This window comes from Dermacentor andersoni, chromosome 4 (assembly GCF_023375885.2).
Source record: "Dermacentor andersoni chromosome 4, qqDerAnde1_hic_scaffold, whole genome shotgun sequence".
Taxonomy (NCBI): Eukaryota; Metazoa; Arthropoda; class Arachnida; order Ixodida; family Ixodidae; genus Dermacentor; species Dermacentor andersoni.
Window position 1 is genome coordinate 166342497 of NC_092817.1, and position 72089 is coordinate 166414585.

General features: G+C 46.7%; 1 long non-coding RNA gene across 2 annotated transcripts; it reads left to right on the top strand.

Moving 5' to 3' along the window:
• Positions 1-23767: 23767 nt before the first annotated feature.
• Positions 23768-35267, top strand: LOC129382104 (uncharacterized). Of its 2 annotated transcripts, none has more exons than XR_011893960.1 (5): positions 23768-24366; positions 25142-25232; positions 29314-29528; positions 31345-31506; positions 35162-35267. It is a non-coding gene; the product is annotated as an uncharacterized lncRNA (long non-coding RNA). The 2 variants fall into 2 exon arrangements; XR_008610177.2 differs by having other exon boundaries at positions 29343-29528.
• Positions 35268-72089: the final 36822 nt, after the last annotated feature.

Here is a 72089-nt window from a genome sequence, read left to right on the forward strand (position 1 = left end):
ATGTGGGCAACGTTCATACTTAGTACGTGTCTTACGTCGTACGCGTTGATGCACGAGGAAAAGCACGATGCATTATCTGCTGGCTCGCAACTGTTGATAGTCCACAGCGTAACCTATTCAAAAAGAAGGAGCGGGTCCATTGTGGCGTCCGTGGTAGTCCTGACGTGCCCTCGGAAGCTGGCGATGTTGTGGCTGCTTATGTCACTGGAGATTGGCGGCGATGATGCTGCCTCTTGGACAACAATCTCAGTTGTGCTCCTCGAGTTTCCGTATCATCAAAATTATTTAATGCACGCGAATTGCGAGCTCAAACGACACCGGAGGTATAAGAGAAACCATAGATGAAAACTGTGTGTTAATTCTGATCGCTTGGTACGCACAGAAATAGGGAGTTTGGGAAATACGCATCGCAACCAAGCATGTTTCTGTGTTTTTGGTGGCACGAGCACCGAGGGACATTTTGTTTCTTGTGCAGCGCTTCCGGTTCACCTCCTGAGGCAACCGGTAGAAAATTCAAAATAAATCAGAAAAATTGAAAAAATACAGTACAGTATAAAATTCATCGGTTTCTTTATAGATATCCAGGCCTCACTCAACGAGCATCATCGGAGTAACAGCCCCCGCGGGGTACTGCAAACGTGTGGGCGTGGGAGGATCGTATGACCAGGTTCCAAGACATTACGACAAACTTCCACTTACAAAGACGCGTATACCCATTCCCTCACGCTTGCTTAGACAGGACGCAAGCAGTATACTTCGTACAATTACAAATGGATTCTTACATAAACCCCAGACTCATGCACGCCATGTATCCAGACATGTACACTAGATGCACATCGTATGGCGAGGTTGCCACACTTAATCACATGATATGGGAATGTCAGCACTAAACAAGGAAGTCGGGCAGTGCCGACCCCTCCGTCTCTTCCACTGCCAGACTCCACTCGCGCTGGAAGACCGCACTGCTCAGCTCGAACCTGACAGCACAACTCTGGGCCGTCCAGCAAGCCGAGGACGTGGTTCCGAGAGAAGGTCTCAGAACCGTGTCCGCGGCGGGTCCCCAGACCTACTAAAAAGACGCCGGACTCAAATCTTATTGATTTGAAAATAATGTTTACGCTCTTTCTCCTTATAGAAATATCAGAGCCTAAGGATAGCTACAAGTTGAGTTACTGAAGTATCTGCAATAATGAGAGTTCATTAGAAATCACGCAATACCGCACACCAAAGCACAGAATTGTAAACTTTAGACACCCGCCACGTGAGCCAAATTCTCTGGCCAAATTCCTGGAAATACCGAAGTAGAAAGCGAAAGATTAGGTCACTTGTCACTAATGACACACAAGAAGGTGGAATGATATTTACCCGGCTAATTAATAAATTTTAAACGGTTGGCTCCGAGGTAGGTTCGCGTGTTGCGTTCGCCTAAAACTGACCTAAAGAACACCTGCCCCGATGTGCGAGTGCCACTAATTGACACCTAAGTCACATATTAGGGTCGCCTACCATATTTTTTTGGGGCATACCGTGGCTTGCATCCTCCAACTTTGGGCTCGAAGAGCCTCAAACTCCATAATATCCACTCTCCATAATCATAAAGTGCATAATATATAACTCCACAATATAATAGCCATAAATGTTTATTTCACATGTCGTGTCTGTCACACTTATATTATCGCGTTTACTTGCCGAAAGAAGTCGCCGGAAAGGAAATGTTCATTTGTCGGCATGAACGATTTGTTCTCACCCGTTCAGTGGATGCTATCCACTCAACCACTCAAGCAGATTTTACGCACTCATAAGGATGTAAAATATACATACTGTGAACTAAACTTGCAGTTGAAATTTTTCTTGAACGGCATTTGGCGACTTATGGTTTATAACCGATATTTACGGCGAGTTGGGTTAAAAACTCGCTTAAATATTAATGTGTACGAAGTCTATTTATGCTGAAACCATGACAGCTTTGGGTGACCAGGGAATCGTGTTCGAGCAAAACGGACGACTTAAACTAGAAAAAATCTCGGCCACGGCGGCCGCATTTCGATGGGGGCGAAATGCGAAAACACCCGTGTACTTAGATTTAGGTGCGCGTTAAAGAACACGAGGTGGTCGAAATTTCCGGAGTCCTTCATACGGCGTGCCTCATAATCAGAAAGTCTTTTTGGCACGTAAAATCCCATAATAAGAAAAATAAAAAAATAATACAAACTAAAATAACAAATCCCCCTTAGGTCCAGCCCCTCCCAGCGAACTCCGGTTGCCTTAGTCCTGCGTCAGCCAAGTCCTCGTTGTCTTGTTAAACAGTCTTGTTAAACAGTCTTGTTAAACAGCGCAAAAGACAGCACAAGAAATGAGCACGCTATAGCGTTCCTTCTTGTCCTCAATTTTGTGCTGTTTAATACTGTTATGATGCATAGGATAGACCGAGCAACAACCCTGCAGTGCTTCTTAATCTGGTATACTAACCAAGGTACAGAACCAGATCTGAATCCTTCTAAAAAAAAAAGGAGAAAGAAAGAAATCGAAAGTCACTTTGTCATGCGCTAATGCGGATCAAGGCTAAAGCCTGCACGCACACCGGACATTGAATAAATTACTTTGTCATTCTTATTCGAATGCGCTGTTACTTCCTATTATTTGTTTTCTCTTTACATGTTTTTCTCTTTACTAATTACTTTTCTCTTGTTCTCTTTTTATGTCGCGTAGACATCGCCACTGATTATGTGTGGGTAATGGCAAGTTAAAACGGCCGCCGCAAGTCTGTGAACACCATTAAGGAACATGCCCAGGTGCAGTGAATAAATTTCTTTTTATTTTAAAACTGTGCACATCCCTTGCATTCATATTTGATCATTATATGAATTAACACCAAAGGTTGTGAGTTGGACTCTCTACCTTCAGGATGTGAATTGCAATCCAACTTGAGAAATGCCGGTTCACCCACATCTCCAAGTTGGTTCGCCTGAATTTTTGTGCCCTAACGTTAGACACTGAATTTTTTACCTATGAGCCATCTGATGCTTTCGCCTTTAAAGAAAAGAAAAAAAGAAGAAAAGCATCATTTTTCGCGAATCGAAACTGAACCTGAATGATATCTTTCACACCGGAACAAACCTATAATAAGAAGGTATCGCAATAAATAGAAATTGACAGTGGGACTTCAACCCCAATCCGTCGCGTCACCGTAGCGGACACTCAACTGTCGGTCGATCAGCTGGGCTGGGTTGAAGCTGAGCCGCACTCGACATTCTGCCAAGAACGTCCGGCCAGCGACAGCGCACCTGGATCCCGGTCACTTACGAGGCCGAGGACACACACCGTCATCCCACCGGCTAGCGGGTTCAAATTCCGGCAACGGCTTTGTGGGTGCGCTACCATCACACACCCTCTGCACCTGATCTAGCTCTGGAATTCAGACCCACCAGCTGGCCAGAGCCATGCAGAGTGCTTCGAATCGCATGGTCGCGGCTCTGGTTATTCTACAACGAGTCATTAAGCTATAAGTTTATGTCATACACGGGCAACGTGCATGGGAATGAATGGATGGAAACAACTTTATTTTAAATCCAGGCAAGTTTAACTCGTCGCTCAGCGAAAACCTGTCGCTCTCGAACACGGGAATACCACGCCTGACGACGAAGGAAGGCGTGACGAAGACAGACCGACGACGGAACGATGGCGACGGCATGGCAGCGAAAAGAGAGAAACGAAAAAGGAAAGGAAAACAAGGCGGTGCCCGATTGATTATCCTACGCTCAGAGAATGGGGAAAAGAAAGACAATTGGATTGGATTGGAAAAACTTTAATAGAAGTCCTGCAGGACGCACGTCAGCGCGCAGTGGGCGCAGGGTCTGCTCGAGCCTTGTTAATTTCTTTACCGGTAGGCACGAACTACACGGCATTCCAAAAGAGCCCAAGACTAGGAAGCTTTAGCTCGTGCACTTCTATATAGATACATGGAAAAACAGAAATAGATTTTGCCGGCAATCATAACACCGAAATTTATCAGGCTTGTTGGATTTAAAAGCAAGTGCTATAACGTAGTTACTTCTGGAAGCGGAATTGTGATTTCGCCTATCATCTTGTTTTATAAATATTGTTGAAAATCACATTATTTAATAAATAAAACTATAACCTTTATAACACTAACTCAGCACCGAAAAATATAGAAAGATTTGTATTAATCGTGGAAATCCTAGGATAAGTCACCAAATTATTCAATGAAACACAAGCTGAAGCAATGTAGGAAAAAGAAAATACTTTACCTTCAACAGTTCCACGTGCTAAATGATGAACTTGCCCCAAAGTTAAAGTTAGCAAAGCGTCATGATTTTGGTACGAGGCTCCCCGAATTTGTCGGAAATGATGTCCAAATATTTTGGAATTTTCTAGGCCAGAGATTATCATGTGACCGAAATCCGAATTAACAGTGACGCTATAAACGACTCCATGATCATGGCGCAAGGTTTTTACTCATATTTTCAAAGCGTGTTCCTTAAGGAGTGGACAATCGCTGCTGGAATTCACAATGAAGATCCTGGTGAAGTACCAACCATTTCCGTGGAAGGTGTTTTGTCTATGCTGCGTAAACTCGAAGAAAATCTCGACAGCCCGCGTTGTGCCAATTCATAAAAAAAGGAGACAAGCTAACAATTTCTAATTATCGGCCAGTTTCAATGACTTCCTCTTGTTGCAAGTTGCTTGAACTCTGGCTATCTTAACTCCTACCTTACATTTTATCCCCTGTGCAACATGGCTTCCGGAAATCAATGTGCACTGTGTTGCAGTTAGGACAGTTAATGATTTTGCCGTTGTGCTTGATTAATCAGGGCAGATTGATGTACTTATTTGGATTTCCGCAAGGCAGTTGACACATTTCCCTACGGTAAATTTATTTAGAAATTATAAGGTATTATAAAGTAATTATCACTTACCTTGCTTTAATGCTTACTTAAAACACAGGACACAGTACGCAGAGGTTAATGCTTGCAAATCTGAAACGCTTCCACTTTCGTCAGGTGCACCTCAAGGAAGCGTCTAAGTTCCGCTGCTATTTCTAATTTGTGTCGATTAATTTCCCGCTACAATTTCCGAAGATGTTTTTGTCAGGCTGTGCCCTCTGAGACGGAAGCTTAGAGGTACTCCAAGAAAGCTTAAGCTTCTTGCATACATATTTTATTAGATAGAAATTAGAGTAGGCGTCGATATTATGGGGGCCGTTCATAAAGAAGGATATTTACCAGCTTGAGATGGTGCAAAGGCAAGCGATTAGGTTCATTTATAAGAAACACAAGAGGTTAGATTCACGCACCACATCAATGAAAACCAATCACCTCCTGTTACCTAATGTACTTACAAAAATGTCCCGTTTGTTAGTCATGCATAACCTTTTGACACAAAAACTAAACATAAAGCCTCCCACGGTAGTTAAACAGCTATCGTCTAGACGAACTCGAACTCAGGCTCATTAACTCAAACGAATCCTGTCTCTAGAGCTTTAACAAAACTAGGTGGCTGGATAATGGCCCCTGGAAGACAAGTGCAGTTGGAAACGGTCCGTGGGAACAAATCTTTGTTTGTATGTTTCTTTATTTTACCTGTAGTTGCTATGGGGACCAGTGAATATATATATATATATATATATATATATATATATATATATACTGACTGGTCCCCATAGTAACTACAGGTAAAATAATGCAACTGCCTTTACTCGTGAACGCACACAAATCCTGTTTCTAAAGCTTTAACAAAACTCTCTCTATATATATATATATATATATGTATATATATATATATATATATATATATATATATATATATATATATATATATATATATATATACATATATATATATATATTTATATATATATATATATATATATATATATATATATATATATATATATATATATATATATATATATATATATATATACTTCAACGCATATAACAGCTGTTTCTGAAGACAGTAAATCAAACGCTAATGATTTCGTCGGGCACTTTGCAAATTAATATGTTGAAACTGCTGCAGTCTGGAGAATTCGTTCATACTGAACACGCATTGCCAACTCAGCGGCCATGATTCGTAGATTAAAATTATGGTGCGTTAAATTAAGTAAATAAATTCTTAATTGGTGTAATTCTGCTAATTATCCAAATTAATATTTCGATGCTTTGCAGAAGTAATGGCCGCCTCATTGGGTAATTTAGATAAAGGGTTAGAATTTTTCTATTGGCCATAGGCAAACATATATATATATATATATATATATATATATATATATATATATACACAGTTGATTTATGTGATGTCGAAATAAATGTACGGATAAGCATGAGCTACACGTTTTATGCTAACTGGTCTCAGTTGTCACCATATTTTGAAAAAACACTACCGTACTTACTGCATCGCTGTTTGCTCTGTAGCTTTAGAATGCCTATTTATCTATTTCCTAGATGTAATAAAATAATGCTGAATTTTTACTTTTGGGGTAATTTGCTATTGAAGATAGCCAATTATGGCAACTTCTGCTGCAAACATCCCGGCAACTGTACGCTACAAGAAGGTAAATTTTTGGTAAATATAGTTTAAGGAATTCTCATCTCGGTCGGGAAATTTTGTTGATGGGCCCTTATTAGTTATCTTATTGATGCTAACGAAATTAATCAATATTCAGAATAGTGCTCCTACTTGTGCCAGTTTTTGCAGGAATTCACAAACAAAGCTACGAAGCTGTCGAAGAAAAAGAGTGCAGAACAAGCAATGCTTCTAAATTCGTTTTCCTCATCTCCGTCACTGTATCCGCATCTTGGCCAATGCTCCATAGTGGGCACGAGCCAATATTCATCATCATCAGCAGCGTGGTTACGCCCACTGCAGGGCAAAGGCCTCTCCCATAGTTCTCCAACTACCCCGGTCATGTACTAATGACCGGGGTAGTAAAAAAATTGGCACGAGCCAACAACCGAGGGCAAACAGACGAACACCATCCAGCCAGCTCTGACAAGAGCACCACGACTTCGCAGTGTTTGAATATATCCGGTACAGCTTGTCCACATATACTGGTATGGGCTGGTCAGGCGGCCCATGCTCTCCCAACGGCTTCCTTGCTTTGCCTTGCTCTCCCATTCTATAGTTCACAATCCACAACCGGCGCACAAGGACGGTGCAGCTTTTTGTTCACGTGTGCTCTTTATCCGACGTTCGCTACTTAATTAATCAAAATTGTGCTGTTCAGCGTGCTGAAGTCGCACAGCGGCCTATGAAGCATGCCGTGGAGGAGGTCTCCGCGGACCACTACAAACGATATAAAGATAGCAGATGCGTCATCTAAACACTGTTGCTAATCTAGCGCCGAGAACGAATATGCCAGTAGGTGCTCACCTTGACGCCTTCTTGTATGACAGACGTGACGTTTCGTCTCACGCCATCCAGGAATTCATTGATCCGGTCTGCAATAAGCGAGTGGTGGCGGATTTAGGAAAGCGTGAGCATACCAGGTGTTTCAGGGACATTCTGACGGAATAAACTGCGTCATTCCTTCGGCAAAACATTATTCGCGCTGAGGGCATAATTATTTAGGGAATGATCGCGGATGAATTCGTTAAGCACTTATAACACTGACGAATTAGCTTTCTAATTTATGGCTTTCAAACATGTGGGAAGGTTTTCTTTTTTTTGAGATCATAAAGAATTTTTTTAGATCACCTGTGGCAGAAATGTTGTCCCTGAGACGGATTACTCGAAGCGGTGGACTTTGCACGCAGTCGAAGTGAAACTGCCTAATTCACAAATTGACAAAACTATGCTAATTAAATTTCAAAGTAATTTCTTTACGACCGGCATTGAAATTAATTACGAGTTGCTAGCCAAGGAGTTTGCATGGAATATCCACTTGGAACGAACTTTAAGGATCGTACAGGCTTCGAGATAAGCGCCGTAATACTTGCTGTAAAAATGCACTGTTGTTCCACTCACTTCTCAACCAAGCCGTCGTTTTATATATTGAAGAAAAAAAAGTAACGAACGCCCACATGTATTTCGTCGCACACTTTCGGAATCAATATTTTGAAACTACTGTTATCCTCAAAATTCGTTTCAAGTGCTTCGCGAACCCACAAGCTACACTTCGTAAATGGCAATGTGTTCCTTAAACTAAATGATGTTAAGTAATGTCCGCCTCTTTGAGTTATCCAGCTCAATGAATAGAATTATATCAGACAAGCAATCTTTTTAAAACTCATTTTGATCTTGAAAAAGGAAGGAGAAAACCAACCGGTATATGTAGTTTACGTCAGTGGGGAAAACTGTTGTGCTTCGAAACATATCCGGTAGTCGGTTCGGGGGAGCTTCCAGCACTCTTCGATTCGGATTCCGTTTGGCTTTAAAACTTAATTTTTGTGCACACGCAATACTTAGACAAATGAAGTACTCTTTCAAAATACTAGTATTGTAAATTTCTCTCCAGTAGCTTTATTACTAAAATAGAAAATTAAAGTCAAAGTTTCATTTTTGAATTTCACGCCGAAACATCATCGCCCAGACGTCAGTGTTACGTCATAGAGTCCAAAGCGCTTCTGAGAATTGGACACATGGTGACTCAGTAAATGCTTCTGAACCTTTTAATGGAAAGCTTTAGCTCGGGCCCAACTTTGATGCCGCCTATTGGAATACATGTAAAACGCAGGAACGTTCTTATGAAACAGCCCCTGGACCATTTTCAATGAAATTTGTTTTATTTGAAAAAGCAAGCTAAATTCTAGTGAATTTTGGAAGCAGAATATTTTACTAGGGGCCCGAATATTATGCAGAAAAGCTGTGTACCTCTACCCCCGAATGCATCTGTTGTGTCCGTGGGATGGGCAAAAATGTGGGCTGATTCCGGAGGTAATGCCATACCGTGAAGATCAAGTCACGGCGTCGGTGAAGCAGGCTTCAAGCACTCCGCCCCTAATAATAATAATAATTACAAATAATAATAAATGAAATAAATCAAAAACAATTTCGACATGTTTTTCGTCTTTATGCGTCAACACTAAAAAAAGTGAGCGCGGGCGGATCCGGAGATAATGCAACACCGGGCCGACCCGCGGCGAAGGTGAAACAAGCATTCCGTCTCTAATAATAATAAAAAGAAATAATAAATTAAATAGATAAATAAACTTGTCCTTGTTTAAAGTTGATGGGTATACTGGTATCGTTTGTGAAAAGCGCATGGAATCACGAGTAGGAGGCATTGCCATGTACGCAAAGGACGAGGTGTATGTATCCATACACCCATGACTCGCAAACTGACAATGTCACCTACAGTACATGTATACCCTCGTCTAACCCTGTGCGACGTGCTAGAACTTCGCTGGCCATCCGCCTTCACAGAGTGTTAAGGCTCCTCAATTCTGATAGAAAGATTGCCGCAAACAATTCTATTTGAAAAAAATAAGTGGAAACAGGACGTTTAGAAATTGCGAGACTCTGCTTCAAAATCAGACACCGCTGTTCTGTAAACTGCATCTGTTAGAGCGTCTAAAGCGGGTACATTTGATATGCGAAATTACAGTTACGTGAATTTGTTACAATATATACCCGCAATTTGCAAATATGCTGCTCAAATAATATTGGAACATTCTATAGCTGTGTATAATAAATCAATTTGGTCCGCTTTACTTTTATTATTAGCTGCATTTTATAGAATTGTGAAACCTTCTTTCGTTGCTGAGATACAATGTTATGAAGGTTATAGTTTCATTTTTTTTAATATGTTGATGTTCAATAATATCTAGAGACCGAGTTGATAGCCTAAATCAAAATTCTGCTTCCAGAAGTCACTAGATTTCAACATTAGCTTTCTAATGCGACAAACCTCATAACTTTCGGTGTAATCATTGCCGGAAAAAACGATTTCCGTTTTCCCATGTATTTATATAGGAGTGCACGAGCTAAAGCTTCCCAGTCTTTGACTCTTTAGGAATGCACAATAGTTCACGCTTACCGATAAAGAAATTAAGTAGGCTCGAGAATACTCTGTCATAATCCGTGACGTCAAAGTGCGCCGATGAGGGAATGTCAAGGCAGTGTCGCCACCCGGTAATTGTTTCTCGGTAAAGAAGCGCTACGGCGCATTACGAAAAATACCCAGACTTCACTTAGCGAGCTTCGAGGCGCCAAAACTACCCTAGTACGAGAAGACAGTTCGGAATCTGGGACGGGACAATGAGGTGACATTTTCTACACTAATAATCAGCATTTTCCCGCTAAGTGAATAAATGCGACAGCTATAGAAGTCTATATTTTACAGCTATAAAACTGACGAAGTATTTTTATTCTCCCTGAAACGAGCGCTTTTTACTGTGAGCGAACATTAATTTACAAATGTGTTCACACTGGCCGGTCCTTTATTATTTCTTTTATGTTTTTCACGGTGCTGCTCTTAAGGGGATAGGGCAGGTCCTATTCTTGCCATGCATTTTAGGCTATGTTCGTGACCCATTTTCTCATGGTCTGCTGGGGTTAGAACATCAACCTTGGTGGTATTGTAATCAGCAATGTTACGTAGTGTTACCGAAGTCGGATAATTTTTTTGAAGGATTAGTTTTTTGTTTTCTTTTTTTTACTGGACCCACAAAGTTTTAGAGCGAAAATCTGATGTAAATAGCCTGTAAATACAAATCCCCTACAATAATATTTATAATCCTAGCTCAGCAGACTGTCTGCAGTGTTTGCTAAATATCTCGAATATGTTATCTCCCTAGCGCTTGTAGTTTCAGAAAAAAAGAGTCAAATGCAGCAAAATTTGGTGTTTTGAGATAATTGGCTTTGAAGAGGAAGAAAGAGCTTTACTGCAATATAGGACTATAGAAACAACATCTGACGCATTTCTTCAATAGCCACCAGCCTGGTAGTCCCCTCCATTATCACCACTTCTTTACTGTGCTAGCTGCCTTGTTTTCCGGGCCTCCTTAGTCACCAGTTGTGTAGCCCTCTCTGCAAAGTACAGTCGCCGCCGGTCAGCTTCGCGCAGCCACTGGACTGTGAACCGTCCTGAAGAAACTCCGAATGACCTCAAAATGACGGATCTAGCAATGCTGCCGTCATTAAAAGTTAGCACAGCATCCATTGTCGCTATTTTCAGCGTATTGAGGCCAAGAAAGACATTCTTCGGAGCGCGCTCCTATACAACGTTGTTGAACGCCTCATTCGCGTTCTGAGCTTTTCCATAGAGACATTTCTGGAGAAGCTCAGGCTTTGAGAGCAGCCTTCAGGTTCTTCAAGCGTTCCGCCGAGTGCGAAAGCTTCGATGCAGACGCGCACGTGGTGGCCGCGGCGCCCACTCCTGGATTGTGTTGCGGAGAATTGGCGTCATTCGAGATCGACTTATGCCGGTTTCCGTGGAAGACGAGCAAAACGCCGCGCGTTGCGAGTAATCCCGCTGCGTCTTAGGATTCGTTTGGCTAAGTGAAATATGCTAGCTCGGTTTTAACTGTGCCAGATGAGTGATAGCCATTCCGCTAAAACGTGACAAAAAATAGGCGTTGAAACCAATATTTTTTTAAGTTTAGGAGAGGCACAGATCCCCACCATGTATCAACGGGGGCGTGGCTGGATGCTGCCTAGGTTTCGAAAAATATTGATTTTCAGGTAAATATTTCGCGTGCGCGCATAAGAAACACTGGGCCGTGTTAAGGAAACAATAGAGAGCTTATATTACACAAAAACAAAAAATAGATTTTTTTAGAAATTTTGCCAACCCTGTTCCCTTAACAGCCTGTACCTGCGGTGAGCGTCGGCGGCGTCGACGTAATCAAGCGAAAGAGCGCCGCGAAGAATGAAAGCGAACGCGGAAGAAAGGCTATCGGGAACAGAGGAGGAGGAAACCACAGGAGGAGGGTTTAGAGGAAGTATGAGACTGCAAGCAGAGGAGGAGCGGAGGGAAGCCGGCCCGCGCATGCGCTGAGTTGCCAGCGGCCAAGGCATCCGCAGCCGCGTGGGCGATCTCATCTGCGCTTCCGAGGGGGAGTCAGTTTGGGGTGAGGTGGGGAGCGATACGGCGCTACGCTCGTCCGCGGCGTCTGCTGCTGAGGCCAGTCCGCGGTACCAGCATATGGTACCAGCGTGTGTGGTGGGTATCACAGCGCCTGCAAAGGGCGATGGCGAGCGACTGCGAGTCGGGCTTAATGGGAAGCTCCCTTTGGTGTTGATGCAGCTAACATAGGTGGTAAGACTAACCCGCGACGAAGAGCTGCTCTCGTCGTTGGCGGAACGAATGCGCGAGAAGCGTAGGGCTGCGCAAGGCGGGCTGTGCGGCACGATGGCTACGATATGGCGCCAGAGTAGCACGCTGCATCTGTACGGAAAGAAAAAAGGGCTGCATGAGCGGAAGTCTATATACGGCGGCACCTGTGAATCGCACCCACGCGTCACCCACGCGCTGCCTCTCGCGATCTCCCGATCAGCGAGGCATACGCTCCACACGGCCGAGGATCCACGCCGAGGATTCAGGTCCAGTCCAGGATCCAGTCATACGCTTTGTGGATAGCGCACCCACAAAGCCGTTCCCGGAATTTAAACCCGCTAGCCGGTGGGATGACGGCGTGTGTCCTCGGCCTCGTGAGTGACCGGGAGTGGTGTTGATGTCCCACTGTCATTTTTTTTTTAAAGCGATACCTATAGGTTTGGCTCCGGAGTGAAAGGACTGGTATCATTAAGGTTCAGTTTCGATTCGCGCAAAAATTACGCTTTTCTTCTGTTTTTCTTTCTTTAGAGGCGAAAGCCTTAGATGGCTCACGGGTTAAAAAATACGATGTGCAGCGTTATGGCACCAAAATTCAGGCGAACCAACTTGGAGATATGGGTGGACCGGCTGTTTCTCCGAGTTGGGTTCCAATTCACGTAGTGAAGGTCTAGAGTCGAACTCGCGACCTTAGGTGTTATTTAAGATGAAGTTAAGGCTCTCGAACACAGGACCAACCACGGAGATGTGAGGTAACCGGCCATGTCTGGAAGCTGGATTCCAATTGACATCGTGAAGGTTTAGAGTCGAACCCACGACCTTTGTTGTTAATTCATCTAATGATTAAATATGAAGTCTACGGGAAATGCAGTTTTAAAATACAAATGAATTTATTCTATGAACCTGGACATGTGCCTTAATGGTGTTCATAGACTTGCGGCGGCCGTTTTAATGAGCCATTAACCACGCATAATCCATGGCGATGTTTAGGCGCAGTAGAAAGAAAACCAGAGAAAAGCAGTTAAGTAGTAAATAGAGAAATACGTGAAGAGAAAACAAATAATAGGTAGTAACACCGCGTTCGAATGAGAATAACAAAGCAATTTGATCAATGTCCCTTGAGCGTGCAGACAGCCATCACCATCATTAGCGCATGGTAAAGGAACTGCCAATTTCTGCCAGTTCTGTTTCTTTACCTTGGTTAGTATACCACATTAGATACACGATAGGGTTGTTGCTCGGGCTAGCTGGTGCATTGTAACAGTAATAAACAGCACAAAATTGTCACGAGAAGCAACGCTGTAGAGTGTTCATTTCTTGTCCTGTACCTTTGCGCTGTTTAACTAGACTCTTTCAAGAAGCAATATTCAAGTGCGTGTCGAGGTACCCCAGAGGCTAAGAGACCACAGAGCTCGGCGGATCACTGCCGCTGTAAGTAAAGTGCTCTTTCTTGCTTCGCAACAAAGCGAGCCACAGTGCAGTGCAGTGGCTATGACGTTGCGCTCCTGAACACGAAGCCGCGCAGGTTCGACGCCTGCAGCGGCGGCCCCATTACAATGGGGGCTGAAAGCAAAAAAACGTTCGTCTTCCGCGCAATGGGTTCAAGCTACGATAAAAGGTGGTCAAAACGAATCCCCGAGATTTTCTCTACAACCTTTCTGATGACCAACTGTGCAGATTGGGAACGTTAAACTGCACAATTTTCTTTTGTGTTGAAAACGCTCCATGAAACTTGTTTTGCAGAACAAAGCTGGCTCCCCGGCGGAGGAGACCCGAAAGTGACAAGCTGTTCTGCACCCGGGCGTGACGCCAGAGGCTACGTACTTCCGGTCGTCCGACTTCTGGCACGAGGCCGAACGTGAACTAATACAGGCCGAGGACACGGCGCCACAGTGGTCAGCTTCCGTGTCACTGAGCTTCTGCGTCGACGCAAAACAATTCCTGCCGTTTGTTGCACGTTCTCGAAATAAAGCACATGGTGTGCCAGATATCTTGACCCCCTAGCAGTGCATTCAGCACGCGGAGAACGGGTATACACTTGGTTATTTAGTATAACAGAATGGGTTTCCAGAAGCCGTCGACGGTGGATAAGGAGAAGGGCTTGGCTGACGCAGGTCTAAGCCCACCGGAGTTAGCTGGGATGCACCAGGCCTAAGGGGTTTTTGTTTTTAGTTTAAGTCGCCTGTTTTGCTCGAACACGATTCCCTGCTCACCCAAAACTGTCATGGTTTCAGCATAAACAAACTTCGACCACATTAACCTTGAAGCGAGCTTTGAACCGGACTCGCCATAAATTTTGGTTATAAACCACAATTCGCCAAATGCCGTTCAAGAAAGATTTCAACTGTAAGTTTAGTCCATAGTATTCATTTTTAGCATCCTTACGAGTGCGTGAAGTGTGCTTGAGTTGTTCAGTGGATACCATCCGCATTCCAAAGAGGAAAGAATGAATCGTTGATGCCGACAAATGAACATTTCCTATCTGGCGATTTTTGTGGCAAGTAAACACGGTAATTTAAGTGCGACAGACACGACACGTGAAATAAATATTTATGGCTATCGCTGTCCAATTCTCGCGTCGGATATTAAGGAGTTTCAGGTTCTGCGAGCCCAAAGTTGGGGGACGCAAACCACGGTATGCACACAAAAAAAAAAAAGGGTAGGCGATCCTAATCTTTGTCTTAGGTGTCTCTTAGAGGCACTCGCACCTCGGCGCTGGTGTTGTTTAGGTCAACTTTAGGCGAACTCAATACTCGAACTTAACTCGGAGGCAACTGTTTACCATTAATTAATTAGCCAATTAGTTATCATGCGACGTTCTTGTGTGTCATTAGTGACTCGTGACGTAATAGTTTTCGCTTTCTACGTCCGGATTTCAAGGAATTTTGCCAGAGAATATAGCTTACGTACCGGGTCTCTAAAGTTTACGATTCTGTGCTTTGGTGTGCGGTAATTGGGATTTGAAATTACCTCAAATTATTGCAGATACTTCAGTAACGCAACTTGTAGCTAACGTTTAGCTCTCATAACATACCTATAAGGAAACACATGAATCTTGTACTGTATACTGTTTTTTTTATTTTTCCTATTTATTTTGAATTTCCTCCCGGTCGCCACAGGAGGTGAACCAGACGTGCTTCGCAAGAAACAAAAGTGTCCCTCGCTGCTCGTGCCACTAAGTACGCAGAAAGGTACACAGAAGAATGCAAGCAAGACGTGTGGCTTTGTGTACGCTAACATGTTTGGTTGCAGTGCGCATTTCCCAAATTACCTATTTCTGTGCGCACGAAGCGATCAGAACTAACACACAGATTTCATATACGGCTTCTCTTATATCGCCGGTGTCGTTTGAGCTCACAATTAGTGTGCAGTAAACAATTTTCATGATATGGACACTGGAGGAGCACAACTGAAATTTTTGTCCAAGAGGCAGCCTCATCGCTGCGAATCTCCAGTGAAATAAGCAGCCACAATATCGCCAGCTTCAGAGGGCACGGCAGGACCACCATGGACACCACTATGGACCCGCTCCTTTTCGTTTAATAGCTCACGCTGTGAACTATCAACGGTAGCGAGCCAGCAGATAACGCCTCGTGCTATTCCTCGTGCTGTTAAGAACGGCCAGCTGCAGTGCAAGTTTGCCAGCCATTTACGCCAGCGGTGGCAACCTCATCTTGGAACGCCGCCGCCAACCTCTAGCCACGGCGTGACTAAGTCGACTTTGTGTCGGGAACAATACGTGCCTCCTCCACTCTCCGTCGCTTCAGCTAGGATGCGTTTGACGAAGCAGGCCTTTCGCTGAAACCGCCACCGTTACGCTCTAGCCTCGTCGCCGTTCTGACGGAATAAGTTCGGCGGGGCAACTGTTGTTACCGAACTCCCCAACGCGGACCTGATCTGCTACGGGTGGGGGAGTTGCCGCGGGAACGTCGTCGTAGGCGCCTTCCCACGCGCCGACCAAGACGCAAGACAATGTGCTACCAGGGCACGCTACCCGAGTCGCCTCCGAGTTCTACGAAACCCCTCTGACGTCGGCTCCGGGCCATGTATTGGGGGTGTGCGTGTGTGTATGCAAGCCGTCCCGGGGAGAGGCGGCGTGTTTACAATGACTAAACGAACGTTTCTGTCCCCTTGGAATCAAGGGGGGGGGGGGGGGGGGGGGAGCGAGTGCTTATAAGCCGCTATCGTGCGGATGCTCGACACGCTTTTCTTAAGCAGTCATGTTGGACTGATGTACTTTCTCTCTCAGTCATGCTAGACTGATGAACTGCATATATATACTGTAAATAAACCCATATTCCTCGTTGTCGATGAGAAGCAGTCCTTCCCTTCATCAACGTCCTCAGCGTGGATAAGTTGGACAACGGCATGGGCCAGCTACCTTCTAATTCATGCCCGACTCCAATCTTGACAACGTATCACGAGCGATGGGATTGAGCCCCCAATCCTGACAACTGGCTGACAGCGGTGGGATGGATTTTGCGACGTGGTGCTGTGCCTGCGGTGAGTGCTTGGTTCTTGCTTTGACTCTCTAGGCTTCATTTTGTGGTTGTTCTGTTTAGAACAGTAGGGAATCTAGATTATTGAGGGTTAGCTATGTTGTGTTTTCCTAGCTAGATTTAGGGAGCAGGATCAACGTCCTTAACTCATGTCACGATCGTATATTCAGTGAAGCGTGTTGCGGACTCTTTAGCCACGCAGGTGAAATGAGCACGTAAACTCGTCGCACACGTCCCTGCCGACACACACGTCAGCTCGCCACGAGATAGGACCGGCTTCAACGTCTTGCAAATGGGTCAACTGTGAACTGGCGAACTATTAAGCGATCAAGAATCGCGACAACAAAGCAGTATAGGTCTTGCAAAAGTGCATAGAAGGAGGCTGTAACTTACATCTTGTTAAACAGCGCGAAAGGAGACAAAGGACGGCAAAAGGGGGAAACTAAGACGAGCTCTGACTTTCAATTAGCTTATATTTTTTAAAAAGAACACATATATGCATGTATGTTAGCACATGCGTGATTTGAGAATGACCTAGATCTGTTGAAATGACAACACAATCGCAAGAATTCAAAACGTTGTCAAGTTTCTAAGTCCATGGGCGCATCACTTCCCGCAGATCCCCACGCAAAAGATAGGTCCTTACCTTACAAAGCTATGCAAGACTTACTTATATACGGCTATGCGATTTGACATGGTTGCCTATATATCTATAATGAAGTTGCTCGTTTTAAGGTGCACGCCATATTCTTTTGCTAACTTTTTCGGCTACAGGAGAGCGCGCTAGTGTTCAGCTTCCGGCACGTGACCAAGATGGGCGACATTCCTGACCGCGGTGTGTGCATCTACGGAGCCACTTCGTCACGGATCTTGCTGCTACTGTTGGCGGTGGTAATTCTGTCCAACGAGGTGCGCGCCGCCAGTCTGCTCTAGGGCCACCAGGTGGACGCGCACTTCTGGCAGGGCGTGCTCAACAAGACCGCGGAGGGTAGCGTAGAGCTGGCCTTCGCCATGGTCCTCGGCAAGGTCTCGGACGACCTCGCAGGCGCCACGGGTGAGCACACTGCGAGAGGCCTTTGTTGCCTCTTGGGGCGCAAATATGCGGGAATGCTAGTCGACGGTCGCTGCATGCCTCTTTGTGACCACGGATTGACCATATCCGGCCGGCATCCACGATATTGAGCCCGAGTTCTCGCTGAAAGTCTCGGCTCTCGCAGAGGCTTCCACGAACAGCGGTCTGTCGCGTGGGAAAGCAGTGCAATAAGTGCACTATTTACCAGGGGAGAACTTCGGGCGAGTTGGTCCGACATGTTTAAAGAAGAACCGCGACTTCAGGGGAGACGTAAAAAGATAAAAGGGACAGGACGAGCAGTACCGCTCGTCCTGTCCACTTACTCGTCTTACGTCTCCTCTGAAGTCATGGTCCCAATCCACTATTTATGGTCAATCTTAAGATCGTACAGGGAATGTGTCCTAACGAAATCGGCGGTCTATTTTGTACCAGCCACGGGCCAGAAGGTTATTGCTGGATAACAAATAACGGGATCGTGCATGTATGAATTCCTTTTGCTCGAATCTATTCCTTTCTTTTCAACTACTGTACACGGCCAGCCGATCCCGGCCGCCACTTGGCCCATTGAAAAAAGTGCGTGAAATAGCATCTGAATAGAAGCGTTACACATTATCCCGTTACTTAAATGATATTGCGCGACAGAAAACGACACGGACGTGAGAGAAGACGACACACCAACCGCCAACCGCGCTTGGCGTGTCTTCTCTCACGTCCCTGTCCTTTCTTGTCGCGCAATATCATTTAAGTATTGGATTACCTACCTGCCCGAAATGCTGCTCTCATATTATCCCGCCCTAGTTTTGCTTTGTGAAAATGCTGCAGGTGTCACTGACATAGATGTATAGGAACTCCACCACGATCATATACCCGCTTAACATGCTATATATTCGCGAGATTCACCGAACGCACGCTTGAGAGCACCACAATACCACTGCGCAAACGCTCCGTCACGTGGCTTCAGTGAGTGAGTGAGTGAACAAACTTTATTGCAGGCCCGGCGTGGACGCGAACTCGTCGCGCACCCCGCTTGTCCCACGTCGGGACAGGCAGGTCTAGCCCACCGGCCCGGTCGCGGGCACGCCGTACAGCCAGGATTTGCTTTTCAAGAGCGGGGCTACGCAGAAGCGAGTCCCACTCCTGCTTGATGAACTTGGGGTATGTCGACCCTCACTCCCAAAGCATGTGAGCTAGATTGGAGGTCTGCCCGCAGGAGAGGCAGTCGTCGTCACGATACACGTCCGGGTAAGCCTCGTGGAGAACGGTCAGACACGGATACGCGCTGGTCTGCAGAAGTCTAAGCGAAACGGCTTGCGCCCTATTCAACTTGGGGCCAGGTGGTGGAAAGACCCTTCTAAACATGTAGAAGAATATAATAATATCGTTGTGTGTAGCGGGAGCGTCTCTGTGACCGTAGGGAGGAGGAGAGTCGGCGCTTCTTGCAGAGGAAGCGCGGTGGCTGAGGTCAGGCGCAGCCTCGTGAGCAGACTCATTGGGGTTCGGGGGAGCACCCTCAACCGACCCTACGTGAGCGGGAAACCAGCGGATTGAATGATGCGTCAGAGCGTATCGACTCGAGCTGCTAAGAAGACGAGCAGCTTGCTTAGCGATGCAACCCTTCTGAAAAGCCCTAACTGCCGTTTTGGAATCGCTATATATCTCGGACCCACGACCGTTTAGCAGGGTGAGGGCGATGGCGGCTTGCGCGGCGTCTCCGGGGTCTGAAGAGCGAATGGAGGTGCTATTGGAAATCTTGCCGCTGCAGTCGACCACAACAATGGCAAAATTCTTGTCGTTCTTGCGCTTCGGCGTTTTTGGGCTTAGGCGTTCTTGGGCCTCGGCAATCTCGTCAGCAGTGTTATGCACCCCCAGCTTGTGGAGATCCTGGGTACGGGTCCTGATGAGTAGCCCGAGTGCCCGCTTGACCACTTTGCGGATTAGAGCGTTGAGCTTTTCTCGCTCCGCTCTGAACCAGTTGTGCATAGAAATTGTGTACGTAAAGTGACATAGTACAAAGGCATTGATAAGCCTGAGCCATTGATAAGCGTTGTACGGCTCTGCGATAACCTTGCAGAGAGCGGTTCCGTTCCCACCGTTGAATTCGACAAACATGCCCAGGACCCGAATAACGTCCACCCTGGGTATCACCCCCCTCCCCCGCGTCACAAGTGCGAAGACAGATGCTGCTATCGGAGACTGGCTTTCAATCTTTGGGTCTGCCCCCCTTCTCTTTTCTATAAAGCAGAAGCTCCGACTTGGCGAGGGAGCATCGAAGTCCCGTGGGGCGGAGATACTTCTCGATCACGTCGAGCGCGTCCTGCAAGGTTTCTTCGATTCAGCCCTCGCAGCCGCCGGAGCGCCATAAGGTGATATCGTCGGCGTATATGGTGTGCTTGACGCTGTTACGACTTTGAGGTGGTCCCGTAGCGCTCGTCACCCGTTTCGTGACAGAGCGTTGGTAGCGAAGTCTCCGAGTCAGGCGTCGGTGAGAATAACGAAAGGGATTTTATCCACTGTATACAGGTCATTATACAGGACAAGATCGGATCGGCACGGGGCCCGAGAGCTCACAGCAAACGCGACTGTTCCCGCACGGCGACGTCCGGCGAGACTGCAACGCGTGACACATCTCACACGACTAGATTGCGGCACTCGGCTCCCGGTGGTTCGGTGGACCCGGTTTTTCCGGCGGCGGCGTCGGGGCTTATAAAGCCCCGAGTAACCATTGTCACTCAAACGGCCCAATACAAAGCCAGCACTTGACGGTCGTCCGAGAGGCCCAACCAGCGACCGCGCTGGCCACCCGGTTCAATGTTGCCGCGCGCGGTGACCTCCAGGCAAAAGGAAATACGGCGCCGGGCTGCTAGCACTTTGTTGCACGTGTGGACATGTCGCTCGCTGATGCTTCTCCTCAGTACACTGCTGCTTGACGGCTCAGCATCTTGACTTGTCAAGGGAGAATTATGGCGCTGTGCCTTTCGGCGCAGCCCAGGGTTTGTCCAAAGGGCGTTCGCAGGATAAATTCTGCATCTAGTAGATTCGGAATGCGGGCTGGTGGTAATGGCACAACAGCATCCCCGCCATCAGATAAGGCGCCGGGAAGACGAGCTGCCTCCACGTGGCTCGGATGCCAGGCGCTCACGTTCGTCAGGCTCGTCCAAGTTCACGTCCAGTGTCCCGACGCCAGGTAACTTCACGTGCCCAGGTCCCACTCGCCAGTACAGGAGCTCTGCTCGCCACGTTGTCGCCAAGGCACCTCGACCAGCTCCGCTCGAGTCGTTCCTAAGCCCTTGCTTCTCGCCACTGGTCCCGGTTGGTCGTTCTGCAGCTTGCAAAACCGACCGGCAAAAGGCAACACCCAACATGAACAAGTGCCCTCTGTCTCCCGTCAAACACCAGACAAGGCCATAATCCAAACCAACCTAACTAAATTGCTATCCCCCTTTTTGCTCCCGCTGCAACAAGAGCGGGGCACAAGGTCTGGTACACAAGGCTCAAACAACCATTTTTCAAATTAACAACACACCAAAATATCAGGAACAACTAATAATCAGCAATAATAATGACAAATAGAATGGTCCCCCTGAAATCACTTGGACCGAAAACGTACTACTGAGGAAGCAAATGAGGTCATTGATTTTTCCCGGTGATATTTTCGAGGAATCAGAAGCTGCTTATATTTGCGACCCTGCTTATCCTTGTAGCGCCGGTACAATAAGCCAGATTCCTCGTAAAATGAAACCCTCTTTTTTTTTCACTCACCGTTTGAAGCTCGTCCTCAGATCCGCTATTGAACAGTCTTCTTTTTTTTCTCGCTAATCAGAGTTTCCCTTTCAACTGCAGCCAGTTCCTGCCAGCTGGCGGAAACCGGAGCGAGTGTGGAGCCCGCGTCGCCTAACTGCGGCGTCGCGTCCATATCGCGGCTAGCACTGCACGTGTCACTCCTACTCATTTCCAGGACACGCTCGCCTAGGCCAGCCTCCGAGTTCTGCCTCTCCCGTGCCTGCTCGCCACTCAAGTTACCTTGATTGTCCCGTGTGCCGCACCGCTGTTCGCTCACCGACGCAAAGTCAAGTTCCCTCGACAGCGGGCGCGCTTTGGATCGCGTGAGGGCCATGTACGCCACGTCGGCAAAGAATGATTTGCACTGATCCTTCAGCAGCTGCTCCGATCTATTTGAGAAGAGGTAGGGAAAGTGCTCCGGGAGGGCGTCCGACACAGCGGCTTCTCTTTAAGTTTCCCAAACTCTCCTTCAATGATAACCGTAGCGATCGGTAAACAGACACTCTCCTCCTCGGCCACTTGCCGTATCCTACACTGTAAAAAATTTCCGTAATTATACGGAGGATTTCCGTCATTATACGGAGAACTGCAGGGTAAAAATACGGAAACTATGTCATATTTCAAAAATACGGCAAAATCTGCCGTTAATATACGGAAAGTGCTCTCCGTTTTCAGCTTTACGGGCATTTTCACTGTAATCATATGTACCGCTATACACTGTTTTGGATGAAACAGACAGAATTCCGTATTTTTGTTATGCGAACATCCCTATTATTGTGAGAAAACTTAAGCTGTCTGAATGAGCGCTCGTACTCGTAAAGTTTCAGCCAACAATATTTTATTGAACACGCAAACTGTACGCATTATGAAGATGCGTACATAATGTGAGAGCTAGCCTTCTACCAAAAGCTGCAATAACAGATCGTAAAAATATATATACGCATCTTCTATTGCGGTCGCAGTTTGCCGCGCATATGGGCCTCGCTGATCATATGCGCAAATATATGCGTGTTCTCGCAATGCTCTCAAATTAAGCGCTTTGTAGTTAATAGTTGTAGTTTCAGTGAACGAAGAGCCGTGGACATACGTGCATACGTAAACAAGCTTGCAGCATTCAGGTGCTGGTGCACTGGGAATGACATTGGTGCTCTGTATACGCCAAAAATTGTGTGCACTCTAAATCAGTACCGAAACGCAGGGAGTGGTATAATGACCGTAACGGCATTTACATTTTGCAACAAATGGTCTCGAAGGGTGCTGGCGCCCTATAGATCCAAGTACAACGGTCGGATGAAATTTTCGAATGCGGCAAGCAATTAACCCAAGTGTCAAAGGGCATTGCTGAACTGCAATGTAGTTGGTTTAACTCATTCCCATAATATTTACAAAATATCTCGTCTCTGACAATAACTGCCCATTCATTGAGACAAATCGATTACGCATAATCTTCCCTGTTCATGTGTTAATTCTTGCGATAAGATGTAATCGCAAACATTTGGCGCTTCATCTTGAACCAAGACCGGTAAGCGCGCTCGTTCTTGTACGGTAGAATAAAGAACGCGAACATGCACCGACATGTGTGTAAACTACTGGAAGGTGACTGAATATGAAGGACCTATTACCGTGCTAGTACTGTGTGTACTGTCAAAAAGAAGAAAAAAATAATACGGAAAGAAAGAATGCCCAGTGTCGAGATGTAACGATTCAAGCTTTATTTCTTTTTGACCTAGAATGCAACACCATTAGTTCCATGTGCTTTATATATGGGTAATGTTATGACACAACTCATTATTTACCCGTTCATTACATGCACCAACCAGCCCAAATTATCGCTATACTAGAGATTATGGACGCATCGCAGTGCATTGCTTTGCACTTCATTGCAGCACAGGGGTTAGCTATCCCCAGTAGCGAACGCTTTGGTTGACCTCCCTGCCTTTCTGCTTCTTGCATTCTCTCTCCCTTTGTATAAAACGCACTAACTTGTGGGAGAGAAAGTGTTCTCCTCTTTTAGAATTCAATTAATTGTCAAGCAATTATATTGCAGTTCCAGTAACTCTATCGACCGGGTCTCGGTCGAAGAAACCAACAGCAGGCGTTTCAAGACAACAGTGAACTGTTATGTTTATTGCGCTGGGCATTTTATACCAGAGCGAGGGAAAGGGGGTAGTGGACATAGAGGGCAAGGAAAGGCACGTGTCGTTCCAGCGTGCCAAGATAGCTTGTGCTCGTTGAACTGATACGATACAGTAACTAGAGCACAAATGCGAAAACGAAACCGATTCTGTTGTCCGCGCTCACAGAGTGCGGCACCAGGGGGCAGCGCGCGCTGCGCGTCCGTTAGGAGTGGCAGACGGAGCTGCACATGTGTAGTCAGCCGGAATTTTTCGTGTCGTGTTGTAAAAGTTGTTAATTTGCCGTAAATATCTCTTGATTTGTACTCAAGAGTGAAGCAAGACTCCAAGGAAGAGAGATTGACGCATCGGGAGCGAAGAACAGAAACGATGGATGGTTACGCTGCTTGGGTCTCGGCACGTTCGAATTGGCAAAGTTCCGAATTTGTCGCTGTGTTTTGTACGCTTGTGCGCTCGTCATTTGCCGTCATCGCGCGGAGATATTTGCGTTGGATGTCTTTCACTTCGTGTACAAAAGTCTGCACGCTGCGGCTTTGAAGAAGTTGTCCTGTGTTTGGGTGCACGTATGCGCTTGGACACGGATATATCCTGCTTGCTCTCAACGGGTGTTCAACAGTCTACGCGCACTCGTAACTTGCTCATGAGGTAAACCCATTTTAATCTTATTTGGTTTGCATAACGTAGGTGTAAAGTGATGTGTGGTAAGCCGGTGTCGCGAACAGAAATATTGTTTCAAAAGACCACTATGCAACGTCTTAGGGCAAAACTGACGCATGAATGGGGAAAGGGATCACCCTATCTTTTCAGATCGATGCCAGTCGTAGCGCGATCGGCTCGATCGCAATTTCCGTGAGGTACTTCTAACCTTTTGCTCACTCGCGTTAAAAGCGTAGAATAAAACTGCGTTCAGTTGCGCACTTGTATTGACGCTTGTATTGGCTTGAGAGCATACTGTATCCGATACAAGAACTTCTGTTAAAATACGGAAATAAACGTTCGAGGCAATAGCAGTCGCTCACTACCTGTGATCGTTACTTTCTTGCTTGGGTGCACGTTTTAATTGTGACCAGAAAGAAAAAGTTCTTTCCTCTGGCTGCTCTGCTGTGTTTCCTCGGTGCAACTTTTTGCAGTGCAGCAAGACGTGTTGCTTCGAATGATGTCTGGGCAGTCAAGGCATTCGTGTCAGTAAGCAAGCAGTAAACGGGGTATCAGTGCGAAAAAAATTGGACATACAAGAGAAGCGAATGGTATCATCATTGACTCTTTTATTTTACGAATAATTCAGTTGTATTACTAAAGCGGAGAGTGGATATGCATGAAAGTCAGATTGTATTGATACTCAGCATAAACAAGGTAACTTATCATTAACTTATCATTAACTTATCAAGGTAACTTATCAATCCTTTTCTTTTACTGAAAGGCAAGTTGCTGTTGTGCTGGAGCTGAGAAGAGGTCTGCTGCCTGCAATGGGTCCATCTCTCTCAAGTTATCGCAGTATTGTTGCTCTCAAAGTGAGTGGATTTTTTTTTCTCTTAGCTATTTGCCACCTGAATCAAGCTGTGTAGGTGATCACTGTTAGTGACATTGGAGTGCTGGTGGACAAGCACTCCTTTATGATTGCAACGCATATGACAGAGTGTAGCTGTGGCAGTATGGGAAGGTGTTAATCTATAAGCCAAATTAGGTTCTTTGAGGTAATATGTTAATATATTGATGACATTGGATTGTGGTCTAGCAGGCAAAAATGCTAAACAAGGAGAAGTAATTTCAATTTGCACTTGGTAAGATGTGCAAGCAATTCAGGCTGTTACACATGAAATGGGACATTTGTAGATGTCTTCTACAATGCTGCAGTCCTGAATAGCTTCAGAGTTTAGTGATACCACTATAATTTCTCTGTAAAGCATGTAGCACAGTTTAGCATTGGGGGAGGATGGCATCAACAGGTGTCTACTTACTTACTTAGTTAAATGGGGTTTAATGGCGCAAAAGCGGCTAAGGCTATGCTGCGCCAAACATGAGGTGTTTTAAAATCCAGTTAATGAAGGAAAAGGCTTTGTTAATAATCTATATTTTATGTAAAAATCCAGTATCGTCTAGAAATTTACGAACGTCACATAATGGGACTAGCGGATCATCACCTAAAATTAGAGCAGGGTGTAAAGGTATGTGTAGTTGATATAATTTGTGCAAAAGTGTTCGTCTGTGTGTTTCAGTCTGCGTACATGTGAGTAATATGTGCATAACTGTTTGTGGCTGTTGACATTTCTCGCATGTTGGTGTGTCTTCTTTCGTAAGTAAGTAATTGTGTGTGAGGTGTGTGTGCCCAATGCATAGTCGGCATAAAACTACATTGATGAACCGCTCCTGATGGTAGCATGACTTCCACTCGCCAACTATGGGTTTCATGAGATGTAGTTTGTTGTCAGCACAGTGGTCCCATTCGCGTTGCCATTTCGCCGTTAAGGCTTTTCTAATCGCGCGGATGCTATCTTTGTATGGAAGTGTTGTGTTTGTTATCTCTTTGTTCGCTGCCATCGATGCATATCTATCGGCTGCTTCGTTACCCGGTATCCCATGACTTGGTACCCAGCAGAAGTGGATTGACCTCCCATAATTGTTAAGTGCGACCATGTTTGGTATGTCCCCTAACAGGGCTTCACACTCAGATTTTAGGTTTAGAGCCTTCAGTGTACTTAAGGAATCAGTGTAAATGACTGTGTTTTTGTGCTTGCCAGTGATAATCTTTTTCACTACAACCCATAAAGCGTAAACTTCAGCAGTGAAACCAGAGGCATGTTTTGGTAGACGAATACTTCTTTCCCAATTTTCTGTATCGGCCCCTACACCCACGTGTTGTTTTGTTTTGGACCCATCAGTGTAGAATTGCATGTGATTTTGATATTGGTCCTGAAGAGCACGGAATTCTTGTATAATGTGGTCGTGAGGAGTGTCTCTTTTCCTTAAATGTGTTAATGTCCAGTCGCACAACTGCGTGAAATCGTACCACGGGGCCAACCGTTCTGGTTTCTTGGCAACCTGGAGGACTTCGTGGGGAATTTCATAATCCCGACACTATTGCTCATACTGCAGTACAAGTGGCCTAAACATGTTTGGTTTATTTCTGTAGTGTAAGCGTGAGTTGCACTGTGTGACGATGTTGTAGCATATGTGTTGCAGTGATGAATTGAATTCTGAGTACGTAAGGAAATGTGAGGAATGCTCTGCGCTGCTGTAATGAGGGTTCGTTACATTCAACATATAAACTTTGAATAGGTGACGTCTACTTACTGTGAAGTTCAAATGAGGTGTTACTGTTAGGGCGACTATATATAATTTATGGTTTAATTCTAATCTTGTATGAGGCAGACATAGTTTACCCACTTCGTTAAACAATAGAGATGTAATATCTATGTATACAAGTATTACCCATTCATTTATGCCATTTGGACAATGGCAGAAATGCATGGGCAATACTTGTGTACATAGACATTACATCACTATTGCTTAACCAAGTGGTGCCCCTGCATGCTAAATTTTACAGGGCGATTATTAAGTAATGTCAACTTTGTTGTAACATTAAAGCACCTTTTATATTATTACAGATTACCACCATTGTGTACCATCATAGTGTGATATTTACACTAAATGTATTTGACTTTGCTATAGAACCCTGCACAGTGGTGCATCATGAAATTTTTTCTATAGTTTCTGGCCTCAGAATGCACTTCACGGTATATTGTTGTTTGCAACAAAACTATAATGCAGGTTTCTCTCCTTATATTTTGTGGCACTGCAAGCTGCGGCGAGCTAAACCACTGGGCAGCAATACTGGAATCGCTACTGCGTGTGGAGCTGTCTTCAAACACACACAAGGAATACATAATTGCTTTTTTAGCGCAAAACAATGGACACAAGAAAGACGACAGAACAAGGCGCTACTCTCAACTGACATCACTTTATTGCGTCCCTCCTTTGTAGACAGCAGAATCTAGAAAAACATGCGCTGTGAACACCATGTGCAGGAAACACCAACATCTGATCACAAGAGCACACTCATAGGACAGAATCCAAAAAAACCATATTGAGCACTGTACAAGGTTAAAGAAAGCACACTAATGCACTGTGACCCCAATGACTGTATGAAGAAAGCTTCCGATAACTCTCTGGCGGTGGTATCACGGCTCTTTTTCAAAATCGTAGTATCACGAAACATTGCGAACATAAGCGATCCATACCAACAGGCACAGGTTCCCATTTGGCTCAACATTGTAAAATATGGAAGTGCAAAGCCATGTTTCGTGATACTATGATTTTGAAAAAGTGCTGTGATACCACCGCCCGAGAGTTATCGGAAGCTTTCTTCATACAGTCATTGGGGTCACAGTGCATTAGTGTGCCCTCTTTAACCTTGTGCGGTGCTCAATATGGTTTTTTGGATCCCGTCGCATGAGTGCGCTCTTGTGATCGGTTGTTGGTGGTCCCTGCACATGGTGCTCACTGCACATGTTCTTCTAGATTCTACTATCTATAAAGGAGTGACGCAATAAAGTGATGTCAGTTGAGAGTAGCGCCTTGTGCTGGTCGTCTTTCTTGTGTCCATTGTTTTGCGCTAAACAAAGTATCTATGGATTCGCACCAACTAGCCCGCCAATGCATTGTGTTGAACGCAAAGAAATGCTGCTTTGCCTTTGACTGTGTTGCGGGCACTTCTGAAGTACTGTCTGTCCAATAACCTTGGTGGCATGGAAGTGCCGTCCACTTCTATGCGTTGCTTTCTGTTTCATTGTGGCATCACATCACATTATATTCATAATGTGTATGTACTTTTTCTAAGAGCCCCATATTCCTATCCTTGTGTTATATTTGCTGTCGCATTATTTATGTGCAAATGACCAGTGCTCCAAGTTCCATTTTATTGCAAAGTAAACTACTGGTACCTAAACAGTTCTGTATATCAGAAAACCAAAGCCGAACTGCCGAACACTATCAAGCAGCAGCCTTAGTACAGTGTCAAGTAGTCAGATTTTATTGGTTATGCAGAGGCGCACAGCGTACCTCTTTATTACTTGCTGAACAGTTAAGCTGTGTGAAAACTGAGTATTTATGTAGCTTCAACCACATGCTATTGGCCATTGTTCCTGCCCTCAGCAAATGTGGAAGATTATCATGGCATTTCTTTTTCTAACACTTTTTCCTTATTACAGTGGGATTACTGCATGTGTAAGTAGGAAACGGATCACATAGGCAATCAAAAGCCAACAATGTGTAAACTTGGAACATTGATTGTACAGTTTGATGACCCAGAATAAGTAGAAATACACCATAAATGATTGACGATTAACTTTTACTTGACACAGGGCTAGAGCATACAGTAAGCATACTGTATGTTCACACGGTGTCACATCAATTTAAATTTTAGTGTAGGTTTACAGTGTACGCTTCTATTGTTGCATTCTGTCAGAGGGATGGTAATGTTTCGCGTGTCTAGCAACTAGACTGTCTATATACAGTAGTAAAAATGTGCGAACTGTATTTTTTAATGATTTGATAGAATGTGTCGAACAATAAAGCCATACAATCAACGCACAGTGATGTGACTTTCTCTGCACATGTTGCAGGTTCAAGAAAGTATGGTGGAAGCTGTTGCCAAGGTTCCGACCAGAAAAGACAGCCAGTATAAAAGGGTCCACACCACTGATCTCTACTACAGGGCATGGACAGCACATCGAGCACCCTCGACTGAAGCCAACCTTGTCCCGGAAGTTGGTGCTTCACAACTTTGCGGCAGCACTTCGTTTGCACAGGTGTGTGGCATTTCTTCCCCTAACATGCCTGCCTGATGTGCCATAAACTACCCAAGCAGTGTTTCGAGGTATCCAGAATTTTTCCATTGCAGTGTCTACAGTGTAGCTAACATAAGTGGCGTGCAATGGAAACACTGGTAAATGAGAAAAAACTTGATGTAAGAGAACACTATCGTATACGGGTTCAGATTGTCATAAAAGCGCTTACCAGACATGTAGAGACCTCCTAAAATGTGAAAAACCACAAAGAAAAGTTGTTCGGCAGCAATATTATCTGATCGCACGCACTAGTTAGTCCACCATATGCCCTGCTTCCAGGACAAGCGCCTGCATGACACCGCATTTCCACTGGCTTCACCTGCATCCGGTGCGGTGTGCTGCATCCAGCAAAACATTAGAAATCACTGGTGCACAGTGTTTTCTGTCCCCTTTCTCGACACCTACTGAACACATGGTAAACTGTTTCCAAAGCAAAAAAACAGAGGGAAAGGGCTCTGAACACATTGCATTTTAAAGTGGCGGGTACTGGGTAACGCAAGTACTGTGGCATAGTAGATTTGCACCAGGCAACCTGTGCGCCCAAAAAGGCTGCTGTTTACTTGCAAATGGCCAACGTATTGTGAGCATGTTGAAGTTCTTTTTTTATTCTCATCACTTATTTAGCTAGTGGAGACAGCTTTCACAACTGGAGAAGAAGCCTTGGAAGCATGAAACACTTCACAAAACCAGCTTCAATATGTCGTGTCTGCATCACAATTTCATGGCTGCATGAGTGAACCCTCTGGTTAACATGTAAGAGTGTTCATGATGATTGCCATGCATTATCCACTTTATTTACAGGTCAACCCTATCTTGAGATTTAAGCTGATGTTGCGTTTAGAGAAATTATGGCCGAGAGCCAGCTTTTGAGAATACAGATTGAGCTCGACAGATTAAACGCCAGAACAAGTCGTTGAGGATTTCAGATCAAGAATCTTCAAAGGCCAGTTCATTTAGTGGTGTTAATATTCTGCTCAAAGTTGTTGATTGTTACGTTCGTTTGGTGCCCAAGCATTGCGGTAACAACTTCACTTGGAGTACATAGCAAGGGTGTATTCGACGTAAGCTGCTGGCTTTTTTCTGTGTTTTCAAAAACTGGTTTCTTGTTCAGTTCAAATTTTCAAATTTTGCATTGTTTATTAGGTGTTGTGTTCTGTTTCGTTTTCCTGCAGCTTCTTAGTTAAACATCTGAATAGTGAACACAACTTGACCTTTTGCTTGATTTTCTAGATTACCGCCCTCGATGCAAAACAATTTCACTTCAAAACTGCTTGTACCGTACTGAAAGAATAACTTGAAGCAGCCATAGCCACCAATAACACGCAAGAGATGATTATGAAAATTGTAATATTGTTTTTTGATCTACAGGGTGTCTGAACTATCGTGCACGAAGATTTAGAAATATGTAAATGCGATGTAACTAGACAAAATGAAGGTAATGTTGTTTGCCGTCGCTTGGAGATACTCTGATTATATTTTGCATTCTGCCTAATTACATAATTCTTAATTCTTAATTAAATATCTCAAACAATTAAATGAAATGTGTCAATGAAAAGTTGTAGAGCAATATGAAAGCCTCCTTATACACTTTTTTGTTACTGTTACTCATTGTGTGCTACATAAAAGTGTTTTTCCAAGGAATAAGCCTGCGAATACACATAAAGTGTCTTGAGTGGCCAGTCATGTGTCAGTTTTGTGGTGTAAAGCCACGAATACACCTTAAATGGGTTCTTTTAAGAAAAAGACTTGGCTCAGAAAATTATCCTTCTTTATGCAGCCTGTGGAGACAAGGTTTCTTAGACATGGCCATGGCCCTCAAGGAAGATGCCGAGGCCACAGGAAGTTCCTCCAGTGACCGTGAAAAGGTCCCCTGGGGCACAAGTCTAATTTGGCACCCCTACATTTCTCCTGCAGCTTTTCTGTCTACTTAGCTAACCAGGTGGGTCAATGATGGCAAAGGGAAAAAAGAATCAACAGCTTCAAACGTAGAACTTGCTCAAGCTCAACGCATTTTTGGTGTGAAGTTCTTCCCTTATCATTTATCAAAAAACGGGTAATAAGTATATGATATGGTCTTCATACGGACACCTCTTTCCCACAGAGAATTAGCAGTAAAAAAAGCAGCTTATGAAGGCTTGAATATTAGCTAGGTTGATGTGGCATAGATAGGATAATGATTATGAATGTTTCTGGTAAAGGTAGTGGTAGTAGAGTGAGTAATCAGTTTATATATATAGATTAAAAGACATTTTGTTCCAATGCCAGAATTTTAAATCATCCCAAATAATTCTTGCGTTTGATAGTCTATGCGCATTGAGTGGCAGTGCTTCTTGATGCTTGCTTCTTGCTGACATCATTCTTATGCTGCATAATTCACCTGTTTAAATTCCCTATTTCTCCCGTTCAAGCAACTTTACATTCATCATAACATACCTTGTAGATGAGTTCCAGAAACTTGCTGATGAGATTAGGGGGCGGCGTGCACCCCAGGCTTAGATATGCATTCAAGAGCCTAATATCTTGCAAATGTTATAAATACTCCTGCTAAGCAAGTTCTTGGTGTCATACAAGGTTATTTGCGAGTACGAATTTGCCTAAATTTAGAAAACAGTCAATCTAAACCATGTCAAGCAATATCGCTGACAGTACACACACATTCCAACGGAACTAAATACAAATAAATATAGCACCAAATGCAGAATCATTGGCATGATGCCATTCTTTCAGTGGAATAAAATCTGTCCTGCGTTGTAAATCTGGAATCCTTTATAATCCAGACTACTAAATGCCTCATGAGGGTTGTGATGTAAAATATGCGTGTATTTATTCCTCGTTTTTTTACTTTAAGACCCGATAATGCTTAAACGGCAGTGAAAGAACTGAGATCACGGTACTTAATACTTTATATTGCTCCAGAAATCCGTTTTTCTGCCGATCGCAGAATTTGACACTACCAATTTTTGACAGAAAATGTGAGACAGAAGGCACATAACGCTTAAGGTGGTGCTATTCACTTTGATTGTATGGGAACAAAACTCATAATGTACATGTTATGGCCCTACATGTCATTGCCTTTGAACAACAAAAAGGTAGGGGGTTTGCGTTTTGCAAAACTGCATGGAGGTTTTTACTGTGTGCAATTAAAATTAGAAACCTTCACAGCTGATACTAAATGCATTCTCCACAGCTTTAGGTTATACAGGTGCACTACTTTACACAGAACACACTCTTTTACCTCATTACTGCCCACACTCGTAGGCAAAGTTACACCTTTTGGAGTGTCCCTTCTGCCACACAACGATAATCGTCATCTGCCTTGTTGCGTTGCCTTTCTTTAACGCTGCGAGCCCTGTACTTTCCAGTAACGAACGGCATGCGCATTATCAGCATGATAGCATTCCCGAAAGTAAAGTAGCGGGCGTGGCGTTTTAAAGAAAGGAAACACATCAAGGCAGATAATGATTATTGTTGTGTGGCAGAAGGGGCACTCCAAAGGGTGTAACTGCCTAAGAGTGCAGGTGGTGATTCAAATTCTTCAAAGGTGTTTCGTTGTATGGGATGGCACATCGCTCTTCACTTATTTGCAGAATATTGCATTCCAATTGTGTCATATGAGATGAATCCATTAGAGAGCTTTAACTTGCCCTAAATTTATTACAGTTCTGTACTGGTAAACTGGCAGCAGCTTGCAGTGCTTGTGGAAAAACAATTGTAACTGCCATATTATATGTAACTGCTAGTGCACAGCCATCGGCAGCAGCAATGGTTAGGGTACACTTGTTTCTTCTGTTCTGGGGTATGCATCCTCCACGAGAAAGTAGTTTTTTTCGTCTTCCTCTTCTACCACATTGGAATGTGAAATGGGGTGTAATTTGTAGGGTATACTCTTGCATAAACTTCATGAGCATTTATTCTTGTCTGTGCCACAGATCATTGTTGCTACCACTATAAAAGCAGTTTACAGCACCCGTAGGGAACAATCTGTGAATCTTTAACGAACAGTAAAGATAATGAATAATCGAATAATTTTTAGTAATTTTCAACAAATTTAGCACTCTTTGCTTTCCACTGTGGTGTTTTTCAAACTAATGTTGGCACAAGGTTTGTCTGCAGGATGTCATTTTGTGTGAAAGAGTGTACTTGTGCGCATAACACCTCATCGGCAACATTCTGCGGCAAAGAATGTCATTAGCTTTCGTATGCATTGGTCACTATCTCAGAAACCGGCTGCTCCTTTGTTAGTTGGAATGTAGCATTAATGTAAAGCACATTTGATGTTCTAACAAAAAGAATTGTGCCCTCTTATCCCCTAATTCTCCTCACTTGATGCCTAGTGTTATAATAGCATAGTTGACACCATGAGGGTCAGTGTGGTGTATAATTCTGTCTATGGTGGGGTGGGGGGTGCACAATAACTTAAGCAACTTTTCCAGATGACTTGAATCAGTATTGTGGAATGCCGTTTTTTTCACTCACTGTTACCAAGTGTCACTTTGGTTGTGGCAACAAGTTTAATGTAGTTCGCTAGCACTCCTGCCAACACATATAATGTGCAGGCATCTGTGCTGAAAAAAAGACCAGCTAATGGTTTGCGAGGAGCTAAGGTCCATTTAGACCATTAAATTTTGAGCTGACACCGGTGGAAATAGCTGGTGAATGAAAGCACACCCAGGAGAACTGACCATAATATTTTCTTTCAATATAATAATGATGAAGCTTTGAACTGCATATCAACTGACTTGTTTAAAAAATGACCCATTTCCTTGTTCAAGTAAGACAAAGGTTCCACAGGAAGACAGAAACTTGAAGCTGTCAACAGCAGCATGAATATAAACAGCGCTCGACGTTTTGCAATCTTGCACCTGGTTATCATGTTGTCCATCCCATTTTTTTCCACAGGCTGTTCTTTACTGTTTTATGGTCATACCCAGTTTAATTTTAATGTCCCTATTTTTTAATATTTCGTTAATATATCTTTTCTTCATCGGCTTTTAACAAAATATATATTCGTAATGTGCCTTCATTTACCATTTACAGTGATCTTAACCAGATGCATCTTGATACAAAATTTATTTTCCTTAATTCTTCATTTTCCTTTTCCAAAAGTGCAAACTGTTTATCTTGATACCTATTTTGTCTTCTCGGAAGATTAGGTCTACTGGATTAATGACTGCTTACATGTGTACATCATTTTCTGTTTTGGTCACCCCTACTCTTTGCAAGAACTGACAGTAGTGCTCATACCCGCTCCATCACAATCACCACTGCTAAGCACACCCTTCCTTCCTTTATTTTAACACTTTGGCTTCTCTTGACCTATTATATGCACCATTTTCTTCTCCCCCAATGAAGCTAGGGGCCACTGAGCTATGCACAATCCAAAACAACACAGCCAAGGAAAACATTTGCTACCCTAATGACAAGCACCTATGTCGAAATGTTGGCTATAGCAACATCCCTTGTTCCAACAATGTTGGTCTACTTACATGTTTTTCGAACACAGAAGTTACTGCTTTGTCGTGTTCTGTGATTATACTTTTTTGCCGCTTTCTTTAGGATGGATATTCACGAATACTATTTGTTTCTCCTAACAGCAGCAAGTTTATCCTTGCAAGCATTTTGGGTCAAGAACAACTTTCACCAGGAAGAAGTGCAAGACGAGTGATTGAAGAAAATAAAGTTGCTTCTGTGATCTAAGAACTTGAGGACTGAAATGTTGCACCTTTGTGTATATATGCTATGCAGTGCATTCATATCACAAAGTGCAAAGTGTTTTATCTCTGCAGCCATGTCAGTGTGTTGGCAAGACAATTTTCTCAATGGTGACCTGCTGCTTTGTCTATGAGCTGCCTTCATGACATTTGCATTAAAGGCGATGTACTATCGTGGACAAAAGTACCCTGGAAGTGCGAGTGTTGACCAAATTGCATTTCTGTCAAGACCGCTGAAAACAGTGGGTCACGTATGCACATTCCGAACGCAGATGGTAGCACGGCTGATCCCAGCAAATAGTGCACCATAAAATTCGGTCGACTCTCGCACGTCCTGGGCAATTTTGTCCCCGATGGCGCATTCTTCGAACAATGGATATGCTCTGCAAGATGAAATACGGGAAGCACCTGTACTTTAACGGATATAGTACAGATTTAGCATACGGAGTCTTTCGTTTTCTGAATACGGCAAGCACCTGTATTTTAACGGTTATAGTACAAATTCAGCATACAGTGTGTTCCGTTTTCTGAATACGAGAAGCACCGTACTTTAACGGTTATAGTACAGATTCAGAATACAGAGTCTTCCGTTTTCTAGATACAGAAGCACTCGTATCTTGTATTACGGTCTCTCTTTTACAGTTGTCCGTTCTACGGAAATGACCGTTCTTAATTTACGGAAGAGTGTTCGGTCACAAATTACCAGCAAATTTTCTGTAAAGTAAGAAAAATTTTTTTTACAGTGTAGCGCACTCTCCCGTAAAATCACTTGAGGAGACGAAAGACGGGTGGACAACGTCCGTAGTTGCTGCAGAGTCCCGAAGTGCTCGGCACTTCTTACCGTTTACCTTAATTTCCTGCACATATGGCTCCAATAGTCATATGTTTTTGTGAGTTCCCTGTATTATTGCAAAAGCAATTTTCTCTTCGCAGTTCGCAGCGATGTGCCCTTGCTTTTTCCAATTGTAGCAGGTTAACGGTTTCCGTTTTTCAAAAGAACGCGTCGTATCGTTTCGCTGTTTTGTTGCAAAAGCAATTTTCTCTGGGCAGTTCGCAGCGATGTGCCCTTGGTTTTTCCAATTGTAACAAGTTAATGGCTCCCGTTTTTCAACAGAACGCGTCGCATCGCTTCGCTGTTTTGTTGCAAAAGCAATTTTCTCTCGGCAGCTCGCAGCGATGTGCCCTTGCTTTTTCCAATTGTAACAAGTTAATGGCTTCCGTTTTTCGGGCTTCCCGGAAAACCCATCTCTCCTATCTGCTTTTTCCACGCGCACTGCCTTGCTGTGCAAGCTGCGGTGGGTGTAATACTCTTCCGCTAACTCTGCTGCCTTGTTTAGCTTAACCTCCTTTAGCCTATCTTGCAGCCAGAGCCTGACATCCTCATCAATGCACCGGTAGAACTGCTCCAACGCGATGCATTCGACGATATTGTCGCGGTCGTCGTAAACCTATTCGCCCTTCAGCCATTCCACCAGGGGTGCTATGCAGGATGCGCCGAGTTTCTCGTTCACCCGAGTTTTACCCGAGTTTGCTCGACGGCAGTCAGTGACCGGAGATAGCGTGAAACGCACAAAGGCTGCAGGCGAAAAAATATGTAGACAAAAGGCCGCGTATGACAACATGAGCGCACCCTGCGCGGCACGCTGCTTCCACGTTTCAAGCGCAGACGGCTGCACAACGAAACTCGCCAGCGCCGCGTATTGTTATCAACGGATTATCGCAACTTAGCAATACCGTGACTCTCCCGCTGGCTGTCTGCAGACTTGCCGTGAGCCGCTTGCCACGCCTTTCCCGGGCGCGTCAAGCATAGAGTTACTATACTGACTCTAGAGGACAAGCTACCCATAGGGCCCATGCATTGAAATCGGGAACCGCAGGAGCGCCGCCATGTTGCTACGCGCCGAGGTTGCCAGCTCCTGAGACGCTTGCTAGACTTGGTGACAGTAGTCAGTTTTAATCCGGCAACCGTAGCAGCGTAGCAGCATGGCGCCTCGCTAGTAGTGTCGTGATGTGTGCGTGCAGCCGTGTGTTTGGGCTTTATAAGTTGGTTCTTTATTCTATGTTGCGGGACGGTGTGGGTGTGGTCCATGTTGGCCGTACAGGTGGCAGTTATGCAACCGAGGGATGATCCTGTTGAAGTTTCCGGCGGTATGCGGTTTTTAGCGGTCATGCCTGTTGCAGGAGTGTCACGTACTCGACGAGGTTACGAGCTCGAAGCTGTGGTCAGATTCTTCGTTGGCGTTCCGTAATTATCTTCGCACGGGCGCGGTATGTTGCAAAAGCCGCTTTCGCGATCTATCGTAGCGACGATAGATCGGGTTTCTTTATTATTATAAGTACTGATCCAGCTGTAGGGCACATGTAGCCGACAAACGGAAGTCTCAGGAGAGCACCTGAGATTATAATAAAGCAGGCGGCACAGGAACTCCAGGGCACCCAAGGGACAGTGGGGGGATCAAAGCTCGAAGCAGAACGGTACGTAGGTTGGGGCCGCCGAGGCAGGTGTGTGCCAGGGAGTGTTCGCACGGACAGCTCCCCTGGCACGCGCAGCAGTGCCTCGCAAGGTCGAGATATTTTAAGGCACCTGCGCCCATGATCTTTCTTTTGCCTCGGTGCAGTTAGCACGATCAATGAGAATAATATGGAGGGCATCCGGTGCAGTCGCGAATGCGTCATGGCAAATGTAGCTCGCGTCGCCTGGCGTGTGTAGTAATATCAGAGTTGGTTGTATGAACTTCATCATATTAATGCGCTTTGTTACGGTACCTTAACGGAATGGGTCTAGAGGACGGTGTTGGTACATTTTTTTCGTACCGCCCTAATCCTGTTATACCCCCCACTACAAACACACACACATACCCCCCCCCCCCTTTTTTTATGTATACATACAATTCCTTGCCATGATGGATCATAGCCTCCTTTATTTTTCAAAAATAGAGGAGGCTATGGACGGATTGACCAGTTCAAGTTGTCAACTTGTCAGTAACTGTCATAGGAATGACTGTAATAAGCACAATTCCACGATCGGATTGTTTACTTTCATTTTTTGTTGTAACACTGAGGACTACATAGAACTTTATTTTGTATATGTGAGAGAAGTATGTGGATATCACGAGCTTAAGCCAATGTGCGATACACAGACAAAACATCTGCTACAACATGAACTGAATTGAGGGCCACGCAACACATACGTAATTAAAGGTGCAAAATATAGGGGGAAGCTTCAAAATACGCTCTGTAGCACTGCAAAGTATAACATATAGTGTACGTGTACAATAAATGTTCAAAAAAACAATGCATCAATGTCCCATTTGCCTTCAAGTTTATTATCAAGTTCAAGTTTACTGAAGTTTATTATGAGCATATGTACAAGAGGAATCTACTAACACACCCGCAGTTAAGGTGGCTGTTCGAGGTGTGCTGGCTGCCTTAGTGTAAGAAAAAGAAATTGGGCGAATGTCGACACCAGTGCCACTGCTTCTTGCCTCTGACCTGCACGTGCCTCCGCGGCATCTTTGTGCACAAGTGTGCTGGCGTGGCGAACGTAGGAGTCATCCGAGAGAAAGAGTATCGTTTACATGGAGAAGTGGCTGTTCACATTGCCTATCGCATTCCCTCAAATGTTTCCTTGGCGACTAGGGTGACACACCCGCAGTCAAGGTGGCTGTTCGAGGTGTGCTGGCTATCTAAACGAAAGAAAAAGAAAGAAATTAGATGAATGTCGATACCAGTGCTATTGCTTCTTGCCTCTTACCTGCATTTGCCTCCACGCCCTCTTGGTTTGCGGAGTCTGTATGAGGGAGCTGCTGTGGCTAGGCGAAGACATTGTCGAAGGAAAAAGAAAAGGCCATTCAAATGGGGAATTATAGAAATAAATGCAGTTCTTATGTCTGTTTCTTGCACTGTTCTTGCTTAAAAGTTTTCAAAGACAGTGTCCAGAATACACCAGCACTTTGACTGCTTTTGCTGTTTACCTGCAAGTGTTGCTGTGAGATCCTTAGTATGGCTGCGTGCAGCATTGTAACACTTAGTGGAGGCATTTGAAGTGGTAGCCAAAAATATAAAGAATAATCCTTGTCTGCATGAATGCTTTAAATTTCTAGATGCAGAGGTAACTATTACTATTGGTGCAAGGCCCCCCACATCTATGCGGCAAGTGCCATAGCTCGAAACTGAATTTTTTCTTTAGTGTTTCACAAGGTGTCTGATATGTCCACATTAGACGTGATCCGTTTCTTATTATTTATCCCAGTGTGGAGAGAGCATCATTAAATAGTTTTTTTTTTTATTTTTGCATGGCTTGGTTTTTGGTTTGTTTCTGAATTTATCAAACAGCAGTCTCATGATGCTAAAGTGACTCATGATATGACAGTCATCAGCTTTAGTTTTTCAGAAAAACAACGCATTTCCTGACCCATTGTGTGCTATCCCATTACTCGCATAATTCCTCAGAGTATTCTACCTATACTGACTTGCTTGATTTCCACTAAAGAATCTTGCATCTTCAAATACCATTCTTTCCTTAAAATCATTCGACACTTCTCATAATTTCTGTACCTTGGGCTTCTGATACTCTGCATTCACCATTTTTGCTTGTTTCTGACTAGAAATGTCTTCTTTAATTTCGAGCTTAAATTTTACCTTTGGAACACACGGAAGGGCTTGCCATTGCACATCTGCATAAAAGGGAAACATGTTTCATGCGAAATCCAATTGAAGATTGATGAACGCAGCTTGCAGTGTGACATGACTGAATGATCCATAAAAGTAACTCATCTCACTTGGTAAATTCAAGCACTTAGTAGTGTGATGTAGAAGATACGTTACACTAACGTGGCGGGTTCTCTTGCTTATACAGCAAAAGAATCGGTGCGCGAGAAAAAAATTATTTTTGCATACCCCTTGTACACACTGATTTACGGAAAATGAGCTGGAGCTGTCCACATAATCTACTTATTTTACCTGCGAGTATGGTCAACAAAAATGCGTCCCAGCTGCTTAGTGGTATTTGAGATTATGTCAGTATTGCATATGTGCCTGTTGTCTAAAATAACTGAATTTTGAAAATGCTCGCAGGGATCTGATGTGCATATCTGCAGTTTATGGATACATGTAAAAGACTCAGCATCAAGTGCAAGTGAACGGACCTACAGGCCCGAAGTCGATCATGCAAATAGATTCGCTGCACAAATTTGTGACCAAAAAAGATATTCCACATGAAATGGCATGCAAGGAAGTGTTGAAAATATTGCACAGTTAATAAAACGCCTACGCTATTAATATGTGGGTTGATACACTCGTTATGCAAAACGGAGGTGAGGCGTGCAGACAGGACACAAGAATAGAGTATTTACAAGCAAACATGCAATACGAGCGCCGCCCACTTCTCTACTCTTGTGTCCTGTCTGCACGCCTCACCTCTCTTTTGCATAATGAATCCTTACCAACTAGCTCAGATTTCTGTCGTTCTAAGTCTCGATGCACTCGATTTCGTCCGCATTAGGCACTCGCCTTTTGATTACTTCGTGGCACAGAAATACTCGGCATCAGGCTGTTTTTCTGCTGTGGCCTTTGTAGAAGCATGATTGTTCAAAGTGCAACAATTAAACTGATTCTTTGAGTTGCTTGTGGCTTCGCCAGTACAATTCCGGTGCGCTGGTCCGCCTGTCCAGCAATTTCCTACTGAAGGGAAACCTGCAAATAAAAACGCCGCTCAACATGTAGAAAAATGCACTACTGTGACGCTTCTCAAACGATTGTGATGCCCCACAAGAGCTGCCTACTCGCGTGATATTCTCAACAAGGAGATACATTCGTTTACTTACATGTGAAGCGCCGCAGGGGCGTCTGCGTCAGCAGGCGTTTGGTGTGTTGCGACCCCACGTACCCGAGCACACGAGGGTTGGACCCTCCCGCGTGTAGCCGTGCGCGGCTTAGCCGTGTCTGGGGAAAAGGGGATCCTGGGGGTTGAGCCGATGCTGGGTGTTTGGACCTTTAAGGCCCCCCGGCGGAGGCAACACACCTCTTCGGCCTCGGCTTCACATAGACGGCACCCCCGGACTGACCCACCCGGGGGAAATCGGCAGTCGCCTTTTCCTGTCCTTCTCTCCATCTTCGTCTTTCTCTCTCACCTTTTTTATCTTTCCTGTCTTCTCTTCACTTCTTATTACTTCCTTATTTCCTGGCGGCAAGGGTTAACCTGGTGTAGTTTATCCAACCTTGGGTCTATTATATTAGGTTATAGCGGCTATGTACAGCTGGCGTCTGCGTTTCCTTCGGGTCTTGTAGCGTCCCCTTGTTGGGCTCGATGGTGGGTGGCTGGCATGGCTGCCGAAATCAAATAAACATGTATGGATTTATCATCCTTCCCCCGTCTGTCTGATCGGCCTCTTAACAAAAGAGGACGCACCGCAGAAAAGCTGCTATTTTCTTGTCAACCTAAGCAAACGTTCGCACGATTTCACTTTATTCATAGTGAAAATCCTGAAAAGACAGTTAGAATGATATCGCCGTTCACGGTTGCGAAATGTCTCACTGACTCAATTGGCCCAGGCTACAAAGTCACAAAAATGGCTAGCGGTGATCTCCTGCTTGAGGTCCGTGACAAACAACAGCATGACAAGCTCCCAAATCTGGTCTCCTTCGGTAATGTAAACGTAACAGTGACTCCACATCGATCCATGAATACAAGCAAAGGAGTAATTTCCGTCGACGACCTGTTGTATCTCAGCGAGGAAGAACTTCTAGAAGGTTGGAAGGAACAGAACGTCACCACAGTAAAGAGAATCATAATCAAACGGGAAAACAAAGAAATTCCAACTAAACATCTGATCGTTACCTTTGCGTCCAGTGTGCTGCCAGAAACATTAGAAACAGGGTATACTAAAGTTCGAGTCCGACCATACATCCCGAACCCTCGGAGATGTTTCAAGTGCCAGAGGTATGGCCACGGCTCACAAAGTTGCCGGGGTCGACAAACCTGCGCAAAGTGCGGTGTCCAGGATCACCTTTCAGATAATTGTAATGGCGCACTCCACTGTCCCAACTGTGGCGGCGGACATGCAGCTTTCTCTAGGGCTTGCCCTACATGGCAGAAAGAAAAAGAAATAATTAGCCTCAAAGTAAAAGAGAACATTTCCTTCCAGGAAGCGCGAAAGCGCATTTCCTTTCTTCATACCGCAGGGTATGCTGCTGCGGCGCGTAAGGGGGCAACGCCGCAACAGACTCCGGCTTCGGCCCGGACCACAAAGAATGTGGCCGTGGCAGAGCCACCAGCCCCCCAGGCGACAGCAGCCGGCTCTGCTGCGCCATCTCTGAAGGAGGGTCCATCGACCTCTGGGTTGGTGGCCTCCAAGGCCCTGCTTTTCGAGGCAAGGCCTAAGGTGAAAACACCCCGCTTGTGCGAGCGGAAGTCCAGCGGCTCCCAAGAGTCGATGGACACAACCCCGAGCCAGAAGGCGCATCCAGCGCCTCGGGAGCGGCGCGAGTCTCGCGACCGCTCCAAAAAAGACAAAACCCGTACCATAATCACGGGGCCTGAAACGGCTCCGTGAGTCATTTCTCAAACTTGACTCCTCTTGACACACAGCACATAAACACAAACAATATGGATACACAAATTTTACACTGGAACGTGAGAGGTCTGATCCACAACCTCGATGATGTCAAAGAACTCTTACACAAATACAATCCAAAGGTGCTGTGTGTTCAGGAGACACATCTTAAATCTACACAAACAAACTTTCTTAGGCAATACGCTATTTTCCGGAAGGACCGAGATGATGGTGTTGCATCGTCCGGCGGGGTAGCAATAATAGTAGGCAGAGGCGTTGCCTGTCGGCAACTGCAACTCCGAACTCCTCTTGAGGCAGTTGCTATCCAAGCAGTGCTATTCAATAAACTAGTTACTATCGCGTCCGTATACATTCCCCCAAGTTATCAACTCTCTAGCACAATATTTCAAACCTTTATTGATGAGCTGCATCGCCCTTACATAGTCGTCGGTGATCTAAACGCGCATAGCCCACTGTGGGGCGACTCTCGCTGTGATGCGAGAGGACGGCTTGTAGAAAACATTCTATTCTCTTCAAGTTCCTGCTTGCTGAACAAGAAAAAGCCAACATTTTACAGCTCTACACACAAAACATTTTCTTCGATAGATCTAAGCATAGCGTCTAGTACAATTGTGCCATATCTGGAGTGGGATGTCATTAATAACCCTTATGGAAGTGATCACTTCCCCGTCGTTCTAAACCTTAAAAAACAAAGTGAGTGTCATGCACATCTTCCTCGATGGAAAGTTGACTCAGCCGACTGGACAAAGTTTCGCGAACTAACACAGCTGCCATGGAATGATATCTCTGATCTTAGCTTAGAGGACGCAGTAGCATACATAACCGCGTTCATTATTGAGGCTGCATCAGTATGCATTCCCCAAACAAATGGGTCGCCATCGAAGCGACGTATTCCATGGTGGAATGAGGAGTGTAGGGAAGCCAGGAAAAAGCAAAACAAGGCCTGGAACCTCCTTCGTAACTCCCCAACCACAGAGAATCTGATTAATTTCAAGGCGATCAAGTCGCAAGGTAGAAGAACGCGCCGCCGCGCTAAACGCGAAAGTTGGAAAAACTACATAAGCAGCATCAATTCATACACAGACGAACGAAAAGCCTGGAACAGGGTGAATAAAATAAAAGGCCGCGAAACTCATCCCTTACCTTTATTAAATACACAAGGAGACACTCTTGAGGATCAGGCAGATAGTCTAGGATCACATTTTGAGCACATTTCCAGTACATCTCATTACACAGATACATTTCTAAAATACCAGCGACTAGCAGAACAGATGAATTTGGGTCGGTACAGCTCATCCAATGAAGTATACAATCGTCCATTTGAAATGGCTGAGTTCCAGGCCTCACTGAACTGTTGCAACAAGTCCGCCCCAGGAAGTGACAGAATAGTGTATGAGATGATCAGACACCTACACCCTGAAGCCCAAGAAACACTACTGTCACTCTTCAATTGTATGTTCTCCGCAGGCTACATTCCGTTTGCCTGGAAAGAAGCAATCGTAATCCCCATTCTCAAAGAGGGCAAGGACCCTTCCTCAGCCGACAGTTATAGGCCTATAGCTCTGACAAGTTGTCTATGCAAATTGTTTGAGAAAATGATTAATCGTCGCCTCATCCATTTTCTGGAAAGCAACAAGATGCTTGATCCCTTACAGTGCGGTTTTAGGGAAGGTAGATCCACAACAGATCACCTTGTACGCATCGAGACAATTATCCGTGATGCCTTCGTCCATAAACAGTTTTTTCTGTCAGTATTTTTAGATATGGAAAAGGCATACGACACAACCTGGCGCTTTGGAATCCTCCGTGACCTGTCTGAAATGGGAGTTCGAGGCAACTTGTTGAACGTGATTCAGAGTTACCTCGCCAATCGGACGTTCCGTGTTAGAGTTGGTAATGTTCTGTCTCGCCCATTTACACAAGAGGCCGGTGTTCCACAAGGTGGTGTGCTGAGCTGCACTCTTTTTATTGTCAAAATGAACTCGATCCAGACTGTCATTCCACGTACTATGTTTTATTCTGTATATGTGGATGACATCCAGATAGGTTTCAAATCATGCAATCTAAGTATGTGCGAGCGACAAGTACAGCTTTGCATAAATAAACTGTCTAAGTGGGCTGACGAAAATGGTTTTAAGCTAAACCCTCAAAAAAGTACATGCGTCCTGTTCTCTAACAAGAGAGGCATACTGACGGACCCCGCAATAGATCTAAATGGAGAACGGCTATGTGTGAGCCACGAGCATAAATTTCTAGGTATCCTTTTAGACAGCAAGCTAACCTTTGTACCACACCTGAAGTATCTGAAATCAAAGTGCCTCAAGACTATGAATCTGCTGAAGCTCTTATCACGTACATCTTGGGGAAGTGACAGACGGTGCCTTCTAAAACTTTACAAAAGTCTCATATTAACACGGCTTGACTACGGAGCAATAGTCTATAATTCTGCCGCACCTAGCGCTTTGAAAATGCTAGATCCTATTCACCACCTAGGTATCCGCCTTGCTACAGGCGCCTTTAGGACTAGCCCTGTGCAAAGCCTCTACGTCGAATCAAACGAATGGTCATTGCACTACCAAAGGACATACTTAACTTGCTCCTACGCCCTGAAAGTTAGCTCAGATGTTAAACATCCTTGTCATTCCACTATATCCGACTTTTCCACTGCAAGGCTGTTTCGTAACCGCCCGGCCACTAGGCCTCCTCTGTTCCTCCGGGTGGAAGCACTCTCAGAAAACACAGGGGTCCCTCTTTTACACAATGTCTTAATGGCTCCTACACGGCTTCCACCGCCTTGGGAGTGGCAGACCATAAGATGTGACATCTCTTATTTAGAAATATCGAAACAAGCACCTGAGGCTCACATACAATCGCATTTTCTTGAACTTAAAGAAAAGTATTCCTGTGACGAATATTACACAGATGCTTCGAAGTCTCCTGCTGGTGTTGCTTATGCAGCTCTCGGACCCTCATTTTCAACATCAGGGCCACTAAACCCACACACCAGTATCTTTACGGCAGAAGCGTACGGTATACTTTCGGCTGTTAAACACATAAGGCGCAGAAATGTCGCTAAGGCTGTTGTCTTTACAGACTCGTTAAGTGTCGTGAGAGCGCTAATTAGCTTACGAAAACATAAGAATCCCGTTCTGAATGAGCTGTATAGCTTGCTGTGCTCTGCATATATGTGCAACCAAGTGATTATACTATGCTGGGTACCCGGCCATAAAGGTATAAAAGGGAACGTAGCTGCTGACGAAAACGCTACGTCAGTGAGTTTTAGCGACACAGATGGAAATATCCCCATTCCTGCCATAGACCTAAAGCCCTTCCTGCGCCGTAAATTAAGAAATCACTGGCAAGCAGAGTGGGATACAGAAACTTTGAATAAATTACACATTATAAAACCAAAGCTGCGGAATTGGATAAGTGAGAAAACAGCACGGTACAAGGAAGTACTTCTTTGCCGATTAAGAATAGGGCACACTTACAGTACTCACTCCTACCTGTTGACTGGCGGGGACTCTCCTACTTGTAGTAGGTGCGGCGATAGTTTGACAGTCCTCCATGTTCTAATCCAGTGCCCTGCACTAGAAACAGAGAGGAAAAAGTATTTCCTTTCTGCATATCGGGAAAATATACCTCTTCATCCTGCATTTTTTCTCAGTGATGAACCGTTTTTTAAACTGCAAGTAGTCCTAGATTTCTTAGCCGAAACCGACACTCTGAAAATAATTTGGCCAGGAAATTCTAACACGTGATTACCAGCCCAGTGATTGAACAGTGATTACCAGGGCTGTCTTGATGCTCTAGTGTAACTGTTGTTTCATCTTCGTATGTTCTTTATATCAAAGCACAATTGCCATCGTCCACGTCCATAACTAATCAGTGTCATTATTTTAGAGACTATATATTTACGCCATCTACAGCGAAAATTTTTAGGCCCTTATACAGCCATGTCACACCTACCATAATAAATTCACAGTCCACGCCATTCACAATAAATCCTTTAAATTACCATTTGTCATGGCGCTCTTTGGCCATAAGTGGCCCTTGCGCCAATAAAAACCACATATCATCATCAACTTACATGTGAAGGTATATGCCTGGGCACTTCGGGGCTTCGGTGGCACAGAAGGCACGAGTGTGCCATAGCGTCCGATGTCGACGCGCGATCGCATGTCAAACCTAAACTGTACGAAACTACTACGCCTCCAAAAAACAGATTAGAAACCGAAATTCGCGTCATCCTTTATTAAATGAATGCGTAGTTCGTGATTTACATAAGTCACGGACTTAGTGATTGCTTTCTGTAAACTTAATATTAACCCACCACCTTCATAAAACCTCAAGTATGCGTTTTTAGATGACAAAGCATACGGTGACCTGTACTTGTTTTCAGCTCTTTCAGTACTAATTGCGCTGGCCACATTGAACCAGTTGTGCATAGCTCTGAACCAGCTCTGAACCAGTTGTGCATAGAAATTGTGTACGTAAAGGGACATAGTACGAAGGCATTGATAAGCCTGAGGAGGTTGTTTTCCTTCATTCCTCGGTGCTAGTTTGCGAGTCTGTGAACGAGGTGGAAAGCATTGTCCGTCTTTGCGATAATCTTACAGAGAGCGGCTCCGTTCCCACCGTTGAATTCGACAAACATGCCCAGGACCCGAATAACGTCCACCCTGGGTATCACCCCCCCCCCCCCCCCCCCCGCGTCACAAGTGCGAAGACAGATGCTGCTATCGGAGACTGGCTTTCAATCTTTGGGTCTGCCCCCCTTCTCTTTTCTGTAAAGCAGAAGCTCCGACTTGGCGAGGGAGCATCGAAGTCCCGTGGGGCGGAGATACTTCTCGATCACGTCGAGCGCGTCCTGCAAGGTTTCTTCGATTCAGCCCTCGCAGCCGCCGGAGCACCATAAGGTGATGTCGTCGGCGTATATGGTGTGCTTGACGCTGTTACGACTTTGAGGTGGTCCCGTAGCGCTCGTCACCCGTTTCGTGACAGAGCGTTGGTAGCGGAGACTCCGAGTCAGGCGTCGCTGACAATAACGAAAGGGACTTTACACACTATATACAGGTCATTATACAGTGCAACATCGGATCGGCACGGGGGCCGAGAGCTCACAGCAAACACGACTGCTACTGCACGGCGATGTCCGGCGAGACTGCAACGCGTGACACATCTCACTCCACTCGAAAGCGGCACTCAGCTCCCGGTGGGTCGGCGGATCCGGTTTTCCAGGCGGCGGCGTCGGGCTTATAATGCCCCGAGAAACCATTGTCACTCAAACGGCCCAATACAGAGTCAGCACTCGACGGTCGTCCGAGAGGGTCAACCAGCGACCGCGCTGGCCACCCGGTTCAATGTTGCCGCGCGCGGTGACTTCCAAGCAAAAGGGAATACGGCGCCGGGCTGTCTGGCACTTTGTTGCACGTTTGTACATGTCGCTCTCCGATGCTTCTCCTCAGGACACCGCTGCTTGACGGATCACCATCTTGAATTGTACAGGGAGAATTAGGGCGCTGTGCCTTTTGTCCCGGGTTTGTCCAAACGGCGTTCGCAGGATAAATTCTGCATCTTGTAAATTCGGAATCCGGGCTCGTGGTAATGGCACAACAGCGTTTATCCACAAGCCTAGTAGTGTGGGTTGCCGTAAATTTTCTTGTGTTAATAAAATGACGTATATTATGAAGTAAATGTTGCACATGCATGTCGAGTCGTGTACTCATCGCATATTTGGTCACGAATACTTCACACACTAAAAGATTGCGAACTTGAAGAAATCATACGGCATTCGTGGTGCTCCGATGCTTCGACTTCAGTGAAGACTCCAGCAGTGGCCCCGTACTACGGCGGCAGAATGAAATTACGTACCAGCGGCGTCATCAGTAAGACGCGTCAACGATAAATATCACACACCTCTGGTCTTGCACCCGTCTGGACATGCCGCATAAAATGCCAGCTGTTCAAGTGCGTTTTGGATTGTAGCGCAATAAGCAGGGTACGAATATTGTTCAAGCAGTTTTGACCAATGCTTCTATGCGTTCCTGTTTCGGCTACAATTCGCGAGTTCCACAGCACATTCGATGATCAGTTTCGGCTCCGGTGCTTCGATTTCGAAACTAAATAACCTATGTTGCTGCTTGTGCGCCATTGCGAGTGTTTCACATTCTGCACTGTCAGTGTATACAGACTGAACACGGGTTCCGTGTAATCATTCTGATAAAAAAAGAAAAAATGTTGAAGATGGTTCTTGATCCATTCATTCATGGCATTAGAACATCCTATGTTATACATGCATAATAAGATTAATGCTTGCGATGGGGCTATTTGTATTTCACTGCCGCTGTGTTCTTTCCTTATACTTACCGATAAAGAAATTAACTAGGCTCGAGCGGCCCCTGTCAATATCCGTGACGTGGCAGCGATCAGGCGACGCAATTTCAAGGCAGTGTCGCCACCCGGTAAATGTTTCTCGGTAAAGAAGGCCTACGGCGCATTATGAAGAAATACCCAAAGATTTAGCGAACCTCGAAAGGACGAAACTCACCCTCCCCCCTACATATAATATGGGAAGGCACTTCGGAATGTGTGATGGGACAATGAGGTGACATTTTCTACACTAATAATCAGTGTTTCCCCTCTGTGAATAAATGCAAGTCTTTTAGAAGTCTGCATATTTTACCGCTATAGAACCGATGAAGTATTTCTAGTGTCCCTAAAACGACCGGTCTTGAATCTCAGCGAACATTGATTTACGAATGTCTTCGCATTGGCTGGCCCTTAACTATTTCTCTTTTGCTATTCGTGATGCAGCTCTTAATAGCCTGCTTCTGTGGCGAGCGTCGGCGGCGTCGCCGCAATCGAGCGAACGAGCGCCGCGAAGAATGAACGCGAACGCGGAAGCGAAGAGAGGATAACGAAAGCGCCAGAGGAGGGTTCAACCGAACCATGAGACTGCAAGCGGAGGAGGAGTGGAGAGGAGAGAGGCCGCGCATGCGCAGAGTTGCCGGCGGCTACGGCATCCGCAACCGCGTGGGCGATCTCATCTGCGCTTCCGAGGGGAAGCCACGGTGCCGTGAGATGGGGAGGGCTACGCTCGTCCGCAGCGTATGCTGCTCAGGTCAGGAGGTCACACCAGCGTGTGTGGTGAATATCACAGCTCCTGCAAGGGGCGATGGCGAGCAGCAACGAGTTGGGCTCAACATGACGCTCCCTTGGGCGTTGCCGATGTTAACATAGGTGGTACGAATAATCCGTGACGGAAGCGCCTCTCTCGTCGTTGGTGAAACGAAAACGTGAGAAGCGTAGGACGGCGCAAGACGGGCTGTGCGGCGACGGCGGCGACGATATGGCGCCAGAGTAGCGCGCGCCGTCTGTACGGAAACAAAGCGCTGCATGAGCGGAAGTATATGTGCGGCGGCACCTGTGGATCTCATCCACGCATCACCCACGCGCTGCCTGTCGCGATCTCTCGATTAGCCATGCATACGCTACCAACTTCGCTCCGTTTGGATCGTGCCGCACGAGACAGATTGTTTGCTCCCGTCAACGTGTCGTGAAATTACAACATGTGTAGAGCTCCGCTCAAATTTCGCATCAGGGGGTATCCTAATCATCTGTGATTTTTTCTTTCATCGTCTTTCTGTTCCCCCTTCTCCGAGCGTAGGATTATCAATTGGGCACCACCTTGTTTGCCTTTCCTTCATCGTTTCTCTCTCTTTTCGCTGCCATGCCGTCGTCACAGTTCCGTCGTCGGTCCGTCTTTGTCATGCCTTTCATCGTTGTCATGCGTGGTATTCGCCTGTACGAGAGCGACAGGTTTTCGCAGAGCGTCGCGTTAACCTTTGCGAGATTTAAAATAAAGTTGTTTCCATCCATCCATTCCCATGTATAGCGCGCGGGTACCGCATAAACTTATAGCCTAATGACTCGCTGTAGAATAACCAGAGCCGCGACCTTGTGATTCGAAGCACATCTGCTCGGCTCTGGCCAGGTGGTGGGTCTGAATTCTAGAGCTAGATTTGGTGTAGGGGGTGTGTGACGGTAGCGCACCCACTAAGCCGTTGCCGGAATTGGAATCCGCTAGCCGGTGGGATGATGGCGTGGATCCTCGGCCTGATGAGTGATCTAGATTGAAGTGCGCTGTCGCTCGCCAGACGTGCTTGGCAGAAGGCAGAGTATGGCTCAGCTTCAACCCAGCCCAGTTGGGTGACCGCCACGGTGACGCGACGGATTGGTGTTGATGTCCCACTGTCAATCTTTCTATTTCTTCTCCTTTGGTTGTTATTATTATTAATACTATTATCATCATTATTAATTATTATTATTATTATTATTATTATTATGCGGGGAGTGCTTGAAGCTTGCGTTCCCTCTGCCGCGGGTCGATCTGCCCGGTGTGTCATTACCTCCGGAAGTGGCCCACATTTTTGCCCAGGGACACGACAGATGCATTCGTGGGTAGAGGTACACAGCTTCGCTGTAAACTTCGGGCCCCTAATGAACAATCTGCCTTCAAACTCGTTCGAATTTAACTTTCTCTTTCAAATGGAACAGATTTCATTTAAATTAGTCCAGGAGCTGTTTCATAATAGCTTTTCGAGCTAAAGGTCCTAATAATAAGGTGCAGAAGCATTTACTGAGTCAGAACTTCTCGAATGTGTAGAAGCACTTTAGACTACGTGCCGTAACACTGACGTCTGGCACTGATGTATCGGCGTGTAGTTCTTAAATGAAACTGACTTTAACTTTCTCTTTTGATAATAAATCTGCTGCCTCAAAATTTACAATACTCGAGTTTTGAAAGAGTACTTATTAGTCTAGGTATTACTTGTATGCGAAAATTAATTTTTGAAGCCAAATGGAAGGCTAATCTGTGACTGCTGGAAGCTCCCTCGAATCGACTATTGAATACGTTTCTAAGCACAACCGTTTTCACCACTGACATAAGACACATATATCGGTTGGTTTTCTCTTTTTTTCTGCAAGACCAAAAAGAATATAAAGAAATAGCTTGTCGCAGATAGAATAGATAGAATAGTTCTATTCGTTGAGCTGGATAAATCAAAGAGGCAGACAATACTTAAAATAAATAATTTACTCAACCTCCTGCAATTTACGAAGGGCAGCTGGTGAGTACGCAAAGCGTATCCACTTGAAAGTAATTCTGAGGATGACAGTGGCTTCGAAATATTGATTCCCAACGTGTGCGACGAAATACATATGGGCATTCGTTACTTTTTTATTCAATGCATAAAACGACGGTTTGCTTGAAAATTGAGTGGAACAACAGTGCATTTTTACCCCAAGTATTACGGCGCATATCTCGAAACGCGTGCGATCCTTAAAATTCGTTCCATGTGGATGTCTCTTGCAAACTTATTGGCTTGACACTCGTAATTCATTTCAATGTCTGTCGTAAGGAAATGTCTTTCAAATTTAGGTAGCATTCTTTTGTTAATTAGTGAATTACGCAGTTTCATTTCGCCTGCGACGAAAGTCCACCGCTTCGAGTAATCCAGCTCAGGGACAACATTTACGCTATCTGCCACGGGCGATTAAAAAGAATTCTTTATCATCTAAAAAAAAAAAACATCCCGTAAGTTTGAAAGCCATAAATTAGAAAGCTAATTCTTCAGTGTTATAAGTGCTTAGCGAATTCATGCGCGTTCTTTCAATAAATAATTATGGTCTCAGCGCGAATATTGTGTTGTCGAAGAAAGGACGCTGTTTATTCCGTCAGATTGTCCCTCAAACACCTGAGATGCTCACGCTTTCCTAAATCTGCCACCACTCGCTTATTGCAGACTGGATCAATGAATTCCTGGATGGCGTGAGACGAAACGTCACGTCTGTCATACAAGAAGGCGTCAAGGTGAGCACCTACTGGCATATTCGTTCTCGGCGCTAGATTAGCAACTGTGTTTAGATGACGCATCTGCTATATTTATACATTAGGTATTGCCTGCCAGTTTTATCAGGTATGAGCCCGTCATGTTTACGCACGCTGGAAAGTGCCCAGGCACAGATACTGAAAACATGTCTCGGTGTTCCACGTTGCACCTCAACCCACGGAACAATTGAGGAGGCTCGCGTCACCCCTTTACCTGTCTATCTACGATGCGAACCTCTTCGAGTATTCCTGCGACTGCTTTGTCGTCATGGACGCCATCCCTTATCGACATTACCCGATATACGGCCGGACTCCACTTTTTCAAGAGCCGTTAAATGGCAAGAATCTGCCATACCAGCATACTTTGCCCCGGCTGACCATCCACATATGCCCCCATGGGTAATGTCCAAAATACCGGTACGTCTATCTATTCCGGGAATTTCTAAAAAATCGCGAATACCTACCGTCGGCCTCAGACATTTAACACTTGAATATATATCGAAAGAATATGACTCCTCGGTGAGCGTGTATACAGACGGATCGGTATCGTCGTATGCGTCTGGTGCGGCTTTCGTCGTGCCTGCGCATCAAGCCATTCGACGGTTTCGTCTGCATAACAAGACGACTTCAACATCTACCGAACTAGTGGCAATCAGAGAGGCCGTTCAATATATTTCGCGACAGCCTCCTCAAATATGGACAGTCTTCAGCGACGCAAAATCGGCTCTTCAACTACTCAGAGTGGTGTTGAAAGAAAGCCCTTACAGAGTGTTGACTCTTCAAACTGCCCAGCTCTACACTTTAGCACAAGAAAACGGCCACCACATCACATTTCAGTGGATTCCCAGTCACTGTGGTATACAGGGCAACGAACTGGCCGACGCCGAAGCGAAGAAAGCACTCGAAGAACGAGAGTCACTGCTTTCAATTCCTTTTTCAAGAGCGGATGCCAACTGTCTCCTCTCCAGTGTCATCCGAAAATTGACAGCACAGCACTGGGACAATCCGGATAATCGCCACAGACGACTCCAGAGATTGGACCCTGCCATGAATTTTAGGCTACCACCGAAAATTCAACGAAGCTGTGCCAGTCTTCTGCACAGACTAAGGCTGGGGGTAGCGTTTACGCGCAGATACGTGCACCTCATGCGACGCACCGAGTCTCCACACTGTGAGGTGTGCAATGTGACTGAGACTATAGGTCATGTGCTTTGTGACTGCCCTAAGTACGTGGAAGAGCATTAAAGGTTGGACAACGACCTTACGCGTCTCGACAGTGCACCGTTGTCGGAGGACGTTATTTTAGGCTCTTGGCCAGAGGCTCAATCGAGTTTCAAGGCCATTCAGGCATTACTGAAATTTTTAAAAACTACGGGCTTGGATTGCAGACTTTGAGCATGCCAAATTGCTTGCGATATGTTCTACATCTTCCTTCTATCGTCATCGTCACCCATCATGCACCTCTTCCCTCTTTCTTTCCCTCTTCCCCTTTCCCCAATGCCGAGTAGCTGGCTAGAGGAATATACCTCAGGCCGACCTCTCAGCATTTCGTATCATTAAACTTCTCTCTCTCTCTCTCTCTCTGCTATATTTATATTGTTGGTTGTGGTCCCCGGAGACTCCCGCCATGGCATGCTTCATAGGCCGCTGTGCGACTTCAGCATGCTGAACACCACAATTTTGATTTATTATATAGTGAACGTGGGATAAAGAGCACACGTGAACAAAAAGCTGCACAGTCCTCGTGGGCCGTTTGTGGATTGTGAACTATAGGATTGTAGAGCAGCGGAGAGCAAGGAAGCCGTTGGGAGAGCTCGCGACATCAGACCACATTGGAGTATAGGTGGAAAAGCTGTACCGTATATATTCAGAACACTGCGAAGTCGTGGTACTCGTGTCAGAGCTGGCTGGAGCGTGTTCGTTTGTTTGCCCTCAGTTATTGGCTCGTACCCACTATGGGGCATTGGCCAAGATGCGGACACAGTGATGTGAGTGAGTGAAGAAACTTTATTGCAGGCCCGGCGAGGACGCGAACTCGTCGCGCACCCGGCTTGTCCCACGTCGGGACAGGCAGGTCTAGCCCACCGGCCCGGTCGCGGGCACGCCGTACAGCCAAGATTTGCTTTTCTTGAATAATGCAATGTGTGCATTAAGGACCGCACCGCATGCGCCTACGGGGTTTTCGCCAGCTGAGCTGGTGTACGGTCGCTCGCTGCGATCTCTGCTTCGCATGCTTCGAGACGGATCACTGCCCTCTCCAATGGCTGCAGAAATGGCCGCCTCCAGCGCTGGAGCCTCACTTTTGCAACAATATTCCTTTGAGGTGCGTTACAAAAAGGGGAGCCTCAACGGTAACGCCGATGGCTTATGTCGAGGCCCCTAACGTAGGAATCAGCCTCAAAGTAATTTGTTACTGATGTTTTTCTTCCTGTGGCAGGATTTTTAGCATATTGCTTTTGTTTAGTGTTTCAAAGTCATGACGTGCTTTCTAGTGCAATTTTCCAATTTGTGGACGCGTTCTGAGTGCTGCTAGACTACTGTAAGGAACTAGGCAGTAGTATAAAAGGGCAGACAGCCTGGCATGGTTTAGTGAGGGTTGTGTCGTGCTTGCTGACTGAGCGGTTGAGTTTCGGCGTAGTTCCAACGCTTGCTGGGAACGAGAGAAAAAATGGCAACTCTTCCGAAGTCACTTCGCAGTGTCCTGTGCGAACCTGAACGTGAGAACGAGGCCTTTTCTGTGCGCTGCACTCAAGAAACGCCCAGGGACGACCGACTTCGCTTATGAGCATCATCGAGCGACATCCCTTCGGACGGTGGATGCAGTTCCCTGACCATCGGGATCTCCTTCTCCCGGCTGGGCGGTCTCTTACGTTTCGCCTACGACGCGCGGTATAGCCGGCGCGGATGCAATGGACGCCGGGTCTTCGTTCAAAGCGGCGGACATTTTGGCCCGTTCAGCGCTGCCGCAACGCGTCCTGCCAAGCGCGTCCAGGCATGTTTCAATGCCACGTGTCTTCGTGTGTGCGTGTGTGTGTGTATGTGTGCATGTTGGTGCCCACGCTTGTCAAAGCGCGGCAGCCGGGCAGAGGAGCTCCCAAACTGTGAAGCGAGGAGGTCTGACCGGAGCCGGCCCGGCGGATCCGTTACTTCTCGTCTCAACGTGTCCGTGCAGCGCCGTCACGTGCGCCTCATCCCGAGCCGTTCCTCCTTGCCCTCGACTCCGAGAGTATAAAAGCAGCTGCCCCCGAACGCTAAAGAGGCTTCAAATTCTTCCGTCGAGAAACGTGCTCGCCCGTCTCTCCAGTTCGGTCGACCTGACCGGCCGCTCTTTTGCGATGCTATAATAAACAAGTTGTTGTGTTAGCAGTCGACTCATCCTTTGCCAGGACCTTCGGATGCTTCCAGCTGTGCCCCAGGCCGCCAGGCCAACGCTACCCTTGGGGTTTGCGACCCATTTGCAACAACTGGTTGTCAGCGGTGAGATCGCGACAACGGAGGCCAGCAGCGAAGTTATGCAGTCGACTGTATGCTGAGCAGCACAACGACAATCCGGGAGCAGTGCAACGAGCCCTGTGTGATGACTGGTTGCCTGCAGCGGAATGGCTGCGCTGAATTCTTGGCGGCGAGGTTTGGTGAGTGCGGGACTTTTTTCTACTAAGTTTTGCCAGGATTTTGTTAGTGTCAGAAACAGAGCTGGTAATTGTGGTTGTCGTTGCTGCCGGGTTAGTTTGCGGCAAGACAACAGTAGGCAGTAGAGAAAGCAGCATTCAGAGCAGCTATGGATTGGAAGTCGTTGCACAAACCGAAATTGCTGGAACTTGCAAGACAGTTGGGTCTGGATGTTTCCGACAAACTCAGAAAACCAGAAGTGCTAAGGGCTATTCTTGAGTTAGAAGCTGAGGATGACCAGCTGTCGGAATGCCTTGAAAACATTGAGGTGAGGGAGACGGCAAAAAAACAGGAGCGCGAACGTAAAGAGCAAAAAGAGAAAGACGAGCGCGAACGTAAAGAGCGAAAAGAGAAAGACGAGCGCGAACGTAAAGAGCAAAAAGAGAAAGAAAAAGAGGAGCGTGACTGTCAACACGTTTTGGAAATAAAGCGTCTCGAGGTAGAGATGGAACGCGCTCGTAATGGAAGTCAGGCACACGGTGCAGGAGAACGAGGATCGTTCAAAATGACTGACCTGATGCGGCCGTTTAAGCTTGGAGAGGACATTGGTTTGTTCCTGGTTAACTTTGAGCGAACGTGCGAGAAGCAGGGGTTCTCTCGGGAAACGTGGCGACAGCTCTTGCTCACTTTGTTACCCGGCGAGGCGGCCGACGTAGTCGGTCGCTTGAAGAGAGAGGAGGCAGAGGATTTCAACCAAGTAAAATCGAGTCTGCTAAAAAAGTACAGGCTGTCAGTGGAGGCGTTTCGTCGGAAGTTTCGGGAAAATGAGAAAGGCAGAAGTGAGTTATATACAGAGTTTGCCTACAGGCTTATGTCAAACATGCAGGAGTGGCTTAAAGAAGAAAAAGCGTTTGGTGACCACGAGAAAGTTCTGCAGTGTTTCGGGCTGGAACAGTTTTATAGTCGGTTACCTGAGAACGTGCGGTACTGGGTCTTGGATTGGCCAGACGTTAGTACGGTGGCTAAAGCCGCCGATCTAGCCGAGGAGCTTGTGACGCGGCGGGCTCGTGGAGCTAAGGACGGTCAAAAGGGTGAATTTCGCTCCAAGTTTGAGAGGCCGAAGTTCGCGCCCATGGGAGCAAGGGGGGACACACGTAGTGCGGATGCGAGTGAAAGCCGTCCGACCGAACGTAAGGAGACGGCAGCAGCCGAACGCAGAAAGCGGTTCGAGACGAGGCAAGCGCGCGTGTGTTATACGTGCCAGAAGCCGGGTCACTTTCCGGCGCCGTGTCTAGAAACAAAAACAAAAGTCGTGTTTTTTCATTATGCAGCACTGACGAGAACATGAAGCTTCTCGAGCCTTACATGCCAGACCTCCGCGTGAACGGGAAAGAGTGCCGAGTGCTTCGTGATTCCGCAGCTACAATGGATGTAGTTCACCCCTCCTACGTAGAACCCGATATGTTCACGGGCGAGTGCGCATGGATCAAGCAAGCCGTGGAAGCTCACAGTGTGTTTCTGCCCATAGCAAAAGTGCTTACTTATTGAAGGACCTTTCGGAGCACTTGAGACGGAGGCCGCAGTGTCATCTATGCTGCCCCCCCCCCCCCAGTACCCGTACCTATTTTCGAACAGGTCCGATCACCCCCTGCGCGAGAGGGGGATTTTGTTTGGTGAGGCTAGCGTTCAGGCCTTAACCAGATCGAGAGTTCGGGAGCTCGCTGCAAAGGCGGTAGTTGCGGGGCCGACATTGTCGAACAATGAGAAAGGGTCGGAGGCGCAGCAAGCTGATATTCAGAGCACGTCCGAACTGAATAAAATTTAGCCTGTAGCGTTGAAGGCGCCACACACTGGAGAGGAAATGCCCGACACGGGATAGTTAGAAGAGCTATCTGCAGATTTGCTCATCGCGACTACGTCAGATGGACTTCATAGGTTACTAAAAGTCAGCCGGGCGGCTTTGATAGCCGAGAAAGAGAAGGATGGCAGCCTAGAAACCATGCGCTGCATTGTCAAGGAAGGTATCGCCAAGAAAAATGCCCGTTTTGTTGAAAAAAGTGGGGTCCTGTACCGGAAGTATTTAGACCGCAGGGGAGTGGAGTTCGATCAGCTGATCGTGCCTCAGTGCTACCGTCAGGATCTGTTGCGCTTGTCGCATGGAGGTTCGTGGTCCGGACACCTAGGAGTTAAGAAGACTAAGGACCGTCTCTTGCAAGAGTACTATTGGCCAGGGTGTTTTCGTGACGCAGAATACTTTGTGAGGACATGTGACACCTGTCAGCGGGTGGGCAAACCAGGGTACAAATCGAGGGCGCCGTTGAAGTTGGTACCTATCATTACGGAGCCTTTTAGAGGGCTCGTTATTGATACAGTTGGACCTCTGCCGGTAACAACCACGGGGTACAGACACATTTTGGCTGTGATCTGCCCAGCGACAATGTTCCCTGAAGCAGTGCCGCTTAAAGAACTCAGCTCAGTTGAGATAGTCAATGCACTACTGTCCATATTTGCGCGAGTTGGTTTTCCTGCGGAAATCCAGTCAGATCAGGGCACAGTGTTTACTAGAGCTTTGAAGACAGCCTTTCTCGAAAGGTGCGGGGTAAAGCTGTTACACAGCTCAGTGTATCACCCACAGTCGATTTCCGTTGAGAAGCTCCACTCTGTCATGAAGCGCGTGTTGAGAGCATTGTGTTTTAAACAAACTGACTGGGAGCTGTGTCTGCCTGAGGTGATGTTTGCATTAAGGACCACGCCGCATGCGGCTACGGGGTTTTCGCCAGCTGAGCTGGTGTACGGTCGCTCGCTGTGGTCTCCGCTTCGCATGCTTCGAGACGGATCACTGCCCTCTCCAATGGCTGCAGACCATCTCTTCGAAAATGGCCGCCTCCTGCGCTGAAGCCTCGCTTTGCAACAATATTCCTTTGAGGTGCGTTACAAAAAGGGGAGTCTCAACGGTAACGCCGATGACTTAAGTCAAGGCCCCTAACGTAGGAATCAGCCTCAAAGTAATTTGTTACTGATGTTTTTCTTCCTGAGGCAGGATTTTTAACATATTGCTTTTGTTTAGTGTTTGCAAAGTGATGACGTGCTTTCTAGTGCAATTTTCCAATTTGTGGACGCGTTCTGAGTGCTGCTAGACTACTGTAAGGAACTAGGCAGTAGTATAAAAGGGCAAAGAGCCTGGCATGGCTTAGTGAGGGTTGTGTCGTGCTTGCTGACTGAGCGGTTGAGTTTCGGCGCAGTTCTAACGCTTGCTGGGAACGAGAGAAAAAAGGGCAACTCTTCCGAAGTCACTTTGCAGTGTCCTGTGTGAACCTGAACGTGAGAACGAGGCCTTTTCTGTGCGCTGCGCTCAAGAAACCCGAGGGACGACCGACTTCGGTTATGAGCATCATCGAGCGACATCCCTTCGGACGGTGGATGCAGTTCCCTGACCATCGGGATCTCCTTCTCCCGGCTGGGCGGTCTGTTACGTTTCGCCTACGACGCGCGGTATAGCCGGCGCGGATGCAACGGATGCCGGGGCTTCGTTCAAAGCGGCGGACATTTCGGCCCGTTCAGCGCTGCCGTAACGCCTCCCGCCAAGCGCGTCCAGGCATGTTTCCATGCCACGTGTCTTCGTGTGTGCGTGTGTCTGTGTGTGCATGTTGGTGCCCACGCTTGTCAAAGCGCGGCAGTCGGGGAGAGGAGCTCCCCAACTGTGAAGCGATGAGGACTAGCTCACCGGCGCCGGCCCGGCGGATGCATCACTTCTCGTCTCAACGTGTCCGTGCGCCACCGTAATGTGCGCCTCATCCCGAGCCGTTCCTTCCTGCCCTCGACTCCGAGAGTATAAAAGCAGCTGCCCGCGCACGCCCAAAGATGCTTCCAATTATTCCGTCGAGTAACGCGCTCTCCCATCTCTCCACTTCGGTGGACCTGACCGGCCGCTCTTTTGCGATGTTATAATAAACAAGTTGTTCTGTTAGCAGTCGACTCATCCTTTGCCAGGACCTTCGGATGCTTCCAGCTGTGCCCCAGGCCGCCAGGCCAACGCTACCCTTGGGGCTTGCGACCCAGATGCAACATCAGCCAATCAGCACTTCAACAGCGGACGAAATTGACACGTCCAGTGTAGGCGCACGGATGCTTACAGAATGCCAAAAACAGTAGACCTTCAAAGATCAGTGCGTCCCGTCGGTCGTCCACGACTAACGACCTGCACGAGCGCTTGACGAAAAGACAACGGCATGAAACATAGGGAACAGAGAATGCCACTGCATGGTTGGCCAGGAGCTAGTTATTTCTGCAGCCGTAACATATACCCGCGTAGCAAATTTCCAGATTGTACATCTCACCTCTTCTCGACTGTAGTGACGGCTACAGGACCAAAACCAATGCTTTTTCTTTCCTGTAAAGTCCTGAGATCGTGTTTTCACAGACTCCTCACTTTTTTCTTTCGCTTCCATGTTCACCTTTTGTTTTGTTTCTTAGATTCCAGGCGGTTTCTGCGTTTATCCACAAGCCTAGTAGTGTGGATTGTCATAATTTTTCTTGTGTTAATAAAATAACGTATACTACGAAGTAAATGACGCACATGCATATCGAGCCGTGTATCATCGCATATTTGCGCACGAATACTTCAAGCACTAAAAGATTACGAACTTCACGAAATAATACGGCATTCGTGGCGCTTCGATGCTTCGACATCAGTGAAGACTCCAGCAGTGGCTCCGTACTACGGCGGCAGAATGAAATTACGTACCAGCGACGTCATCAGTAAAACGCGTCAACGATAAATATCACACACCACTGGTCTTGCACCCGTCTGGACATTCCGCATAACATGCCAGCTGTTCAAGGGCGTTTTGGATTGTAGTGCAATAAGCAGTGTACGAATATTGTTCGAGCAGTTTTGACCAATGCTTCTGTGCGTTCCTGTTTCGGCTACAATTTGCGAGTTCCACGCCACGTTCGATGGATCAGTCTCGGCTCCGGTGCTTCGATTCCGACATTAAATAACCTATGTTGCTGCTTGTGCGCCATTGCGTGTGTTTCACATTCTGCACAGTCAGTGTATACAGACTGAACACGGGTTCCGTGTACTCATTCTGATATAAAAAGAAAATATGTTTAAGATGGTTAATGATTCATTCATTCATGGCATTAGACCTCCCAATGTTATACATGCATACTAAGGGTAGTAAGGTATGATTAATGCTTGCGATGGGGCTATTTGGATTTTACTACCGCTGTGTTCTTTCCTTATGCTTACCGATAAAGAAATTAACTAGGCTCCAGCGGACCCTGTCAATATCCGTGACGTGGCAGCGATCAGGCGACGCAATTTCGAGGCAGTGTCGCCACCCGGTAATTGTTTCTCGCTAAAGGAGGCCTACGGCGAAATATGAAGAAATACCCAAAAACTTAGCGAACTTCGAAAGGCCGAAACTCACCCTCCCAATTACATATAACATGGGAAGGCACTTCCGAATGTGTGATGGGACAATGAGGTGACATTTTCTACACTAATATTCAGCGTTTCCCCTCTGTGAATAAATGCAAGTCTTTTAGAAGTCTGCATATTTTACCGCTATAGAACCGATGAACTATTTCTAGTGTCCATAAAACGACCGGTTTTAAATGTCAGCGAACATTGATTTACGAATGTCTTCGCGTTGGCTGGCCCTTAACTATATCTCTTTTCCTTTTCATGGTGCAGCTCTTAATAGCCTGTTTCTGCGGCGAGCGTCGGCGGCGTCGGCGTAATCGAGTGAACGAGCGCCGCGAAGAATGAACGCGAACGCGGAAGCGAAGAGAGGATGAGGAAAGTGCCAGAGGAGGGTTCAACGGAAGCATGAGACTGCAAGCGGAGGAGGAGTGGAGAGTAGAGAGGCCGCGCATGCGCAGAGTTGCCGGCGGCTACGGCATCCGCAACCGCGTGGGCGATCTCATCTGCGCTTCCGAGGGGAAGCCATGGTGCCGTGAGATAGGGAGGGCTACGCTCGTCCGCAGCGTCTGCTGCTGAGGTCAGGAGATAGGTGTTCTGGGGTACCAGCGTGTGTGGTGAATATCAGAGCTCCTGCAAGGGGCGATGGCGAGGAAGGCGCTTCCGTGACGGAAGCGCCTCTCTAGTCGTTGGTGGAACGAAAACGTGAGATGCGTAGGACGGCGCAAGACGGGCTGTGCGGAAACGGCGGCTACGATATGGCGCCAGAGTAGCGCGCGCCGTCTGTACGGAAACAAAGCGCTGCATGAAAGGAAGTCTATATGCGGCGGCACCTGTGGATCGCATCCACGCGTCACCCACGCGCTGCCTCTCGCGATCTCTCGGTTAGCCAAGCATACGCTCCCATCTTGGCTCCGTTCGGATCGTGCCGCAGGAGACAGATTGTTTGCTCCAGTCAACGTATCGTGAAATTACAACATGTATAGAGCTGCGCTCAAATTTCGCATCAGGGCGTATCTTAATTGTCGGTTATTTTTTCTTTCATCGTCTTTCTTTTCCCCCTTCTCCGAGCGTAGGATAATCAATTGGGCACCGCCTTGTATGCCTTTCCTTCATCGTTTCGCTCTCTTTTCGCTGCCATGCCGTCGTCAGCATTCCGTCGTCGGTCCGTCTTTGTCATGCTTTCCATCGTTGTCATGCGTGGTATTCGCCTGTACGAGAGCGGCAGGTTTTCGCAGAGCGTCGCGTTAAGCTTTGCGAGATTTAAAATAAGGTTGTTTCCATCCATCCATTCCCATGTATAGCGCGCGGGTACCGTCGCATAAACTTATAGCCTAATGACTCACTGTAGAGTAACCAGAGCCGCGACCTTGTGATTCGAAGCACATCTGCTCGGCTCTGGCCAGGTGGTGGGTCTGAATTCCAGAGCTAGGTTAGGTGTAGGGGGTGTGTGATGGTTGCGCACCCACAAAGCCGTCCGGAATTTGAATCCGCTAGCCGGTGGGATGATGGCGTGGGTCCTCGGCCTGATGAGTGACCGAGATTGAAGTGCGCTGTGGCTGGCCAGACGTGCTTGGCAGAATGCAGAGTATGGCTCAGCTCCAACCCAGCCCAGTTGGGTGACCGCCACGGTGACGCGACGGATTGTTGTTGATGTCCCACTGTCAATCTTTTTATTTCTTCTTTCTTGGTTGTTGTTATTATTAATATTATTATTATTATTATTATGCGTGGAGTGCTTGAAGCTTGCTTCACCTCTGCCGCGGGTCGATCTGCCCGGTGTTCCACTACCTCCAGAATTGGCCCACATTTTTGCCCAGGGACACGAGAGATGCATTCGTGGGTAGAGGTATACAGCTTCACTGTAATCTTCGGGTCCCTAATGAACAATATGCCTCCAAATTCGTTCGAATTTAACTTTCTCTTTCAAACAGAAGAGATTTCATTCAAATTAGTCCAGGAGCTGTGTCATAAAAGCGTTTTGTGCGTTTTACATGTATTTGAATAGACGGCATTGGAGTATTATTCGAGCTAAAGGTCCTAATAATAAGGTTCAGAAGCATTTACTGAGTCAGAACTTCTCGAATGCGTAGAAGCACTTTAGACTACGTTAAGTAACACTGACGTCTGGCACTGAAGTTTCGGCGTGAAGTTCAAAAATGAAACTTTGACTTTAAATTCACCTTTTGATAATAAAGCTGCTGCCTTGAAATTTACAATACTAGAGTTTTGAAAGAGTACTTAATAGTCTAGGTATTACCTGTGTGCGAAATATAATTTTTGAAGCCAAATGGAAGGCTAATCGATGGCTGCTGGAAGCTCCCTCGACTCGATTATCGAATACGTTTCGAAGCACAACCGTTTTCACCACAGACATAAAACACATATATCGGTTGGTTTTCTCTTTCTTTCTTCAAGAACAAAAAGAATTTAAAAATATAGCTTATCGCAGATAGTATAGATAGAATAGTTCTACTCATTGATCTGGATTAATCAAAGAGGCGGACAATACTTAAAATTAATTAATTTACTCAACATCCTGCAATCTACGAAGGGCAGCTGGTGATTTCGCAAGGCGTATGCACTTGAAAGTAATTCAGAGGATGACAGTGGCTTCGAAATATTGATTCCAAACGTGTGCGACGAAATACATATGGGCATTCGTAACTTTTTTTCTTCAATGCATAAAACGACGGTTTGCTTGAAAAGTGAGTGGAACAACAGTGCATTTTTACCCCAAGTATTATGGCGCATATCTCGAAACGCGTGCGATCATTAAAATTGGTTACATGTGGATTCGTTCCACATGGAATGTTCCATGTGACTGCGAGCCAGAACGCTATTTTTATAGCTCAGCTATTTTCGAACGCAGCAAGCTGCCAGGAGCGTGCTGGTGTGAAGTTTCAAGGTGGGGAAGAATTTTTCGCTACTTTAGAAAGCACTTCCGCCCGAGCAACGCCGACGCCGCGTTCAGACGTTGCGCACGCCTGGAGGTAAGCCTAGGGGAGCTACCGCCCGCCAGGCCTAACACTACCCAAGCCCTACGAATCAATTTTTCGCCAAACATGGAGGTCCAGGTCGAAGGGGAGGAGATGTCTCCCGAGGAATTCGGTGAAGATGCCGGCTGGTGCATGATCGGCTCCAAAAGCCGGTCCGGCCCCAGCGCATCGCGGGCTAGACCTAAGAACGAAGCCTACTCCCGCATCGGCGAGGGAGACGGTCGACAACCGCCACGACGCCCGCGGAACGTAAAACAACAAATACTCAAGGCCAGCAGAATGCCGGCTCTCCCGAGAAACGACATCAAGGTCGTCGTTAGACCCAAGGGCGGCCTCAACACCGCAACGATCGGCACAGTCAGGATTGCGTCAGCTATATACCGGGCTGCAGGAGTGTCCGATCAAGACGCCAGCGAAGACACCCGTCTGCCCCAACACCCACCAAAACATCGTCGTTATCAGCACACCCAGCAGCACCAACGCAGCAAAATACAGGAAGCTCGAGGTCAACAGGATCGGCGACCGCCATTACGAGGTCAACGCTTATGAAACGGCACCCGATCATACGACCAAGGGTGTCATCCGAGGCGTACCTCTCGAAGAAGACTCCAGGACAATTAACTCCAAGGTCGTGAACGACAGGAACCCGACAGCCCAGGCAGCCAAGCGTCTTAGCAACACGACCACAGTCATCATCGCCTTCGAAGGCCTAAAAGTGCCCACTCTCGTCAGGTACGGAGGCACTCTGCTTCGCTGTTTGCTGTACAGGAAGCAGGTCGACATCTGTCACCAATGCGGTAGACTGGGGCACCGTATGGACTTCTGCCGAAATCCCCAGGACAAGATCTGCAGGGGCTGCGGTGCCAAGAACCCATACCCCAATCACCAGTGCACCCCAAACTGCCGCTTATGCGGAGGGAAACACCCTACGCCAGACAAATCCTGCCGAGCAAAGTTCAAGACCCCGTATATAGTCAAGAAACGAAGATGGGAAAGGAAAAGAGCCGAAGCGGAAGCAGAACTCGAGGTGGTCAAGGAATCCGGAGCCAAGATCTAGATCCAGAGGCCGGGCCAGGTCCAGATCGTCGTCGGCTACCAGGACCCCTCGTTCCCGCCAGCACAGCCGGTCGATGAGCAGAGCTCGCAGTCGCAGCCCACGACCGGGCCGAGCCACGTCCAGATCCATCCAGGCCCTCCCAGAAAAGGTGAGCTGGGCAGACGTGGTCAAGGGTGCACCAAGGCGCGAGGTCTACGGAGTAACTGCCTCAGAACCGCAAGTCACAAAGAACATAGACAATGAGAATATTGCAGAAATAAAACGTGAGAACGCCATGCTCAGGAGCCTAGTACAACAGCAAACCCAAGAGGTACGCGAACTGAGAAAGGTCGCGCCTCCCGCGCAAATCCCTAGACCCACTCCCGTCAGTACTCCTGCTCCGAGCAACAATGGCGAGGAACAGGACAAAGCAACCCCACCCGCGAAAAAGCGAGCCGTACAAAGCCAAGACACCAGCCGCGCCGAACAGGCGAGATCATAAATAAAAGCCATGCTTGCCGAACTACAAAGTGCAATCGGTAATCTGTCTTCCGCCATATCCGGCCTCACAACCAGGGTGGTCAAGCTCGAAGAATGTTCGATGTGGGCACCGTCTCTGTCGCAATCACCACAGCCAAACCTGGGAACTCCTAATATAAATCCCGTAATCTCAGACGTTCCCATGGTGGCACCGCCTCCCGCGCACCATCCCAGTTTCTCAACAGCTCCTTATTCAAGACTCCAGGATGGCCAGACACGATAAAGAGCTATTGGTCTTGCAGTGGAACTGCAGAGGTATAGCCGGGAAAAGACCTGTCCTACAACAATACGTAAGAAACATCCAACCCAAACCCGATGTGATAATGCTAAAAGAAACCGTCGGCGCGTTGGCCAACATCCCGTGCTACCACGACCTCGTCTCTCAATTCCAAAACAATAGGGGCATCGCCACACTAATCAGAAAGGGCCAGTAGTCATAGAACACGAAATTAAAGGGCCGGAAGCCGAGCATATAATGATAGAAATTATTCCTAGCGGAACGCAAAAAAATAGCATCTTTATACTGAACATATACAGTAGCCCATCCAAAAGACGGCAGCATTTTCTCTCCCTGCTCAAAAAGGCAGCCGAGCTCGCCGGCCTGAACCCGCTAATAAGTGGGTGGTGACTTCAACGCGCCGTGCCATGCCTGGGAATACGGCCACAGCACAACCAAGGGCAAACAGTTATGGCAGGACTCGCAAGACTTGGAATACACGCTCATCACGGATTCCAGCTCCTCAGCGCGTATGGGCAATTCGGTTGCAAGAGATACCACACCGGACTTAACAATGATCAAAAACATCGAGAGCGCTACCTGGAGAAACACACTAGAAGACCAAAGTAGCGACCACATGATCTTCGAAATCACGATCCCCCGAGCGGGAACCACCCTGCCAGTCAAAAGCTTCAAATGGACAGACTGGGACAAGTTCCGCAAGCACCGGGATATGAGGCAAGACGACGAGCCAATCGGTGACATTGACAGATGGATCGCGGACTTGACCAGGGATGTCGGGGAGGCCACGCAAACCATCACTCCCGATTTCCTGACGGAGAAGATGGACAGTCGCCTCGCCCACCTCTGCGAAGCCAAGAAATCCATGCAAACCCGATGGCAAGGCCAGCGGTTCAATCGAAAGTTGAGAAAAAAAGATAGCCGACTTAAACAAACAAATCGAAGAGCACTGCAAAACCTTGAGCAATCAACAGTGGGACGAAGTCTGCAATGCCGCGGATGGCCAACTCCGCAACGGAAGTACGTGGCGACTGCTGAGGCACCTGCTGGGCGAAACTCAATGCAAATCCAAGCAAAGCGCCGACATGCAGAGACTTCTGCACAAAGAAAAATGGGCGGCGAGCGAGAAGCAAATCGTCATGACACTTCGCGACAAGTACCTCCCGCAACGACCGACAGTCGAGCACGGCCGGTACACTGGCAGTCCTAGTCCCAAGTTAGAGGAAGACTTCAGTGAGGCGGAAATCAGAACGGCACTCCAAGGACTAAACAGCAAGTCAGCCCCAGGACCGGACAGGGTTAACAACTAAACGCTGAAAAACCTGGACGACAAATCTGTCACCAAACTCACGGGCTATATGAACAAGTGCTGGAGAGAAGGCCGCATCCCGGAGCAGTGGAAGAGGTCCAAGGCTATCTTCATACCCAAGCACGGAAAGCCGTTGAGTTTGGAGAACCTGCGCCCAATCTCTCTCACGTCGTGCGGGGGTAAGGTCTTGGAACACGCCTTCCTGAATCTTATCAACAGCCATCTAGAAGAGACGGAAGCCTACCCCCACACCATGATAGGCTTCCGATCCCGCCTGTCCACGCAGGGCGTCATGTTACAACTAAAGAACCAGATCCTTGACGACAAGATAAGAAACACCAGAACCACCCTAGGAATAGACCTGGAGAAAGCATTCGACAACGACGCTCACGAGTCAATGCTTAAACAAGTGTCTAATCTGAACCTTGGTTAAAGGGCCTACAACTACGCGAGGGACTCTCTGAACGATTGCAAAGCCACCCTCACGGTTGGCGACCTCGAGTCCGAAGAACGAACCCAGGGAAGTGCAGGTACCCCCCAGGGCTCAGTTATATCTCCGCTCCTTTTCAACTTAGTCATGCTGGGTTTCCCCAGCAAACAACGGGAAATCGAAGGAATCCACCACGCTATATACGCAGACGATATAACGATATGGGCAGATCGTGGCAGTGACGGGCAAATTGAACACGCACTACAAACGGGCATTCACAAAGTGGAAGAGTACCTCCAAGGCACGGGCCTCAAATGCTCCCCGAGCAAGTCCGAACTACTCCTTTACCGGCCCACGCGCAGACGCATGCAATTAAAGAGCTACACAGGACCCCGGGAGTACGAGGAAATCGGCCTGTACACCCAAGACGGAAACGCAATCTCCAAATTAAGCAAGATCAAAATCCTCGGAATGATCATTGAGGCCGACGGAGCTTACGGGGAAACCGTGAGGAAGATCGAAGGCAAAGTCACCAGCGCCACGAGACTCATAAAGAGAATAACCAACAGAGACGCGGGCATGAAGGAAGAAAACGTCATTCGACTGATCCACCCATTCGTTGTCAGCCCCATCGCTTATGTAGCCGCCTACCACAACTGGTACGTCGCGGAAAAGAACAAGATCAACACGCTCATAAGGAAAACGTACAATTTACGAAGGGCAGCTCGTGAGTTCGCAAGGCGTATGCACTTGAAAGTAATTCTGAGGATGACAGTGGCTTCGAAATATTGATTCCCATCGTGTGCTACGAAATACATATGGGCGTTCGTTACTTTTTTTCTTCAATGCATAAAACGACAGTTTGCTTGAGAAGTGAGTGGAACAACAGTGCATTTTTACCGCAAGTAATACGGAGCATATCTCTCAACGCCTGCGCTCCTTAAAATTCGTTCCATGTGGATGTCTCTTGCAAACTCATTGGCTTTGCACTCGTAATTAATTTCGATGTCTGTCGTAAAGAAATGTCTTTTAAATTTAGGTAGCATTCTTTTGTTACTTAGTGAATTATGCAGTTTTATTTCATCTGCGAGCGAAGTCCACCGCTTCGAGTAATCCAGCTCAGGGACAACATTTACGATATCTGCCACGGGCGATTAAAAAAAAATTCTTTATGATTTAAAAAAATAACATCCCGTATGTCCGAAAGCCATAAATTAGAAAGCTAATTCTTCAGTGTTATAACTGCTTAACGAATTCATGCGCGATCTTTCACTAAATAATTATGATCTCAGCGCGAATAATGTTTTGTCGAAGAAAGGACGCTGTTTATTCCGTCAGATTGTCGCTGAAACACCTGATATGCTCACGCTTTCCTAAATCTGCCACCACTCGCTTATTGCAGACTGGATCAATGAATTCCTGGATGGCGTGAGACGAAACGTCACGTATGTCATACAAGAAGGCGTCAAAGTGAGCACCTACTGGCATATTCGTTCTCGGCGCTAGATTAGCAACTGTGTTTAGATGACGCATCTGCTATCTTTATAATGTTGGTTGTGGTCCACGGAGACTCCCGCCATGGCATGCTTCATAGGCCGCTGTGCGACTTCAGCATGCTGAACACCACAATTTTGATTTATTATATAGTGTACGTGGGATAAAGAGCACACGTGAACAAAAAGCTGCACAGTCCTCGTGCGCCGTTTGTGGATTGTGAACTATAGGATTGTAGAGCAGCGGAGAGCAAGGAAGCCGTTTGGAGAGCTCGCGACATCACACCACATTGGAGTATAGGTGGACAAGCTGTACCGTATATATTCAGAACACTGCGAAGTCGTGGTACTCGTGTCAGAGCTGGCGGGAGGGTGTTCGTTTGTTTTCCCTCAGTTATTGGCTCGTGCCCACTATGGAACATTGGCCAAGATGAGGATACAGTGACGTGAGTGAGTAAAGAAACTTTTTTGCAGGCCCGGCGAGGACGCGAACTCGTCGCGCACCCGGCTTGTCCCACGTCGGGACAGGTAGGTCTAGCCCACCGGCCCGATCGCGGGCACGCCGTACAGCCAGGATTTGCTTTTCTAGAGCGAGACTACGCAGAAGCGAGTCCCACTTCTGCTTGAAGAACTTGGGGTATGTCGACCCTCACTCCCAAAGCATGTGCACTAGAGTGGAGGTCTGCCCGCAGGAGAAGCAGTCGTTGTCGCCATACACGTCCGGGTAAGCCTCGTGGAGAACGGTCAGACACGGATACGTGCTGGTCTGCAGAAGTCTTAACGAAACGTCTTGCGCACTATTCAACTTGGGGTGAGGTGGTGGAAAGACCCTTCTAGACATGCAGAAGAATACAATAATATCGTTGTGAGTAGCAGGAGCGTCTCTGTGGCCGTAAGGAGGAGGAGAGTCGGTGCTTCTTGCAGAGGAAGCGCGGTCGGTGAGGTCACACGCAGCCTCGTGAGCAGACTCATTGAGGTTCGGGGGAGCACCCTCAACCGACCCTATGTGAGCGGGAAACCAGCGGATTGAATGATGCGTGAGAGCATATCGACTGGAGCTGCTAAGAAGACGAGCAGCTTGCTTGGCGATGCAACCCTTCTGAAAAACCCTAACTGCCGTTTTGGAATCGCTGTATATCTCGGACCCACGACCGTCTAGCAGGGCGAGTGCGATGGCGGCTTGCTCGGCGACTCCGTGGTCTGAAGTGCGAATGGAGGTGCTATTGGAAATCTTGCCGCTGGAGTCGACCACAACGATGGCAAAGGTCTTGTCGTTCTTGGCTTCGGCGTTCTTGGGCTTAGGCGTTCTTGGGCTTCGGCAATCTCCTTGGCAGTGTTATGCACCCCCAGCTTGTGGAGATCCTCGGTACTGGTCCTGATGGGTAGCCCGAGTGCCCTCTTGACCACTTTGCGGATGAGAGCGTTGAGCTTCTCTCGCTCCGCTCTGAGCCTGTTGTGCATAGAAATTGTGTACGTAAAGTGACATAGTACGAAGGCATTGATAAGCCTGAGGAGATTGTTTTCCATCATGCCCGGTGCCAGTTTACGATTCTGTGAACGTGGTGGAAAGCGTTGTCCGGCTTTGCGCTAATCATGCAGAGAGCGGGTCCGTTCCCGCCGTTGAATTCGACAAACATGCCCAGGACCCGAATAAGGTCCACCCTGGGTATCACAACCCCCCCCCCCTCCCCCGCGTCACAAGTGCGAAGGCTGATGCTGCTTTCGGAGACTGGCTTTCAATCTTTGGGTGTGCCTCCCTTCTCTTTTCTGTAAAGCAGAAGCTCCGACTTGGTGAGGGAGCATCGAAGTCCGGTGGGGCGGAGACACTTCTCGATCACGTCGAGCGCATCCTGCATGGTTTCTTCGATTCTGCCCTCGCAGCCGCCGGAGCACCATAGGGTGATGTCGTCGGCGTATGTGGTGTGCTTGACGCCCTCTACGCGTGCCAACCTCTCGCAAAGACCAATCATACAGATGTTAAACAGTGTTGGTGATATGACGGCACCCTGAGGAGTGCCCCGCCCTCCGAGGGGCACATCGTCAGCGCGGTAGTCCCCAATGGCTTTTTTCACATTTCGCAGGCTTTTTTCCCAACTGTGATGACCCTAATATGGGGGCAAAGGTTCGTGCACTCAAATGTTTTCATGGTTCTCTTAGGCGGAGCCTCCGTGAACCCAATTCAGGACAAAGCCGTTGGTTTGAACACACACGCAAACTTTTATTGGAACGAAAAAAAGCTTAAAATAAATAGAAGAAAATA